The sequence below is a fragment of the Pongo pygmaeus genome, chromosome 10 (assembly GCF_028885625.2).
Source record: "Pongo pygmaeus isolate AG05252 chromosome 10, NHGRI_mPonPyg2-v2.0_pri, whole genome shotgun sequence".
Classification (NCBI taxonomy): Eukaryota; Metazoa; Chordata; class Mammalia; order Primates; family Hominidae; genus Pongo; species Pongo pygmaeus.
Genome location: NC_072383.2, coordinates 131,990,380 through 132,046,614, shown reverse-complemented (window position 1 = coordinate 132,046,614; position 56,235 = coordinate 131,990,380). Strand labels below are relative to the sequence as shown.

At 41.4% G+C, this 56,235-nt stretch overlaps 2 protein-coding genes across 19 annotated transcripts; one reads left to right on the top strand and one right to left on the bottom strand.

Annotated features, from left to right (window-relative positions):
- Nucleotides 1-818: 818 nt before the first annotated feature.
- Nucleotides 819-38,736, bottom strand: ZNF10 (zinc finger protein 10). Of its 14 annotated transcripts, XR_010122726.1 has the most exons (10): nucleotides 38,362-38,528; nucleotides 38,102-38,279; nucleotides 25,500-25,618; nucleotides 24,623-24,714; nucleotides 17,975-18,101; nucleotides 17,203-17,298; nucleotides 11,852-13,600; nucleotides 10,563-10,605; nucleotides 5,380-5,572; nucleotides 819-1,017 (listed from the first exon to the last, which is right to left on the bottom strand). XR_010122726.1 is itself a non-coding variant. In XM_063646894.1 (7 exons), exons 4-7 carry the CDS (start codon nucleotides 24,674-24,676, stop codon nucleotides 12,135-12,137), a joined length of 1,743 nt encoding a protein of 580 aa, XP_063502964.1. In that variant the 5' UTR covers nucleotides 24,677-24,714; nucleotides 25,500-25,618; nucleotides 38,102-38,279; nucleotides 38,362-38,543; the 3' UTR covers nucleotides 9,766-12,134. The 14 variants fall into 14 exon arrangements, 8 of the variants coding, with proteins under 8 accessions (XP_063502964.1, XP_063502963.1, XP_063502962.1 ...); XR_010122725.1 differs by lacking the exons at nucleotides 819-1,017; nucleotides 5,380-5,572 and adding an exon at nucleotides 9,766-10,449; XR_010122724.1 differs by lacking the exons at nucleotides 819-1,017; nucleotides 5,380-5,572 and adding an exon at nucleotides 9,766-10,449 and having other exon boundaries at nucleotides 38,102-38,528.
- Nucleotides 38,651-55,751, top strand: ZNF891 (zinc finger protein 891). Of its 5 annotated transcripts, none has more exons than XR_010122728.1 (3): nucleotides 38,655-38,897; nucleotides 46,990-49,422; nucleotides 51,057-55,751. XR_010122728.1 is itself a non-coding variant. In XM_063646897.1 (3 exons), the coding sequence occupies exon 3, from the start codon at nucleotides 47,096-47,098 to the stop codon at nucleotides 48,728-48,730; it is 1,635 nt and encodes a 544-aa protein (XP_063502967.1). In that variant the 5' UTR covers nucleotides 38,656-38,897; nucleotides 39,628-40,800; nucleotides 46,990-47,095; the 3' UTR covers nucleotides 48,731-55,751. The 5 variants fall into 5 exon arrangements, 3 of the variants coding, with proteins under 3 accessions (XP_054300893.1, XP_063502967.1, XP_054300896.1); XM_063646897.1 differs by adding an exon at nucleotides 39,628-40,800 and having other exon boundaries at nucleotides 38,656-38,897; nucleotides 46,990-55,751; XR_010122729.1 differs by lacking the exon at nucleotides 38,655-38,897 and adding an exon at nucleotides 46,681-46,848 and having other exon boundaries at nucleotides 51,057-51,083.
- Nucleotides 55,752-56,235: the final 484 nt, after the last annotated feature.

Below are 56,235 nucleotides of genomic sequence, written 5' to 3'. Positions count from 1 at the left end.
ACTAATAAGCATGGAATTATCTAATTAGTAGATTGAACCATACAAATTTGCCTATATTTTTGACCATGTTCCCTACAAAAATGGCAATTTGATGTATCAATCTGAAACATACATAAGATGAAAATATGTTTCTTTCTGCTGTAGCCTTCATTATTAGCAGTGATGATCATCTTTTCTTGCATGAGGACCAATTCCATGAAGAAAAACAGGCCAGGCGCGGTGGCTCACACCCATAACCCCAGCACTTTGGGAGGCCAAGGTGGGTGGATCACGCAGTCAGGAGATTAAGACCATCCTGGCTAACACAGTGAAACCCCATCTCTACTAAAAAGTACAAAAAATTAGTCAGGGGTGGTGGCGGCGCCTGTAGTCCCAGCTACTCGGGAGGCTGAGGCAGGAGAATCGCTTGAACCTGGGAGGCGGATGTTGCAGTAAGCTGAGATTGCGCCACTGCACTCCAGCCTGGGCAACAGAGCGAGTCTCCATCTCGAAAAATAGAAAAAAGAAAAACATTTAGTTCATGTCTTAAGAAAATCAGTTTTATGTGTGTGTTTTAGTAAAGGAAATGCAGTCATTGCAACTGCACTTCTCTGTTAACCAAGAGTTTTATAACTTTGCGCTAAAATTTCAGAAACTGCATAATCAATTTACACTACAATATTTGATAATAAGTCTGTGATTTCAAATAGATTTAGTGTGACATATGGTAGTATAGGATACTAAGGAGTGTAGGGTCCAGCCCTACTGGGTCTGTAGGTTTTTCTCCTCGTGTCTGGAGATGAGAGATCGTAGAAATAAAGACACAAGACAAAGAGATAAAAGAACTGACAGCTGGGCCCAGGGGACCACTACCACCTAGACGCGGAGACCGGTAGAGGCCCCGAATGCCTGGCTGCGCTGTTATTTATTGGACACAAGACAAGGGGGCAGGGTAAGGAGTGTGAGCCATCTCCAATGATAGGTAAGGTCACGTGAGTCACATGTCCACGGGACAGGGGGCCCTTCCCTGTTTGGCAGCTGAGGCGGAGAGAAAGAGAGGACAGCTTACGTCATTATTTCTATGCATTTCAAAGACTTTCACTAATTCTGCTACTGCTATCTAGAAGGCAGAGCCAGGTGTACAGAGCGGAACATGAAAGCGGACCAGGAGCGTGACCGCTAAAGCACAGATGGTCAGGCCTCTGGATGGCTGCAGGTGGGCCTGACTGATGTCAGGCCTTCCACAAGAGGTGGTGGAGCAGAGTCTTCTCTAACTCCCCCAGGAAAAGGGAGACTCCCTGGCGCTACCACTAGACCAAGGTCCACTAGGTAATGGGTGCCTTCCCAGGCACTGGCACTACCGCTAGACCAAGGTCCGCTAGGTAACGGGTGCCTTCCCAGGCACTGGCGTTACCGCTAGACCAGGGAGCCCTCTAGTGGCCCTGACAAGGTGTGACAGAAGGCTCACACTTGTCTTCTGGTCACTTCTCCCCGTGTCCCTTCAGTTCCTATCTCTATATAGCCTGGTTTTTCCAAGGTTATAATTGTAGAACAAAGATTATTATAATATTGGAATAAAGAGTAATGCTACAAACTAATGATTAATGATGTTCACATATAATCATATCTATGATCTATTTCTAGTATAACTATTCTTATTCTATATATTTCTTTATTACACTGGAACAGCTTGTGCCCTCGGTCTCTTGCCTTGGCACCTGAGTGGCTTGCCGCCCACAAAGGAATAGCATTTTTAGGTTGGAGAGAAAAATTGATCTGCATCCCACCATAGACCGGTAACAAAAATGATAGCATGTGAAGAGGTCATTTCTGGGGTCTGGGGAAGCAACAATAGAGACTGCCATTTGAAGGAGCAATCCTGGGAGGAATGCAGTAGGTGGTGGGCATGGGGATTGTAAATGCCATGTGAATTAAGGACGTTTATTTGCTACTCCTCACAGAATGCATAAAGCATATTCTTCCTGCAACACTGCCTCAAGAAAAAGCGAGTAGGAGCTTTAATCCTTCATCAGAATTTTATGCTTTTCTCATTTTTGTTAAATGTGAATTTTATGATGCTCAAGAATGTAGGTTTTATGACAAAAAAAATTTTCCAGGGGTTTACTTTGGTTTTAAAACTGTTGTTTGAAGTTATAAATACATTTTTTCTTAAGCTTTAAGTATAGATTACAAAACTAGGCTGGGTGTGGTGGCTCACCCCTGTAATCCCAGCACTTTGGAAGGCCGAAGTGGGAGGATCACGAGGTCAGGAGATCGAGACCATCCTGGCTAACACCATGAAACCCCCTCTCTACTAAAAATGCAAAAAATTAGCTGGGCGTTGTGGTGGGCGCCTGTAGTCCCAGCTACGCAAGAGGCTGAGGCAGGAGAATGGCGTGAACCCGGGAGGCGGAGCTTGCAGTGAGCCGAGATGGCGCCACTGCACTCCAACCTGAGCGACAGAGTAAGACTCTGTCTCAAAAAAAAAATCAACTTTATTGAAGCAAAATTTACATATAATAAGCTGGATCCATTTAGAGTGTACAGTTTTGTACGTTTCACAAATGAATATAGTCATGGAACCACCACTCCCACTGTTACTGGCTGAGGGTAGTTGTCCAGGTTCTTGGCATTTCAAACGAAGATTTGCACAAAATGCACAAACAAAGCAAGGCAGCGAAAGCAGAGACTTATTTTAAATGAAAGTATACTACACAGGGTGGGAGCCGGCTTGAGTAACCAGCTGGAGTGTTGGTTACAGAATTTTCTGGGGTTTAAATACCCTCTAGAGGTTTCTGATTAACCTGGTGACCAGTTTGATTGGTTGTGGGGGGGACCAATCAGAATGAAGAGTAGGCTCACGACCCGTCTGATTGGTTGTGGGAGGGGACTAATCAGAATGAAGAGTAGGCTCATGACCAGTCTGATTGATTGCGGGAGGGGGCCAATCAGAGGTACTTTCATTTTCAACTGCCACCCCGGAAAAGGAGGGGCTGCAATTGCCACGCAGCAACTGCCACACAGAAAAAGGAGGGATTGAAAAGGGAGCAGCCTTTGATACCTAGTCAGCATGAATTGGCCTGAGTTCCTTGCCTCCAGACCCTATTCTCCTGCCTCATTTTCCCTCTGAGACATGAACACCATAAATCTTTATGGGAGGCAGAGGGACTGAGCGGTGACAGTGTGCTGGCAGCCCTCGCAGCCCTTGCTCACTCTCGGGGCCTCCTTGGCCTTTGCGCCCACTCTGGCTGCGCTTGAGGAGCCCTTCAGCCCACCGCTGCACTGTGGGAGCCCCTTTCTGGGCTGGCCGAGGCCGGAGCCAGCTCCCTCAGCTTGCCGGGAGGTGTGGAGGGAGAGGCGTGGGCGGGAACCGGGTCTGTGCTGCCCCGCGCTTGTGGGCCAGTGCGAGGTCCGGTTGGGCGTGGGCTCGGCAGGTCCCACACTCAACGGCCGGCCGGCACTGCCGGCCCCAGGCAGTGAGGGGCTTAGCACCCAGGCCAGAAGCTGGAGAGGGTGCACTGGGCACCCCAGCAGTGCCAGCCCACTGGCGATGCGAATTCTTGCCGGGCCTCAGCTGCGTCCCTGCGGGACAGGGCTGGGGACCTGCAGTCCGCCATGCCTGAGCCTCCCCTGGGCTGGGGCGTGGGCTCCTGCGCTGCCTGAGCCTCCCCCTGCTCCACGGCACCTGGTCCCATGGACCGCCCAAGGGCTGAGGAGTGCGGTCGCAGCGCGTGGGACTGGCGGGCAGCTCCATCTGCAGCCCCTGTGCGGGATCCACTGGGTTAAGCCAGCTGGGCTCGTGAGTCTAGTGGTGACTTGGAGAACCTTTGTGTCTAGCTAAGGGATTGTAAATACACCAATCAGCACTCTGTGTCTAGCTCAAGGTTTGTAAATGCACCAATCAGCACTCTGTATCTAGCTAATCTGGTGGGGACTTGGAGAACCTTTATGTCTAGCTAAGGGATTGTAAATATACCAATCAGCACCGTGTGTCTAGCTCAAGGTTTCTAAATGCACCAATCAGTGCTCTGTGTCTAGCTCAAGGTTTGTAAATGCACCAATCAGTGCTCTGTGTCTAGCTAATCTAGTGGGGCGAGAACTTTTGCGTCTAGCTCGGGGATTGTAAATGCACCAATCAGCACCCTGTCAAAACAGACCAATCAGCTCTCTGTAAAATGGACCAATCAGCAGGATGTAGGTGAGGCCAGATAAGGGAATAAAAGCAGGCTGCCCCAGCCACCAGCTGCAACCTGCTGTGGTCCCCTTCGACACTGTGGAGGCTTTGTTCCTTCACTCTTTGCAATAACTCTTGTTGCTGCTCACTCTTTGGGGCCACGCTGCTTTTATAAGCTGTAACACTCACTGCGAAGGTCTGCAGCTTCTCTCCTGAGGCCAGCGAGACCATGAACCCACCAGGAGGAATGAACAACTCCGGACGCACTACCTTAAGAGCTGTAACACTCACCGCAAAGGTCTGCAGCTTCACTCCTGAAGCCAGCGAGACCACAAACCCACCAGAAGGAAGAAACTCTGAACATGCCGCCTTTAAGAACTGTAACACTCACTGTGAGGGTCCATGGCTTCATTCTTGAAGTCAGTGAGACCAAGAACCCACCAATTCTGGACACAGAACTGATGGTCTCTCTTCTGTAACTGCTTCATACTGACTTGGGGCACAGTCCCTACCTACTGAGGATCATGGAACGCTCATCCTGCTCTGTCTAGTGGAGACAGGATAGTTTCTTTCTCTTTTCCTTTCCCTTCCTTTTCTTTCCTTTTTTCTTTCTTTTCCCTTCCTCCCTCCCTTCCTCCCTCTCTTCCTCCCTTCCTCCCTCCCTCCCTTCCTGCCTTCCTCCCTTCCTCCCTCCCTCCTTCCCTCCCTTCCTCCCTTCCTCTTTCTCTCTCCTCCCTTCCTTCCTGTTTCTCTCTCCTCCCTTCCCGTTTCTCTCTCCTCCCTTCCCCTTCCATTTTTGACAGAGTTTCGCTCTTGTTGCCCAGACTGGAATGCAATTGAGTGACCTCGGCTCACCGCAGTCTCCACCTCCCAAGCTCAAGGGATTCTCCTGCCTCAGCCTCCCAAGTAGGGAGGGATTACAGGCATGTGCCACCATGCCTGGCTAATTTTGTATTTTTGGTAGAGAGGGGGTTTCACCATGTTGGTCAGCCCGATCGCAAACTCCTGACCTCAAGTGATCCAGAGACAGGGTAGTTTCTTTTTTTTTTTTTTTCTTGCTCTGTCACCCAGGCTGGAGTGCAGTGGTGTGATCTCAGCTCACTGCAAGCTCCGTCTCCCGGGTTCACGCCATTCTCCTGCCTCAGCCTCCCGAGTAGCTGGGACTACAGGGGCCCACCACCATGCCTGGCTAATTTTTTGTATTTTTAGTAGAGACGGGGTTTCACCATGTTAGCCAGGATGGTCTCGATGATCTGACCTCGTGATCCGCCCGCCTCAGCCTCCCAAAGTGCTGGGATTACAGGTGTGAACCACCGTGCCGGGCCTTAGACAGGGTGGTTTCTTTATGGCCAGGGGTGCTGTCTTCATTTGGAACTGGCTAGAAACCTGATTGCATGTTCATCTGAAGCATGATGGTCTCTAGGCGAGAGGAAATGAATTTGGTTAAAAGGTTTAATGAGAACTTCAGGGGTTGGATACCTATGCTATCAGGAATGTTTATTATAAGAATGAATTAAAACATTCTGCTTAATTACTACAAAAGAAGTTATTCCAACCATTTGAAAGTAGGCAAATAAACTACAAAAAATATAAAAATATGGCTACTATTATCCAGCCTGCAGTTACCGCAACAAAAACACCAAGAAAAGTTGTTAGGCGTTTATCTGTTGGTTTCCTTCTAAACAGGAACTTCAGGTCTTCCACAGGTTCACAGGTGTAGTGGCTGATGGAAACTTCAGGTTCCAGGACTGGGGCTTCAGGTATCTCAGACTTCATCCTTGAAAGATGTATCCAACTATCTAATCCCAGCACTTTGACTGCAGAAGGCGTGGCCGGTAACACTGAAAAGGTCCCTTCCATTTGTGTTGCAATTGTTGATCACGTGATCCTTCCTTCCATGTTTTAACAGGTACCTTATCTCCTGGCCTGATTTGGGGATGCTAGTTAGTTCCTGGTATGAGAAATCTTTGAGTTCCAAACTTGTGTAAAGCCTACTGAAATTGTCCTAGGTTGGCTAGGTATTTTACTGAACTAGCTGTTTCTGGATCAGTAATTAGATCATTAGTTAAGAATGGCCTTCCGTATAACATTTTGTATGGGCTTATATTTTTGCTCTAGGGGTATTACAGATCCTTAAGGCGGCTATGGGCAGTAAGCTGACCCAATTTCTGATTTTTCCTGACATAGCTTTGCTAACGGTCATGTTAGAGCTTGGTTATCCCTTTCTACTTTCCCGGAGGACTGAGGCCTCCATGCTGAATGTAAATAGTATTTGATTCTGAGAGGCTTAGCAACTCCTTGAGTTATTTGGGAGATAAGGAATGGGCCATAATCACTTTGGAGACTCTCAGATAACCCAGACTAGGGCATCATTTATTTTAAGAGAAACTTTATAACCTCATTACCCTTCTCTGTTCTGGTAGGGTAAGCTTCGACCCAACCAGTAAAGGTATCTGTTAGCAGTAACGGTATTTAGCAAAAACTTGCATCTTCTGCCAGCTGGCATGTGGGTGAAATCTAGTTGCCAGTCTTCCCCTAGGTAAGTTCCCTTCCTCTGGACTGGTTTTATTAAAGGAGGCATTTTATTTCCTGGGCTGTTAAGTGCACACAGTGAGCAGGCTTGACAGATCTGCTTAACCACCAAAGCTGTTAGGCCCAATGAAGAGCCTGTTAATCATGGCCAGGGTGGCATCTCTCCACATATGGGAAGAGTCATTCTCCATCAGGCTCTTCGAGGAAGATGTATTTTTGATCCCATATACCACCAGGATCCTTGTTTTTGTCTCCCTTGTTCCTTTATTAACTGTTCTTCTTGTCCCAACATTAACGCTTGTGTTAAGAGCAATGATTTCAGCCTTTTGTGCTGATGTGCCAGGGGGCAGTGGCTGGGCTTCAGTAATGGGGTTGTGATTTTCTTTTGCATATCCAGCTTGGCACTCCCCATTTGACACAAAGCTACTGCCATCTGTGAACCAGTCGTCCTCAGAATCTGGGAGAGGCTGACCTTTTAAATCAGGTTGACTAACATATGTGTGTGCAATGACCTGCTTGCAGGAATTATCAGTTATTGGGCCTCTGGATAGCAATGAAGCTGGATTCAAGGTGTCACAGGTTTTAAGGGTTACATCTGGATTGTCTAGGAGCATGTCCTGGTATTTGGTTAACCTTTCCCTGATCATCCAGACGTGTCCCTTTACCTCTAAGACTGACTTTGCCTGATGGGGGTTAGAACTTCCAGTGGTTGGCCCAGAGTGATTTTAGTGGCTAACACAGCAGTGGCTGCTATTGCCCACAGGCAACTTGACTATCCCAAGGCTACTCCTTCCAAGTTCTTTGAAAAGTAGGCAGTTGGTCTGGGTTCTGATCTTAATTTCTGTGCTAGTGTTCTCACAGCTATGCCCTTCTTCTCTGCTGCATACAAGGAGAAATTTTGATGAAGTCTGGTTTATATTTGTGCTTTTTGTGTTACATATTTTTGTGTTTTAACTATATCCTCATGACAATACCACATAGTCTTCATTGCTGTAGCTGTATAGTCAGCTTTGAAATTAGGTAGTGTAAGCCCTTCAACTTTGTTCTTTGAAAAAATTTGCTTTATTCTAGGTCCCTTGCATTTCCCTATAAATTTTTGGTTAGTTTGTCAATAACCACACAAATGTCTATGAATTTAAAGATTAATTTCGGGGCCGGGCGCTGTGGCTTACGCCTATAATCCCAGCACTTTGGGAGGCTGAGGCGGGCAGATCATGAGGTCAGGAGATCGACACCATCGTGACTAACACGGTGAAACCCCGTCTCTACTAAAACCACAAAAAAATTAGCCAGGCATCGTGGTGGGCGCCTGTGGTCCCAGCTACTCGGGAGGCTGAGGCAGGAGAATGGCATGAACCTGGAAGGCAGAGCTTGCAGTGAGCCAGATCGCACCACTGCACTCCAGCCTGAGTTACAGAGCAAGACTCCGTCTCAAAAAATAAATAAATAAATAAAATAAAGATTAATTTCGGGAGGACTGCCATCTTAACAATACTGAGTTTTCCCATCCTTGACCAAGGTATATTTCTCCATTTCTTTTGTGTTATTTATTCTTATTATATGTTCCTTAACTTCTTCCAGCAATGTTTTATAGTTTTCACTGTGCAGGTCTTTCATGTTTCATTAAATTTATCTAAGTATTTCACATTTTTTCTATCATTGTAAATGGAATTATATTTCTAATTTCATTTCCTAATTGGTCACTGTTAGTCCAAGCTGCATCATTTTATAAACCCCCAACCATTTCACAGACCCTGGTCAAGGCAATTCTTCAGGGGCTTCGGCCATGAGAAACATCCTACCTAACCACCTGACTACAGGAACATCTTTATCAAATGCTGCCAGGCAGCAAGCCATACCATGCAGACCCCTTCCACCCAGACCTATAATTACCCCAGCCTGAAAGCAGCAGTGGGCTCCGGCACTAAGCTGGTCCCCTCTCTGCAGGTTTTTGCTGTCAATAAACCTGTGTTTCTGTTGAGCCACTCTCTCTTTAACCCTCACCTTTCCTTCAAAACCTAACTTTTTTTGTATCATTATAAATGGAACTGTATTTCCAATTTCATTTCCTAATTGGTCACTGCTAGTATATAGAAATAAAATTGATTTTTGTAACTTCATATCCTATGACCTTGCTAAATTCCTTTATTAAGGTTCTAGTAGCTTTTTTTTTTTAACGGAAGAGTCTCACTCTGTCGCCCAGGCTAGAGTGCAGTGGTGCGATCCTGGCTCACTGCAATCTCCGCCTCCCGGGTTCAAGCGGTTCTCCTGCCTCAGCCTCCCGAGTAGCTGGGATTACAGACGTGCATCACCACACCCAGCTAATTTTTGTATTTTTAGTAGAGACGGGAGTTTCACCATGTTGGCCAGGCTGGTCTTGAACTCCCAACCTCAGGTGATCCACCCGCCTCAGCCTCCCAAAGTGCTGGGATTACAAGCATGAGCCACTGTGCCGGGCCTCTAGTAGCTTATTAACACGTATGAGCCCTCACACCCCTTTTTTGGAGATGGGGTCTCACCCTGTTGCCCAGGCTGGAGTGCAGTGCTGTGATCATAATTCACTGCAACCTCAAACTCTGGTCTCAAGTGGTCCTCCTGCCTCAGGGCCTTTTAAGTAGCTAGGACTATAGGTATGCACCACCACACCTAATTTTTAAACTTTCTGTAGAGACAGGGTCTCGCTATGTTGCCCAGGCTGGTCTTGAACTCAATCAATCCTCCTCCCTCAGCCTCCCAAGTTGTTGGGATTATAAGCATTAGCCAACACACCGGGCCTTGGTATGACCTTTTGAAGAAAAAAAAAATTCCATCACTGAGGAGATTGTTTTCCAATTCTAAAAGTAAGATATATTATTTCAGGAGGCTTTGGAAAGAACTGAAAAGTGTAAAAATGGAAAAGGAAACACCAATTTTCCCAATATATAGGCTAACTACTGTTAATATTTTGACAAATTTCCTTAGTTTTGGGCAACACTCATTTTTTACAATACATTTATTTTGATATATTTGAGCTTATTCCACATTAACAATTATTTATCATGCTTTTGTAACACATGACAGCATTTTTCCTGTTACCAAACTTTTTGTGTACATATTTTAATGCCTGCATAATCTTCCATTACACGGATATGCCACAATTATGCTAGTGTACATTTTTTCATTTTGCAAATTATGCACTGTCATAAATATTTCGGTGATCATCCTCATACATATTTCTGTCCTCATTACAAGTTAGACCCTTAAGGTGTTAACAATAGTAATATTATTAATGGCACCTACTATGTGCCAGGCACTCTTTTATGTGATTCATACATATCATCTCAATCCACATGACAACGCTTTGAGGTAGATACTAGTAGTATCCTCATTATACAGTTGAGGAAATTGAGCCACAGGTTATTAGCAATGTTAAGAGCCCCAGTTAAGTGACTATTCTACTCCCTTAATGAAAACCATTTCTGATAGGCATGTTGTATGTGGGCATGGTGTGTACACAGTGAGAAGAGCAGCAGGAAACATGAAACCCAGGACCTAGTTCTGAGTCTGACTTCACTGAAAATGTAAGACCGGGGCCAATTAACTTGATCTCGATTGTACGACAAGTATGAGCTAGAGGCTGCCATGTTCCTCGTAGTTCTCAAGTCTCCTGATTCTAACCATCATTTCTAGGTTTTTTCCTCGGAGAGAGATCAAGATCTCTGGTTGGCTTCGGCAATACTTCATGTATCGTTCAACAATCAATCATTAAGCAGCTAATATTTATGCTAGAAAATGGAGAATCATGGTCAGTCCCTATATACAATAGACTGATTTATAGAATGAAAGAGAAAATTAAAATAGATCCTCTTCCTGAATCTTTTGTGGGTTATTAACTTACCAGAGAATCTGAAGACTGGGATCCTCTCCATAGAATGGAAAACCTTTGTACAAACAGAATAAATGTGTATACAACATTACAAGCTGTTTATTGATCCTCAGAAATGAAACCTATATCCACTATTTGTCAGTGATTTTCCCAGGCTGTTGAATTCTGATTTAGGTAAAAGGGAAAAACCATGTATGACTGTAAGGGAAGTGAGAACTCAGTAAATTCTTATAAGCACACAAGCAGATTTCAATTAAATAACAGATATTAGGGTGTGGCAATATTATTAATAATCACAGCCAGTAACTACAGAGAACATAATATATGTCAGGCACTATTCTAAGCTGTTTCCGTTTACTCATGTAACACCATAATCCTACCAGGTAAGTATTATTATCGCTAATTTACAGAGGAGGATATCAGTAAGTTTGGCACAGAGAAGCTAAGCAGCATGTTCAAGATCACCCAGCTAGTGGGGTTTCAACCTGGGTAGTCTAGCTCAAGTCTATGCTCTTAAACACTAATCTTTCTTTATAAAGATAAAAGACTACCTTGAGAAGGAGGGTATCTTTGGACTGTGCTCTGTTTATCACATGAGGACACTTGCTCTAAATATTGTTTAAATACTTGTTCCCACTAAAATGGGGACCCTCCCTGATATGTTCAAATGCCCAGTGTTCCCCTAGGTCCTAACATCCAGAGAATTACTGTGTTTTTAAATTCTCAGGAGCTTTTGCCGTGCTAATAAGAGTGGAAAAAGTGGAACTCTGTGACTCAAAACAATTTAGAAGAGGAAAGCTCATTAAGAGGTGGTACTCAAAAGCTTCTTTGATGGTAGAATAGAGAAACTAGATATCCTCTTACAATATTTAAAAGTTTCTTAAAATAATTATTACAGCAACATTAAACAGACTATAAAACTCAGTCAAAATCTCATTATCTAACAAATCGATTCTGTTCAATTATCTATATGCTTTCAATTCTTGCCCACATGCAAATGTACTTAAATATGGGTTAGCACTGGTAGTGGAGATGTGTTGTTTTTAATTGTTCTACATTATAAGCATTTTCCTTGCTGTTAACCAAAATATGGTTTCTACCAGACACATAAAACATACCAAACACTACTAAATGTCCCAGAAGAGAGACACAGTCAAGTAAACAATGACATATTGACTGAAATATTATTTTCCATCTTTTGTTGCATTAACTGTATCATTTCTTAATTCTCAGCAACAACTCTCCCTACAGTAGCATACTCATTTCTTTTCAAATGAAGGGGTTCTCGCTCAACAACTCACCTATTTAATAATTCCTTCTCAGATTCTAGCATTTAAGACTTGGTCAAGAATGCTCCCAGGCCAATTACTTCTGTAGGAATTCATGAAAGAAAATCTGATGGCATTTGTGTACTGAAATAAAATCTGTGGTTTCTTTCCCTTCCAGGACCAATTCTCTAATGTGCAATAGGATAGTAACAAGACTGAAAGCATTTCCACATAGATTCAATTTGTACAGCTTATCTCCAGGAGTTCTCCAATGCAAAATAAAGTCATTGCTCTTTGTGAAAAATTCCCATATTTATTAGTAAGCATTTTCTCTAATATGATTTGTCTGGTATCCAATAAGGTTAGAGGTATTAACAAGCGCTGTCCCACATTGATTGCATGTTAAGAACTGCTCTCCAGTGTGAGCTATTTGATGAACTATAAATGGAGAGTTCTGGCTGAAGATAATGCCACATTGATTACATTTATAGGTCTCTTCTCCAATATGAATTCTCTGATGCTTAATGAGGTCATTCTTCCGGATGAAGGCTTTCCCACACTGACAGCATTCATATGGTTTCTCTCCAGTATGTATCCTCTGATGCACAATAAGGGCAGAACTCTGGCTGAAAGATTTTCCACAATCATGACACTCATATGGTTTCTCTCCAGTGTGGGTTCTTTGATGTGAATAAAGGTGAGAGCTTCGACTAAAACATTTTCCACAATCCTTACACTCAAAAGGTTTTAGTCCAGTGTGAATTCTATGATGCACAACAAGGTGAGATCTCTGGCTGTAAGACTTTCCACATTCATTGCATTCATAGGGCCTCACTCTCACATGGGTTCTCTGATGCAGAATGAGATGTGTGCTCTGTCTGAAAGATTTCCCACATTCAGGACATTCATAGGGTTTCTCTCCAGTATGTGTCCTCTGGTGTCTAATAAGCCTAGAGCTATGAACAAAAGATTTCCCACACTGATTACATGTGTACAGTTTGTCTCCTGTATGAGTTCTCTGATGAGTAACAAGGTGAGAGAACCAGCTGAAGGATTTTCCACATTCTTTACATTCATAGGGTTCCTCACCAGTATGGGTCTTTTGATGTCCAATGAGGTGAGAACTCCGGCTGAAAGACTTTCCACATTCTTTACACTCATAGGGTTTTTCTCCAGTATGAATAAGCTGATGTCTAGTAAGATTAGAGCGCCAGCTGAAGAATTTTCCACATTCCTTACATTCATAGGGTTTCTCTCTATGTATGCCCTTTGATATACCAAGAGATGAACCATGAGTAAGAGAGTTGTCATTATCAGGGCATTTGTAGGATTTATCACCTGTGTGAGTTCTTGCAAACTGAATAAGGTGAATGTTTTGACAGAAAGTTTGACCACATTCATTACTGTTACTTGCACAGCTTTCCTGATGACCATTAAGAACTAAATCATGTTTTAAACTTTTAGTATGTGAGTCACGTTTATGGAAATACTCTCTCAGTACTAGCTGAGCAGGAAGAAGACAGTTTCCCCCATATTTACCATTTTCAGAGACTCTCTCCTGAGTAAGTACTTTCTTTTGGGTGAATGCCACTTGCCTCAAATGTCTCTCTGGGTTTTCCTGATACTTGTCTAACTGGTCTCTACATTTCCAGACTTCTTCTAATGACAAATACCAGAGATCATTCCTTGCCATTCCTTCCATTTTAATGTCACAGGATTGCTTATCTTTAAAAATGCTCCTGCTGGAAACTGATGATTTGATTTCAAATGCAGTCTCTGAATCTGAAAGAAATGAAAAATGTTTGTGTAACTAAAGAGAGTATTAAGGTGAGAATGGTAGGATGTATGTGGAGACAAAGTATGCAAGATATACACAGTTGCTTTCAAATATGGCTTTATAACTTTGATAGAGAATGAGATGGAGCAGCAAACAATAAATGCACTGGGGTATACAGTACTCACAAAGCGCAAAAGGAGTAAGGAGAAGCCACAGGACACAGCATGACACATGGGATCAGAGTATCAATGGTGAGGGTAGAAATAAGGGAAATTCCATAAAAAGGACTGCACTCTCATTTTCTAATCCAGATATTAACAATGTAAGTTCCTCACCTGTCTACTTGTTGTCAGGACTTTCCCCTGACACATATTCACACATTCTTCACATTACTATCAATTTAGTATTCTTTTTTTTTTTTTCTTTTTGAGACAGTTTCGCTCTTGTTGTCCAGGCTGGAGTGCAATGGCGCGATCTTGGCTCAATGCAACCTCCGCCTCCCAGGTTCAAATGATTCTCCTGCCTCAGCCTCCCAAGTAGCTGGGATTACAGGCACCTGCCACCATGCCTGGTTAATTTTTAATATTTTTAGTAGAGACAGGGTTTCACTATGTTGGCCAGGCTGGTCTTGAACTCCTGACTTCAGGTGATCCACCCGCCTTGGCCTCCCAAAGTGCTGGGATTATAGGCGTGAGCCAGTGTGTCCGGCCCAATTTAGTATTCTTAAACCATGAATGCAGCCATACGTCAAGCAATGCTTTTTATCCAAATCACAGAAGCACTATAGAATAACACCCAGATGAGTGACACAACAGACCTCTCAGAGCGGCTGCATGACAAGCTGGAAGAGTAACTGCACAAAAGTTACCAAGATACAAGTTCTAATCTAACTTTTATATTACTACTAGTGGTGAATTTAGACAAGTTGCTAAACTTTGAAGAATTCATTTTGCTTATCTGTAATCTAAGGATGATAGTATTTGTTATTTAAGATTATTGTATTATACAAAGCATGAGCCTATTACAGTCTCTGGCACATTTATGGTCAAAGCAATAAGATTTACAATAATCATCATCATTCTTCTCATTTTTCTGATTTCTTCACTCTGAAACATAAGGACTTAACAACTGATAGGACTACTACCACAAGATGTGAACTTAGAATCTGAAGCCTGACCCATACGCTCTTAGAATTTCTGCCATCTGCTACCTGTGTATATTACTGCAAATTATTTCTCTTGAATAAGAGCTTTATCTGTTTCTCAATGTCTTTCAGGTAAAACATATAATCCCAAACCTAAAAAATACACTGATAATACCACTTCATCTTACATAAGTGGGGTGACATTCCACTCCTACCTGGTATTATGGGTTAAACTGTATCCTCCCCCAAAAAGGTATGTTGAAGTTTTAATCCTCAGTATCTCAGAATATGACCATATTTGGAAATGCAGTCTTTCCAGATGTAATTAGTTATGATGAGGTAGTACCAGAAATAGGATGGGCCCCTAATCCAGTATGAGGGTGGTCCTCCATAAAAAAGACACAGACACAGGGGAAGAGAACATGTGAACATGGAGACCAAGACTGGAATGATATATCCACAAGCCAAGGAATACCTGGGGCCAGCAGAGCCTGGAAGAGATAAGGAAAGACCCTCTCCTAGAAGCATAGCAGAGCCCCACTGACATCTTCATTTTAGACTTACAGCCTCCAACTGTGACATGATACATTTTGGTTGTCTTGAGCCACCTAACTTCTGGTTCTTTGTTACCACAGCCCCAGGAAACTAATACACCTGGTAAATGATCCCTGTGCCAGGCCTGGTCCCTAAATGACTTCCTTATACAATCCCACCCCAACCAGTCCTGTCCCTTACCACCTTGTTAGTTCCTGGTTTCTTCCCCATCCTGATGATTTTTAATAGGAAATACACCACCCTTTCCCCCCTTTCCCCAACCCAGAACATCAGAAAATCTTATGGAGAAGTTTTTCAACCTACAAATGCCAACTGGAAGATTCTATGAAGAATATGTATGATGGGGGGGTGCTGAGCACTAATGGAGGACAATTCTGAGTGAAGAGTTTGATCATAAGAATGAGGTGTTTTATTAATATCCTAAAATCTTCCACATATTATGTAATACAGCCATGCCAGTAAGTTATTGTCGAAGTCTATTGGACCCATTAATCAATAAATCATCTGATTTTTAAAAATCATCATTCATTACAATTTTTGTTTTGATAATGAATTTAACAGCCTTGTAGATTCTGTAACACTCCATGCATTTAAGCCCATGAAGTCTGAGTATTTCTTTTGACAATAAATTCTCAATAAAAATATAAACTGCTGGGCCCAGTTAATAATTGTTATTTTTGGATACTTGTCAACAGACATTCAGGAAAGCTTACTAGATGAACAAAATAGAAAAGAAAGAAAGAAGGTAAGTAATAAAGAAAAGAAAATATAACAATATTTCCTCCCATGGTCCCAAGGCAGTTGAAAGACTTGCTTTGAGATACCATTTTGATACAATCACCTACAAGGCAAATACTAAAAAGTAAAAAAGAGCTTATGATAATATTTCAAAGTAGAGATTTAAACTAAGTGGAAGTTCAGAAGAGGAAGAGGCCAGTACTTAGTGAGGAATCATAAAAGGCTTCATGGGAAAAAACTTGAGGCTAAATTACAGGACAAGTAAGACTCAGATTTCATTTACATCACACTCAAAGTCTGAGATGCAGGGAAATGCCTATAAATAAATTTTTAAAACATTAAATACAAAACTAGATAGAGGCCAGGCATGGTGGCTCACGCCTGTAATCCCAGCACTTTGGAAGGCTGAGGTGGGCGGATCACTTAAGGTCAGGAGTTCAAGACCAGCCTAGCCAACATGGTGAAACCCTATCTCTCCTAAAAATACAAAAATTAGCTGGGCGTGGTGGTGCATGCCTGCAATCCCAGCTACTTGGGAGGCTAAGGCGGGAGAATCGCTTAAACCTGGGAGGCAGAGGTTGCAGTGAGCCGAGATCGCGCCACTACACTCCAGCCTGGGAGACTGAGTGAAACTCCATCTCGAAAAAAAAAAAAAGATCTAAAGTACAGTAGGAAAAACTGGTGTTTCCGTGAGCAGCCATTCTGGAAAGGAAGGAGAGTTGAGGCAAAAGGAATTATGAGCTCTCTGCAGCAGTTTTCTACCTGGCAGAAAACAAACTCTCAGAAAAGAAGGTGATAAGAGTCCCACTCCAGAGCTTGCACAGAGAACTGAGTTGTGGGAAGGGGTCACATGAAAGAACAAAGAGAGGCAAAAATGCAAGAAGTGATTCTATGACAAACGAGAGCACAAGATGCTAGGGTTAGTGGTAACAATTAGAAGAGCGACATGTGAGAGCGCTGAAACCAAGCACGTCAACAGACAGAGAAACCTTTGCCTCTGAATGCAAATGGAATGTAAAGACTGGCAGTGGGGAAACAGGGGCCAGATAAATTCAGTCTTCCCAGGAAGAAGGACCTGTGAGGAGGGCCAGTGACCACTATCTCTAGAAGTTCTAGCACCTCACAGCCCATCTGGGCTGCTGCCTATGACAACTCTTGTCTGGTCCTCACCAGGATGGGTCTCTTGGTGAATTCCTCTCTCCACCAGCCAGGGCTCTTCTCCCTTCTCCAACCGGAGGATCACATCTGGCTTAGTAAGCTGATAACCTGTTCACAGTGAAAGACAAAGAACAGGGTAAGAGTCAGGGGAGCTCTAAGGTAGGCACAAAGAAACATCTCAGATTCAACCTGACCACCAACCCTCTGCAGGACTGGCAGGGACTCAAGTTGACAGAGGCAGGAAAACTTATTTTATTTTATTTTATTTATTTATTTATTTTGAGATGGAGTCTTGCTCTGTTGCCAGGCTGGAGTGCAGTGGCACAATCTTGGCTCACTGCAACCTCCACTTCCCAGGTTCAAGTGATTCTCCTGCCTCAGCCTCCCAAGTAGCTGGGACTACAGGCGCACGCCACCACGCCCAGCTAATTTTTGTATTTTTAGTAGAGACAGGGTTTCACCATGTTGGTCAGGATGGTCTCAATCTCTTGACCTTGTGATCCGCTCACCTCGGCCTCCCAAAGTGCTGGAATTACAGGCGTGAGCCACCACGCCCAGCCAGAAAACTTTTTAAAGAGGCATTTTTTAAAGAGGCATTTTTAAAACTTCAATACATTAAAACAAGTTTTCCACAAAAGCTGGAGTAAAAAAACCCTGTTCTATGCCTCAAAGAAATTAGGCCTCTGAACGCCAAGCCCGTACTCTGGTATGATACATGCTTCAGGGTCTCTGTACCTTTTGATCAATGCAGAACCAAAGTCTTCAAAAACAGAGCTAGTCTTACCCAAGGAAACCAGGTTCTTATAGTTCTCCAGCATCACATTTCTGTACACGATCTGCTGAGCAGTGTCCAGCAGCTTCCACTCCTCCCTGGTGAAGTCCACAAATACATCCTTGAAGGTCACCAGTGTCTACAACATCAAACACATTTGCATTACACCAGATATGCATCTTTGCTATCCCCCTTTCCTGATCGCTAACAGGAAGAGAAATTAAGCTGACAGCACTGGGGCAGGTAAAGTGGATGGACCACAATTTATTCTAGGAGTGAGTAGTATTTATTCCAGTCAAGTCTTAAAAGGAATGGCTATTAGGTACCTACTGTCTGAAAACAAGTTTTATGTGATGCTTTAGGTTAAAGAAAACTGTCATAAGCAATTTTATTTAAATTAAATTTTAAACAGCTATGGCAGGGGGAATCATCCATTCTCCAAAAAAGTTAACCCACTTTTACACTACGTAAATAAAGAACCTAATTCAAGTACACCTTAATGCTTAAGAGATTTACCACCCTAGCCATGTTTTATAACCTAAAATAATTATCCAAAACATTTTTCATGACCATTGGTAGGTACTAAAAAAAAAAACAGAAGAGTTGGGAGATTATATTTTAGCAGTAGCAAAACAATTTGACAAAGAAACAGGAGACAGATGCAAGGCCCTTATCAGCCACATCAAAAGTGTTGATTATATCTAGAGAAAAACCTATTTGAGTGACTGAGGGTCTCTCATCAAAGACCATAAAGGTCAAAGACAGTGGAATAATGTTTGTTTGTTTTTAAATGCTGAAAGAACAAACAAACCAGAATTTCTACAGCCAGTGAAAATATCTTTCAAAAATGATGCAAAATAAAGATATTCTCAAATGAACTAAAACTAACAGAATTTGTTGCCAGAAGATCTGCTCTAGAAGATGTGCTGAAGGAAGTTCTTCAGGCAGAAGGGAAATGATACCAGAGAGAAACCTGAAATCTCAGAAATGGAAGATAAATAACAAAAACAGTAGATATCTGGGTAAATATAATAGATTTGTTTTCTTCTCTTAAATTTTTCAAAAATATACAGAACAGTTGAAATAAAGACCTGTAACATTTTCTGGTGCAGTTTTTCAACGTACACACAACTTTAACAAAAAGGGACGAATATAAAGGGACCCACATGTTGTAAGGCTTTTAGATTTTGCTTGAAGTAGTATAAATTAACTCTAAGTGGACTGTAAAAGATTAGATATGTATATTCTAATCCCTACAGCAAATATTAAAAAATACAAAAATATAAAGCTGAAAAACCAAGACATTAAGTGAAATACTAAAATATATTCAAATAATCCAAATAAAGGCAGTAAATTAAGAAGGGGGAAAAGATATACAGAGAACATATAATAAAATAACACACTTAAATCCAATTGTATCAATAATAACATTAAACAAAAATGGTCTAAACATAACAATTAAAAAACAGGTAGCCAAACTTTATTAAGAAAAAAAAAAAAAGCAACCAGGTGCAGTGGCTCACACCCGTAATCCCAGCACTTTGGAAAGCTGAGGAAGGTGGATCACTTGAGTTCAGGAGTTCAAGACCAGCCTGGCAATATGGCAAAACCCTGTCTCTACAAAAAATACAAAAATTAACCAGGCGTGGTGGCATGTGCCTGTAGTCCCAGCTACTCGGGAGGCTAAGGTGAGAGGATCACTTGAACCCAGGAGCCAGATGTTACAGTGGGCTGTGATCACACCACTGTACTCTAGCCTGGGCAACAGAGTGAGAACCTGTCTCAAAAAAAAAAAAAAAGCAATAGCAAAAACCACAAGCCCTTGAGCCCTGGAGTTTCAAACCAGCCTGGACAACATAGGGAGATCCTGTGTCTACAAAAAATTTAAAAATTAGCCAGATGTGGTGGCTCATGCCTATAGTCCCAGCTACTGGGGAGACAGGTGAGAGAATCACTTGAGTCCAGGAGTTTGAGCCAGACTGCAGTGAGCTGTGATAACACCACTGTACTCCAGCCTGGGCAACAGTGAGACCCTGCCTCAAAACAAACAAACAAACAAACCACAAGCCTCAACTATCTGCTACCTAAAAGAAAACGCTGGGCCAGACGTGGTGGCTCATGCCTGTAATCCCAGAACTTTGGGAGGCTGAGGCGGGCGGATCACCTGAGGTCGGGGGTTCCAGACCAGCCTGACCAACATGGAGAAACCCTGTCTCTACTAAAAATACAAAATTAGCCAGGTGTGGTGGCACATGCCTGTAATCCCAGCTACTCGGGAGGCTGAGGCAGGAGAATCGCTTGAACACAGGAGGCGGAGGTTGCAGTGAGCCAAGATATCACCATTGCACTCCAGCCTGGGCAACGAGAGCGAAACTCCATATCAAAAAAAAAAAAAAAAAACCAACACTGAATACAACCTAGAAAGAAACCTAGAGAGGTTAAAAGTAAAAGGACAGAAACAGATATACTATGGAAACACTAATCATACAAAAGCCAGAGTGCCTGTATTAGTATCAGACAACATAGAATTAAGAACAAAGAATATCAGAAGAGATAAAGAGGGATATTACACACTGATAAATGTGTCAATCTGCAAAAAAATTTCAAATCCTAAATAGATCAAAACGTAACACATAAATTTATAAAACTTCTATAAGAAAACATAGGAGAAAATATTTGTCATTTTGAGTTCTTCAGAGGGTTCTTAGCAATAACACCAAAAGCATGATCCATAAAAGAACATTTATTGATAGATCAGGCATGGTGGCTCACGCCTGTAATCCCAGCACTCTGGGAGGCCAAGGCAGGAGTATCATCTGAGGTCAGGAGTTCGAGACTAGCCTGGTCAACATGGTGAAATGCCATCTCTAATAAATATACAAAAATTAGCTGGGCATGGTGGTGCACACAAGTAATCCCAGCTACTTCGGAGGCTGAGGCATGAGAATCGCCTGAACGCTGGAGGCAGAGGTTGCAGTGAGCCCAGATCGCACCATTACACTCCAGCCTAGACGAGAGAATGAGACTCTGTCTCCAAAAAAATAAAAAAGAACAAATTGAAAACTGACAAAGTCAGCTTCACCAAAACTAAAAATCTTTTTTCTCTTCAAAAGACATTGCTAAGAGAATGAAAAGACAAGCCAGAGACCAGGAAATAATATTTGCAAATCACATTATCTGACAAAGGATGTGTAAGTATAAGGTACAGAGAACCCTCAAAACTTAGTAAGAGGCTGGGGACAGTGGTTCACGCCTGTAATCCCAGACTTTGGTAGGCCAAGGCAGGCCTCGGGAATGCCTCAGGATTGCCTGAGTTCAGCAGTTCGAGACCAGCCTGGGCAACACAGTGAAACCCCGTCTCTACTAAAATACAAAAAAAAAAAAAAAATTAGCCAGGCATGGCGTCATGCGCCTGTAGTCCCAGCTACTTGGGAGGCTGAGGCAGGAGAATTGCTTGAATCCGGGAGAAGGCAAAGGTTGCAGTGAGCTGAGATCGCACCACTGCACTCCAGCCTGGGCTACAGAGCAAGACTCCGTCTCCCAAAAAAAAAAAAAAAAAAAAAAAAAAAACTCAGTAAGAAAACAGACTAGTTTTCTTACTGAGCAAAAGACTAAAATAAACATTTCACCAAAGAAGAACATAGGTAGTTGGTAATAAATAAGCACATGATGCTTAATGTCATTATTAGGGAAATGAAAGTTAAAATGACAGTGAGATACCTCTAAGACACTTATTAGAAAGGGTAAACTTTTAAAATGTGTGATACCAAGTGCTGGTGAGGATGCAGAATAACTGCCACTCCCACACATTACTGTGAGAAAGCAAAAATGCTACAACCACTTTGGAAAATTTGCATATTTTTCATAAAGTTAAACGTACTCTTGGCACACACCTATCATTCTCTTGGCTAAATACCTGAGTATGAAAATTTACGTCCACACAAAAACCTGTATGCAAATGTATAAACCCGAGAAAGGGCTTTATTTATAATTGGCAAAAACTGGAAGAAACTCAAATGTCCCTCAACAGGAAATGCATAAACAAAACATGGTACAGCCACACAATGTAAATCTACTCAGTAATAAAAAGGAACATCCTACTGACTCATGCAACAACAGATGAACCTCCGATACATTATGCTATATGAAAGGAGCTAGAGTCTACACACTATGAGATTCCATTTATATGACCTTCTGGAAAAGGTAAAAATCAACAGATCAGTGGTTGCAAGGGGCTGGAGGGGGAGTAAGCATGGACTATATACAAAGGGGTGGCACATAGGGAATTCTAGGATCATGGGTTTGCCCTGTATCTTGGTGTTTTGTTTTTTTTTTTTGAGATGGAGTTTCGCTTTCACCTAGGGTAGAGTGAAGTGGCACAATCTCGGCTCACTGCAACCTCTGTTCCCTGAGTTCAAGCAATTCTCCTGCCTCAGCCTCCCAGGCACCTGGGTTTATAGGCGCCCGCCACTGTGCCCAGATAATTTTTGTATTTTTAGTAGAGACGGGGTTCCACCATGTTGGCCAGGCTGGTCTCGAACTCCTGACCTCAAGTGATCCACCTGCCTCGGCCTCCCAAAGTGTTGGGATTACAGGCATGAGCCACAGCACCCAGCCTGCTCTGTATCTTGAATGAAGTGGAGGCTACACAACTATATGCATTTGTCAAAAATCACAGAACTGTAAATCCAAAGGGGAAAACGTTACTGTATGTAAATAAAAATATTTAAAATGGAATGTTCTATGAGATCTGTATGCTGGATATCTTCTCTCCTTCCCTCCAGGTTTCCTCTCCACTCTACTCTGTTCCCCAGGGAGGGTGAGCTGTTTGGATTATACCAAAGGTTTCTCTTGCCCTCTGCCTTTCTGATTTATTTCACCAACAGAGATCACCAGCTGGATATGTCAAGAAAGTTGCCCCAGTGCAGTGGTGGTGACGTGATGGAGGTACCTTGACAGATGGGAACAGCCTCTGTGAACTGCAAGTCTCGTTTCCAGAACCTGTCCCTGTTCTCATCCCTTCAGGCCTAATGGTGATGACACTCTGCTCCCACCTCATTCTCGTATTACTGAAGTTCAGTGTGCCTGCCACTTTCCACTAGTCCTTGACTCATTCACTGATGCTCAGTTTCTAAGAAGCCTGCCCAGTTTTAACTTCAGTGGCTATCTGATTTCTGGCCTGGTGCTTTTCGCATTCCCATAAGTAATACACTGCACTTTTACTGTAAACACAGAGACAAAGCATATCATGGGGACACCACTGAAAGATGCATGAGATGTTAGTCAAGAACTGGATTTGAAATCAGGCGAACCTGTGGCCAAATCTGTACATCTTAAATTTTCTGGGTTTTTTTGTTGTTTTTTTTTTTGTGGGGGCGGTGGGGGACAGTTTTGCTCTGACATGCAGGCTGGAGTGCAGTGGCATGATCTTGGCTCACTGCAACCTCCCCCTCCCGGCTTCAAGCAATTCTCCTGCCTCAGCCTCCTGAGTAGCTGGGACTATGCCACCACACCTGGCTTATTTTTGTATTTTTAGTAGAGACGGGGTTTTACCATGTTGGCCGTGCTGGTCTCAAACTCCTGACCTCGGTGATCTGAGCACCTCAGCCTCCCAAAGTGCTGGGATTACAGGTATGAGCCACCACACCTGGCCTGTACACCTTAAATTTTGGATTGGATAATGCTTGTTTATTTAACTTCACCATGAGTCAGTTCTCTTAGCTGTAAAATACCATCTGTCTCATAGTATTATACACACTAACACAACAGTACAATATCGTGTTAAAGAAGACAGAGATGAGAAGTGCCATCCGCTGCAGTCCAGCAGGTACAGATATGCCAAGAAAGTATATAGCCTAAGTATGCTTTCATTCCTCCTAATACTTTTGAAATCTCTTGTGTGCTTCTTGTTCTTTGCTGGAAGTAAGCATTATCCTGAATTGTGTTGTTTATTATTTTTAAAATGCCCTTACCTCATATGAATATAATTGTAAACGAATAACTGTTTGGCCAGGCAGGGTAGCTCACACCTGTAATGCAGTGCTTTGGGAGGTCGAGGCAGGCGGATTACCTGAGGTCAGGAGATTGAGACTGGCTAACACAGTGAAACCGCGTCTCTACTAAAAATACAAAAATTTAGCCAGGCATACTGGCACACGCCTGTAGTCCCAGCTACTTGGGAGGCTGAGGCAGGAGAATCACTTGAACCCGGGAGGTGGAGGTTGCAGTGAGCTGAGATCGCGCCACTGGACTCTAGCCTGGGTGACAGAGTGAGACTCTGTCTAAACAAACAAAAAAAAAAGAATAACGGTTTGTAAATACCTGTTTTTGAATTTTTTGGTCAGCATGAGTTGATCTTTTTCTTGTTTTAGCCTCCAGTCCATTTTAAATATAACACTAATCTCATTCCATTCTGTCATATTTTTCACTACTATTCTACTATTTTTATTTTGTATATATTTGAAAATTTCTATAATAAAAGAAGAGAGGGAAAGACCAAAGCCCACAGTGATCTGTCTTCTTCCTAACTCACCTGGGAACAAAACAAAAACCTAATTCTAGTCTGCTAGAGAAGAAGATATAATTTCTGAAGTTCTTTGGCAAAGGAACTAAAGCAAAAAGGAATTCCCAGTTAGAAACTGGGAAGAAAGCCCAGCTTACCTGGGACCAGGCAGTTAGTGACTTAGCATCCATGCCCTCCTTGTTCTTGAGCATACCTCCTTGAGTGACAGCAGAGTGCTGAGGAGACAAAGCTGGGAAAAAGAAAGAAACATAAGTTAAGTTTTCTATGACTGGGAGGCTCCCTAAATTGTCAGCCTAAACTTCTTCATATCAGCTGAGTATGACACAAACACCCACTATACAGAGGAACATCAGAACATCAGAGACATTCTATAAGCAAATCTACAGTGCCTGAAGCTCCCCAAGATTAGGAAGAGAAGAGCTACATAAATTGCATTTTTGTCCCCTTAATCTCTGGAGTTCCACACCACATTTGAAGATTTAAAACTGAATGATCCTACCTACCATTACAAATTTTTTTTTTTTGAGGAAAAAAAATACCAAAACAAGTGTTGGCTCCAGCTGGTCACAGAACAGAAGTCAGAGACAGAAGCCCAAGAAAAACGTGACGCACCATTACTGGCTTGAAGATGGAATGCAGTGTGAGGAACATGGCAATCTCCAGCAGCAAAGAGCAGCACCAGCTGAAAGCCAGCTAGGAAGCAGGGACCTCAGTCCTGCAGCCACAAGGAACTGAATTCTGCCAAGAAGAGTGAGCTTGAAAGTGAATTTTTCCCCACAGCCTCCAGATGAGAACTCAGTCCAGGTGACACCCCGATTTCAGCCTTTGGACACCCTGAGCAGAAAACCCAGCCATGCTGTGCTTGCACCGCTTCTGACCAACAGAGATGATAATAAGGAAATGCTGTTTGAAGCTGCCAAGTTTGTGGTACATGCTACAAGCAACAGAAAACTAATATAGCCAATTACATTTTAAAGATAATTTAAATATTAAGGAAAAATATTATATATTTACCTAGGTAGTTACCATTTGCCAGTGCTGTTTACTCGTTTGTGTAGATCCAGATTTCCATTTGGTTTCATTTCCTTTCTCTCTGAAGTACATTCTTTAACATTTCTTGTAACGGAGGTCTCCTGGTGATAAATTCTTTCAGCTTTCTTATAGCTAACAATGTCTTTTTTGTGACTTTGGCTTTTTTTTTAAACAGCCATACGGTACAATTCAACCATTTAAACTGTGTATTCAGTGGGTTTTGGTATATTATATAATTTTTTAAATTGTAGTAAAATAATTTTTTTTTTTTTTTTTGCCATTTTAACTGTTTTTAAGTATCCAATTCAGTGGCATTAATTACATTCACAGTGTGGTGCGACCATCACCACTATGTAATCCCAAAACTTTTCCATCGCTCCAAACAGAATCTCTGGTACCCACTCAGTGGTAACTCCATATTCTCCCCTATTCCCTGGAAGCCCCTAATCTAAGTTCTGTCTCTAAGAATTTGCCTGTTCTACTTAGGTCATGTAAGTGGAATCATACAATATTTGCCCTTTCGAGTCTGGCTTATTTCACTGAGTATACATTTTTCAGGGTTCATCTATGTTTTAACATGTATCAGAACCTCACTCTTTTAATGACCAAATATTCCATTGTGTAGACTACATTTTGTTACCTACTCATCTGTTGATGAACACTTGCATTGTTTCCATCTTTTGGTTATTATGAATAACACTGCCATGAGCACTGGCATACAAGTATCTGTTTGAGTTCCTACATTCGATTCCTTTGGGTATACACCTAGGACTGAAACAGCTGGGTCATATGGTTTTATGTTTAGCTTTTCGAGGAACCAACAAACTGTTTTCCATAGTGGCTGCATCATTTTTACATTCACACCAGGAATATATATGCATATTCTAATTTCTCTACATCCTTGCCAAATACTTGTTATTCTATTTTTTAAAATTACAGCCATCCTAGTTAGGATGAAGTGACATCTCATTGTAGTTTTTACATTTCCCTAATGACTGATGATGTTGAGCATATTTTCATGTGCTTACTAGCCATTTGTATATCTTCTTTACAGGAATGTGAAGTCCTTTACCCACGTTTACAATTGGGTTGTGTGTATTGTTGAGTTGTAGGAGTTCTTTGTATATTCTAGATATTAAACCCTTATCAGATACATGACTTGCAAATAGTTTCTCCCACTTTTTTTTTTTTTTTTTTGGAGACGGAGTCTCACTCTGTCACCCAGGTTGGAGTGCAGTGGCACGATCTCAGTTCACTGCAACCTCTACCTCCCAGGTTCAAGCAATTCTTGTGCCTCAGCCTGTAAGCTGGGACTACAGGCATGCAAAGCTAATTTTTTGTATTTTTTAGTAGAGACGGGGTTTCACCATGTTGGCCAGGCTGGTCTCGAACTCCTGACCTCAGGTGATCTGCCCGCCTTGGCCTCCCAAAGTGCTGGGATTACAGGCGTGAGCCAACGCGCCCGGCCTGTTTCTTCCATTCTATAGGTTGAGTTACCTTTGTTGTTGAAAGATGTTTTTTCCTGAATGTGTAATTCTATTTAATAGGTAGACAGTTATTTTTTTCTTTCAGTACTTTGTAAATATAGTTCCACTCTTCTTAGATGTCTTATTTCTGGTAAGAAATCCAATGTAATCCCTTATTCCTCTGTATATAGCATGTATTTTCCTTCTGGCTGCTTTTGAGATTTTCTCTTTTATTGATTTGAGTAATCTGATTATTATTTTCCTTGGTATACTTTTCATGTTTCTGGAGTTTGGGGTTCCTTGAGCTTCTTGAACTTGCGGGTTTATAGTTTCATTAAGTTTTGACATTTCCAGCCATTATTTCTTCATATATTTCTCCATCTCTCCTTTACTCTCTTCTTTAGGGACTCTAATTACTCATACGATAGGCTACCTGATGCTATCCACAGCTTACTCAAGTTCTTTTCATTTTTTTTCTGGTTTCTTTTTTCTCTCTGCATTTCATTTTGGATAGTTTTACTGCTATGCCTTCAAGTTCACCCAACTTTTCTTCTGGAAATCTAATCTTCTGTTAACCTGGTATATTTTCATTTCAGACAATATAGGCTTTCTCCCTAGAATCTCAATTTTTTTAATACTTTCTATTGCTGTACTTACCTTCTTAGCAATACGAAATACAGTTATAACTAATGTTTTACCATCCTCCTCTGCTAATAATAATATCTATGTCAAGTTTGGATGAGTTTCAAATCATTATTACCGTCCTCACTATGGGCCATGTTTTCATCTCTTTGCATGCTTGGTGAATTTGATTGGATGCCAGATACTGTGAATGTTATTGTATTGGATGCTAGGTATTTTTATATTACTATAAATTTCCTTAAGCTTTGTTTTAGGATGGTTAGGTTACTTGGAAACAGTTTGATCCTTTTGGGTCTTTCTTTTACAATTTGCTAGATAGATTTAGCAGTGCCTAGTATAGGGCTAATTATCCCCCATTACTGAAGCAAGACCTTCTTGATAGATACTGATTGGGTAGACACGACCTATCCAATGCTCCAGGAATCGGAAGAGTTTTCCAGTCTGGCTGGTGGGAACAGATACTCTTCTCAGCCCTATGTGAACAACAGATACTGCTCCCAATAATCCTTTAGAGGACTCTTTCCCTGGCTCAAGTAGTTTCCTCACATGTATGTACTAATCTGTGCTCTGCTGAATACTTGAGGGAGAACCTTTGCAGATCTCCAGAATTCTCCTGCTGTAAGATGCTCTCTTACAGAAGCCATATTGCTTTTACTTATGTGACCGTGCATAAAATTGAAAAGGAAACCCTTAAATCTTCAGAAGACAGAGCAAACAATATACAGGAACAAAGTACAAAAGAAATGCAAATGTAAACATATAGGAAATAGTCAAATTTAGTATTCAAAAAATGGAAATTTAAAAAATCTAAATTTAAAATAAATTTAAAATGCAATGTTTATAAACTTCTGCTTCCAGCCGAGATGGAATACGAGAGAACAGAATTAACCTCTTGCCCCAACAACAAAACAGACAAAATACATTAAACAGTGGTTTTCAAGACCAGGAGAGATAAAATACTATTGACCTCATAGGGTTATTGTGGGAATTAAATGAGTAAGTATTTGTAAAACATAGAATGGTGCCTGACACGTGGTAAGATTTATTTTAAAAAAAAAAAAGACGTCTAGTGACCCAGTAACACACGTGTCTTTCTTTTCTTTTTTTCAAAGTCAAGGCCTCATTCTTGTCACCTAGGCCAGAGTGTGGTGGCATGATCATAGCTTACTGTGGCCTCAAACTCTTGGGCTCAAGTGATCCTCCCTCCTCAGCCTCCCAAGTAGATAGAACTACAGGTGTGAGCCACTGCACCTGGCTTTTTTTTTTGAGACAGGGTCTTACTCTGTCATCCAGGCTGGAGAACAGTGGCACGAACACAGCTCACTGCAGTCTTGACCTCCTGGGCTCAAGTGATCCTCCCGCCTCAGCCTCCTGGGTATCTGGGACCACAGGCACATGCCTTCACACCCAGCTAATCTTTAAATTTTTGTAGAGACAGGGTCTCACTATGTTGCCCAGGCTGGTTTCAAAGTCTTAGGCTCAAGCAATCCTCCTGCTTTGGCCTCCCAAAGTGCTGGGATTACAGGTATGAGTCACCATGCCCAGCCTGGCTAATTAAAAAAATTTTTTTTACAGAGATAGGGTCTCATTATGTTACCCAGGCTAGTCTAGAACTCCTAGCCTCAAGCAGTCCTCATGCCTTGGCCTCCTAAAGTGCTGGGCCTCTCAAAGTGCTCAAAGTACAGATTTAAGCCACTGCGCCCAACCAGCAAGTGTCTTTCTAGAGTTTCTTTTTAACATCCAATCAGTCACCACAACCTGTAAATTCCGCCTCTTAAATGTCTTCCACCAACTCCTACTGCCGTGGCCCTGATTCAGGGCCTCATAATTCTTGACCTAGAGACCTCCTACTTGACTTTTTTGCCTTTGGTCTCTCTCACTCCAATGAGTGTTTGCAGCAACATCATCTCTGTAAAACACAAAAGTTTCACTCCCTGTTTAAAATTCCCTTTTGGTCTCCCAGTACGTATAGAAAAATGGACTAAGGCCTTGGCATAGATTTAGGATCCTCTGTGATTGTGGCTTTTCTACCTCCCTAAGCCCTAAATGTCTTATCAAACTACCATACATTTCCCTATAACTATGCTGAACCACTTGAGTTGCCTGAACAGCTATTCCTATGCCAGATATGTTCTTCCTTTTCTTGTCTCTTGGTAAAACCTTACCCATGTTGCAAGATCAAACATTATCCCTTCTTATGTCATTACCTAATTTCTCCAGGAAGTTTTAGTGTTTCTTACTCTTTGCTCCCACAGCCACCGAAAGAAGAAGCAACAATGACTGAATTAAAGTACAGCAAGAGAGATCCACAATTAGCTGACCAAAGGGTCATGTCCTTATGGAGAGAAGTCTCTGACATCAGGTACAGGTCTCTGTCCTTACCCTGTTTTTAATCCTTTCACCAGCAATATAAGTAAAGATCAGTTACAAATTTTAGCTGACAATAAAGGCAATGACATACTATTTGAGGAAATTAAGATATACAAGTGGATGCTATATGTACTTTGTATGGATGTTATCACAGGAGTACAAGGTTCCTTTTAAGGAGTCAGAATGCCAAAGTTAGCAGGATAAAGAGCTGAATGAACCCAGATGGTTCCTTTATTCATCCCTTTTTACACCAGACATTAACTGAATACTTACAATATGCCAAGTACTATTCTAGGGGCTAAGAATAGAGTAGTAGCCATTCAGACATGGGTCCTTCCCTCATTGAGCTTGCTTTTCAAGATAAGCAAAGGCTGAAGTAACTGGAAATACTCAGCCTGAAAAAAATTACTTACAGGAAGCAAGAAAATAGTTTTCACACATTTGCACATCCTATCCTCGGAATAATATTTATTCTGAGTTGTTGCACAGGGCAGGATTAAGACATATGTGTGGAGTCACAAAGAAGTCAATTACAAGTCAATATAATGAGATACTGTTAATCAAATGACATATCTGGAAATAGTACTGGCATCCTAGGAAGGCTACTGTGGCCTCAAACTCCTGGGCTCAAGTGATCCTCCCAAGCAGCTACAACTACAGGTATGAGCCACTGTACTTGGCTAATTTTTTTTTTTTTTTAGACAGGGTCTCAAAATTTCTGGTCACTAATAAATTTTCAATAGGATCTCACTAAAAAAAAAAAAAAACTACAGTAAGGCTTCTGGTTTAGACAGACACATAAGGTCCATTCTAATAACTACCATAATTATAAATAGCTTGGGTTAGGTCTCACTCAATTCTAATTTCCCTTAGCAACTACTTCTAGATAACTCACTCAAACCTTTATCTAACCCAGTGGTTTTAAACTCTGGCTGCACACTGGAATTGCTAAGTATGTTTGGCATTTACTGATACCTGGGTCCCATACCAAGAGATTCTGATTTAATTATCTGAGAAGGGGTTAAGGTTTTTGGTTGTTTTGTTTTTTTTTTTAAGAGCTCCACCTGGTACAAATGAATGTATAGCCAAGGTTGAGAAACACAGATGTAAACCATTATTTATTTAATTCTAGGTTTCTACCATTCTTGAGGTAATCAGATCCATCACAAAGGATCCTTTTATGTGACTGGCCAAAACTGACTTCTCTAAAGTATCAGTCATTCTCAGAGCAGGGATACTGGGTGAAGTTTTGTTTGTTTTTGAGGAAACACCTGGTAAGTTAATAACTATCTTAGTGGTATAGATTTGGAACTTCTGCCATTTTAATAAATCTTTACCGAACACTTATGTTCCTAGCTCTGTACCAGGCCCTGAAGATAAAAATGTGAACAAGGCATTTATCCCTTACCTCAAGCAGCTGAGGCTAGTTGAAGAAACTGAAAACACACATTTACAGTAGAGTTTGATTACTGCTATAATTACAGCAATGGACAAGGGCTCATGGGAACACAGAAGGTGGTTTCTAACACAGCCTAATGGTTTCAGGGAGGAATGGGCTGAGTGTCAGAGCTGGTTTGGTAGGTAAGGGAGGTTGGGGAACATCGTGAGCAAAGGCAATGCCTAAGAAGATTATGTACAAGGGGAAGAAGTTCAATACTTCTAGTGCATATAGTTTAGGCCAGAGAACAAAAAGAAACAGGGCCAGAGGTGTGCAAAGCCAGATCTAGGTCACAGCCAGCCAAGAATGCCATTCTCAGAAATGTGGACTCTTTCCTAAATGTTGTAAGCCAGGAAACAATATTAGTGTCTTCAAAGTGCTCTTCTAGGGGTAGCTGTGTACTGGACTACAGGAAGATATAATAGGAGCCAAAAAACACAGGTAGTAGGTGAAGAAGTTCAATACTTCTAGTGCATGTAGTAGGCTAATACTTTAATCCAGAAGACTGGGAACACAAATTAGGGCTATGATGGTAGAAATGGAGAGCAGGCAGATTTGGGTGGGGTCAGTATGTCCTGGAATTTGACTGAAAGTGGGTGTGAGAAAGGGCTAGCAGCTTCCCATGACTCTCAGGTTTCTGTGTGACTAAATGGAGAATAATATCAGAAGGGCTAGGTACTAGAGAAAGGATGTGATTGGTTTTGACCATAGTGAGTAGGCCACATGAACACAGTGAGTAAGCCACAGAGAAGTGGCATCTAGGAGGCTGTATTTAAATGTGAGGGTTATCCATATGTACATGATCTGCCTTCCATACCTGTATTCTATCTGAATCCATTCAAGCTGCCTGGCTATATACTCAAACAGGACAAGCTTTTCGGGAGGAGGATGGTCTTTTGTCACATATTTAAGAGTAACCATATTCTCCTGCTATAAGATATAAGTGAAGTAAACACATGAATAAAGGAGTCTAAGGGGAATCATATGTTCCTATCAACAACCCTGTGACATATTTCATATAAAGCTTACTAAGAAACAGTAATATTCAATAGTGCCACGTAATGGCATTATCAGACGGAACCATGGCATAAAACCAACCAAAGAGAACTTGAAGAGTAAAATAAACGGTAGGACCAGGATTATAGAGAAAAATCAACATTTAGGAAGCAAATAAAAGAGAAGCCCAAAAAGGAGGCAGAGAACCACCAGATAAAGAGATCTAAGATATGTAAATTTCAAGGATGGGTAGATCAAAATAGAGTTAGATAAATTAAGGATTGAAAGGTATTGGATTGGTTAGATAAGCCTTCACTAATAATTTGAGGAGATCAGTTTCAATACACTAGTGGAAACAGCAGACAAATTCCACAATAGGAACGAAAAGTTTGGAAGTGGAGAAGGAAGAGAAAGGGCAGGTAGAAGAGGTGGTGGGGTCAGAGTGGAGACTAAAAACAGAGGAAGCAATTAATAGACAAGGGAGTTGGAACCAGAGGAGAGAGAAGGGGGAAAGGATGGGGTCAGATCTCTGATGAAGGCATCAGGCTTGTAAAGGAAGAAGGATGCTTCATTCTCTCCTACCTCCTGGAAGTCAGGATAGGTGGGATGTTGACAATTAGCAGGCAGTTCAATAAAAATGTGAGTCAAAAAAGAAAGCAAGGCTATTTGCTAACAATGAGAGGAACAACAGATGGCCATGATCAATGAGGACAGTGATAAAGGTTTGGACCATGCAGTGACAAACTAGCAAAAGCTGCTGACAAAAGATAAGCTGAGGTTACGGAGAGTATGTCTGTCACACTTGTCTGCTTAGCTGTGATTTCCTTAAGCAGCACTAGCTGCCTGGACAGAAGAAAAGGCACACTGTGCAGTGTTCTGGGCTGGGATTTCTATGTGTGCAGGTAATGCAGAGCAAGGGAAATAAGAATGCCTCATGTGAGAAATGTGTGCAATCAACAACAGGATCTAGTTTTGGTATAGACATGAGTCAAGGAAGGAGCTGACAGATTTGAGGAGAACCTCCAAGACGAGTCGTGAGAACAAGGACATAATAAGAGTCAGGAGAACAAGGGCTAAGAGTCAGAAAGAGGGATACCGAAGTTTGCAGAGGCTGTGCTGTTTGGGTCATGAGCGGAAGTCTGAGACACACAGGAGTGATGACATGAGCAGAGTGAAGTGAAGAGCCTCCAGAGATGAGAAGGCAAGGTAGGCTCAGCTACCTTTCCTATAACGAAGTCCTGGAACACTGCAATAGCACAGAGGAAAGCTGTTTCAAATCCTCTGCCTGATGATGTCCAGCATTATTTATTTCCTGTTTTGGCTGCAGCAGCATAATGGATCTTGGTATTTAGGGAGCAGTGAGTGCCCTTTCCCCAGCTCACAGTGCAGAGTTTGGAGCCCAACTTACTATTTGGTCACTGCTGTGTAAGAACAAAAGATGAGAGGTAGTCTGGATGCTCTGAGATCCAATAATCTTCCCAGTAAGACAAGGCAGACCCATGAAAGGCAAAAGACAATTCTATATGCGCTTACTAAGATCAAAAGGCATTCAGGTAGCTATCAAGAGTGACTGAGCGTCCCCTACCTGAGAAGCTCTTTTTAAGATGTTAGGAACACAACTATGAGAATAATTTCCCTCCCTCAAGCAGATTGTAACCATGGAAGGATGTTAAAAGTCTAGTACCACAGACGTGAAGAGAATGGAGAAAGGAAATGTGGCTGGGGAAATCTGCAAAACTTCCTGGGGAAGGAAAAACTGGAACAATGATGAGAAAAGGTCCAATGTTAGGAGTTAGAAAGCACAACAACAGCCATTCCACAATGTGAGCTTTACATTTGCAAAGAGGAGATTTTTCTTCCCACCTCCAAACGGTAAAATCTCCTAGAAGACAAAGACTATAATTCAATTTATGAACATGAATGTTACAATAAAGTCTATATTTTCTACCAGATGTGGTCACAAAAAATATTTATAATCACTCCATTTTTCTTCTGAGGCAAAGTCAAAATATAGTGCCAGAGAAAGGCAGACCATTTTTACTTTGGTAAACTCTTAAAGACAGAGGGCTATATTAGTTTTCCATTGCTGCCAATTATCAAAACTTTGTGGTTTTCAACAACACACATTTATTATATAACAATTCTGGAGGTCAGAAGTCTGATACAGGTTTCGGAGGGCTAAAATTAAGGTGTTGGCAGAGCTGTGTTCCTTCTGGAGGCTCTAGAGAAGAATCTATTTCCTTGCCCCGTCCAGTGTCTAGGACCATCTACACTCCTTGTCTCCTGACCCTTCCTCCACCTGCAAAGCCAGCAATGATACATTTCTCTGTGCCTTTCTTTCATGGTTATATTTCCCTGATTGCTAACCTTCTTATCCCCCTTTTACTTTTTTTTTTTGAGATGCGAGTCTTGCTCTGTTGCCCAGGCTGGAGTGCAGTGGCGCAATCTCGGCTCATTGCAACCGCCGCCTCTCGGGTTCAAGTGATTCTCCTGCCTCAGCCTCCCATATAGCTGGGATTACAGGCACCCACCACCACACCCAGCTAATTTTTTTTTTTTTTTTGTATTTTTAATAGTGACGGGGTTTCAAGAATTTGGCCAGGCTGGTCTCAAACTCCTGACCTCAGGTGCTCTCCCCACCTTGGCCTCCCAAAGTGCTGGGATTACAGGCGTGAGCCACCGTGCCCGGCCACCCAGCTCTTTTACTTTTAGGGACCCCTGTTATTACACTAAGCCCATCGAAATAATCCAGGGTAATCTCTCCCCATCTTGAAATCCTTCATTGAATCACATCTGCAAATTCTATTTTGCAATATAAGGTAAAATATTCCCAGGTGCTGGGGATATCTCTGGGGAGCCATTATTTTGGCTGCCACAAGGGCAGATATGGGCTGAAAAGAAGCTTCAAGTATCAGCAAGAAGGCTATGAAAGTTACTATTTGAGGCACACGCAGTTCCAAAGCACAGCTCCAATCAAACACTTAGCGTACAAGTTTCACAACAACGTTCTGGACCCTTTTCAACTTAACTAAGGATCACTTTAATGCCATCTATGCTGTGAGGCCTTCCCACTATCTCAGAGAGAATCAGTGGTTCTATCATCAGTAAACACGAAGGACTCTGCCCATGCCCTATTCCAGCACTTCAACACTGCCTTACAGTACCAAGATTTGTCTGTCTCCCTTATGAGATAGTGAACCACTTGAGAATTAGGACAATCTCATTCTAAATCCTGGGAAGAGGCTAGCAAAGTGCTTAGCATTTCATATTCATTCACTCTGACATGTGACTATACTTAACCAGCACTCACATTAACAGGCACAACCTCGTCAGGAACAGCATTTCACTTGGGGACATGGAGTACATGTTCATTAATAAAGAGAACAGGGTCTCTTCAAGTTCTGAATAGGTTTACCAGTATTTGCTTCAGCAAGGGCGAGGTATGATCAGCAAAAAGGACCCAGCAGCCACAAAGTTAAAACTTGGTAACCAATAGACATGGCAAAGATACACTTAAAGATCCAAAAGGCAAAGATCCTGCATCTGTCAAAACTCAGCAAATGTACACTTAAGATTTGCACTTTTCATGTTATGTAAATTTTACATCTAAAGAAAAATCTAAACAAATATAGAATTCTAATTAATAATACATACGCATTCTGAAATTTTTAGGGAATATGTGCCCATGTCAATTTACTTTGAAAAAAATTAAAAAATACAATGAACTGATGGATAAAAAGAGGAATCGATGGGTATGTGTTAAAATTAGGTATAGTAAAATATTAATGGTAGAGTCTAGTTGGGAAGGTTTATAAGTATTCACTGTAAACTTCTTTTAATTTAGCTGTATGCTCAAAATTTTTCATAATAAAATATTGAACAGGAAATGTTAGGATCAGTCAGCAAGGAGATATTGTGTGGAAAGAGGAAAACATAATGCTCTTGGATGTTCATTATGAGTCAAAGAGGCACATATACAGACAAAGCTGGCCTATATCATACCTAGTCCCAACCTTGCTTCATAGCCAGAAGAATTAAAAGCCCTGGCTGACATGAGACATGCTAGAAAGAGTACTGCTGATGAAAGTAAAAGAGTCTCTTGTAGGCACAACAGAGATATTAACAACAAGAAACTTCTTTTTCCTTAAAATACTTTTTTTTTAAGACGGAGTTTCGCTCTTGTTAATTTAAGATGTGCATCTCAAATCTCTGCCCTTGTGACTGGCATATGTTAATTAGCTGGGCGTCATGGCAGGCGCCTGTAATCCCAGCTACTAGGGAGGTTGAGGCAGGAGAATTGCTTGAACCCAGGAGGCAGAGGTTGCAGTGAGCCAAGATCGCGCCATTGCACTCCAGCCTGGGTAACAAGAGCAAAACTTCAATCTCAAAAAAAAAAAAAAAAAAAATTTCTCAGATTTTCTTGACAACTGAATATAATCTATAAACAGAACTGTTTTTATTCTTACTCATCCTTTATTCTTCTACATTGCCTAGTAAGGTTTTGAAGTTTTTCTCATATAGTTCACATATATTTCTAGCTAAAATTATTTTCTTCCTATTGTGAAGACTTTTTAAAAATAAAAGTATGTGCTAACTTGTTGAGGACGGCAATCAATCTATTAGCTTACGTATTTCCTTTTCAGTCACTTCACTAAAAATTATTGATAGTAATTGAATCTCTTCTCATTTTGGGGACTTAATTGGTTAATTAATTAATAAGGATAATTTTGTAATCTCTCTTCCAGAAGGTAAGCCTCATATCTACTTAAATATTGTCCTAAGTAGAATTTCCAGACAGTGCTTATAGAAAATACTGATAAGCACAAATTCTCATTTAATTTATGATGTGTATCTCAAATCTCTGCCCTTGTGACTGGCATATGCTAAGAGCCAAAGAAATGCATGCTGAGAGAAGTAATCAAAAAACAAATGTAACTTTCAAAAAGAGGCAGGAGCGTGTGCAACTTACCATCCAAGAGGCTTTGGAAGATGGGGGACAATTTTAATAAAACAGAAGAGATTAGTTATGTCACAAGAGAAAAGTTAGTGTGGAGGTGATTTTCAAAGGGGTAGGGAGGATTTGTGCTATCCAGTTCTCAGAGACCTAACTGCAGTCATCTCTAACCTAATAACACTTGTTGGCTGGCATTCTGGGTGACATCTTGCCTTCTCTTTTAATTTTTTTTTTTTAATGAACAGTATCTTTCTGCAATTAATGTATAGCTGGAATTGAAATTGTTCACCTTCTGCATACACTTTGGGTGGGATCTACGTACGAAATCTTGATGTTAACCTTCTCTTTGACACTCATATTATGTGTTAGATGGCGTATATATAATTTTAATTAACAAATCTAGTGTCAAGGGAAAATAAAAATATAGTAATTAAACTTATGATCTGTCTCTGAAAATAAAAAAAGTAGATTAAACACACAAACACGCCCCCAGTTAATCTATTTGATTAAAAAACAAAACAAAGATGAGGAAGCTAGGAGCTAGAGATGCAGGATTTGTTTTTAAAAGACCACACACAAATCGGCGTCACTATTTCAACAAATACTAGAAAGGCCATATGCAAAATTTTAAACATCTATCCCAGCTGGGGGGAAAAATGGAAGTTAGACTAGAAGAAACCTTATTTTGTATTACTGAAAATATCTGATTCAAACTTACCACCACCGCCGCCCACTCTGCGTCAATCTCCAGGTGCAGCCGTTATTCTCCACAGAACAAGAACGTCCGCCGTGAACGCCGGGGCCGCGCGAGGGAAAGAGAGTGAGTGAGGCAAGGGGTGACGATCACCGTTAAATTTTTTCATTGACGAAATTACCGTCTACCTAGAAATACGAAGCTAATACACTGCTACATTACTAAAGGGCTCAGCACGCGCCTGATTACGATGCAAACACAAAATTTAGCACTTTCGTATATACCTGCAGTAAGCAACTAGAAGGTTCGATGGGAGAAAGCGATCCCGTCACAAAGGCAGCAGCAACGGCAAAGCAGAGAACGCGACTCCATTCACCAGCGCAGCGCGAAAAGCGGCGTCAGAGGTGAGTCAGGCCGGCTCGGCACGGCGGCGCCACCTCCCCGTGGCCTGACGTCACGCACGCGCACGCGCCCCGCCCCCCCCCGCCCCCATTGGTCCTACGCCCGCCCTTGCCGCGCACGCACGCACACGCACCCTCAACACACACCGTTACGCACGCGCCCCAGCCTGGCGTTCAGGCCACGCCCCGGCCCCAGCCCGTCAGCCGCGCGCCCCGGGACCCTAGAGCCGGCGGTTCCTCGCCGGCGCCCCAGCCGCCACTCTGGGTCGGACACTGCGGGCCTTCGGCCTGGAGCGCGTGCGTGTCGCACAGACCAGGCTCCTCCGCGGGGCGGCGCAGGAGCTCCTGGGAAACGTAGTTCGGCCTCGCGTCCCCCTCGGGCGGGACCGCGGACGCCTGGAGGCAGGCACGGAGGACGGGTGAGCGTGCGGGGCTGTGGCTTGTTCACCAGGGACGAGTCCTTCGTGGGCTCAGCCTCGCCCGCTGAGTTCTCTTGCGTGCAGGGATCGCCTCACGGGAGTCTGAGCAGCAGGGAGCCTGCTCGGGAGGCGGCGGGGGGAGAGGCTCTTGAGGGAGGAGGGGCTACTTACCGGGTGCGAGTGGCGCGCAGGGAGCGAGTGGGGACCACGGGCGCGCGGGGCGGAGGGGTCCCGGGCTGGCTGCGGGTGCCACGCAGGGAGCGCCGGGGGGCCGGAGATGCGCGTTTGCCTCCTTCTCTAAGCAACACGGGAGGGCTGAGGGTGCACGCCTGTGTGCAGCAGCCTCTCTTGAATCTCTAAATCTAGTAATGGGTTGAATCACAGCCATCGTTTTTTTCACCTATTGCATTATACTGTGGTTGAATGCGATATGGTTTTATTTCCTTAATACTCTGGCGTATTCAATTGGCTGTTTCCCTTTGACTTCACCTATGCTCACAAGATTGCATTTTAATCTTTTTGTGTACTATCCTTGCCCATTATACTAACAAGATTTTACAAGCTTCATGAATAATTTGGACAGCACAGTCTTTTCTTCTGTTCTGTAAAACAGGTCACCACCCCCGACCGCCCCCCGCCCCACCTCCAAAAGTTTGGTACTATTTGGTCTTAAAATATTTAGTACGCATTTAACTTCTGACTCAATTTTTTTTTTTTTTTTTTGAGACAGAGTTTCGCTCTTTGTTGCCCAGGCGGGAGTGCAATGGCGCGATCTTGGCTCACCGCAACCTCCGCCTCCCGGGTTCGAGTGATTCTTCTGCCTCAGTCTTCTGAGTTGCCGGGATTACAGACATGAGCCACCATGCCCAGCTAATTCTGTATTTTTAGTGGAGATGGGGTTTCTCCATGTTGGTCAGGCTGGTTTGGAACTCCCGACCTCAGGTTATCCGCCCGCCTCGGCCTCCCAAAGCTCTGGGATTACAAGCGTGAGCGACCGCACCCGGCCCTGACTCAATTTTTTAAAAGTCTCATTGATTAGGTTTTTTAGTTCGTATTCTGTTTTAGATACCTTTCCTAGATAATTGTTTTTAATCTAATTTTTCAAATTTATTGGCATAAAATTGCCCATGCTATTTTATCACTGTAGGTAATTTCTATGGTGATTTTTAAAATCACCACTTTTTAATATTTTAAAATAACTGCTGTAATTGTTATTTTTTTCTTTTTTGAACCTAATTATCTAGGCCTTTTTTTCTTGATTACTCCTATAAGGTATATGTGTACATTAGTCTTTTCAAAAATGTAGATTTGGTTTTGGTTTTTTTGTTGTTTTGTTTTGGTCTTTTTTGGGGAGGGGGGTCCTATTACAGTAAGTTTTGCTCTTAATTTTTAAATTTTTCTTTTACTTTGTCTCTGTTTTTCTACTTTTTTTTTTTTCAAGACAGAGTTTCACTCTGTCTCCAGGCTGGAGTGCAGTGGCGTGATCTCGGCTCACTGTAGTCTCTGCCACCCGGATTCAAGCGATTCTCCTGCCTCAGGCCCCACCACGCCCGGCTAATCCAGCTAATTTTTGTTTTTGTTTGTTTGTTTGTTTTTGAGACAGAGTCTCTCTCTTGTCACCCAGGCGAGAATGCAATGGCAGGATCTCGGCTCACTGCACCTTCCACATCCCGGGTTCAAGCCATTCTCCTACCTCAGCCTCTGGAATAGCTGGGATCACAGGCGCACACTGCCATGCCCGGTTAATTTTTTGTATTTTTTAGTAGAAACGGGGTTTCACGGTGTTGGCCAGGCTGGTCTCGAACTCTTGAGCTCAGGCAATCCGCCCGCCTTGGCCTCCCGAAGTGCTAGGATTACAGGCGTGAGCCACCGTGCCTGACCATCTGCTTCTTGATTTGACTGGGTAATTAATTTACTACTCTTTATTTGTGCTCCAAGAAATGTGTGTGTACATTTTTAAGAGCTGAATATGTTAAAAGACTCATAATAAAAACAGGAAACACCTTAACCCCATCTCTTCCCAGTGGCAACCACTTGGAAATATTTAAGCAGTTCTGGCTTCGAACTCCTCTCAGTATTTTTTTATTCACCGATTTGAGACATTATTTTAAAATTTTTATCATGTTAAATAAGAACTTTGCCTGCCTTCTTTCCACATCCTTAAATCACAATGTAATTATTTTACAGATATTATAATGTAGTTCTCCCACAAATTTTGGATATATATGTTCAGTGTTTTCATTTGATGACTAGTCTTTAGTATTGAGCCATATTATGTTTCTTGTGCAAGGTTTACCTTTCTTGTTTTTAATGACTGCCTTTTTTATTCATTTGCTTAGTTTTTCTTATATCTATGTAAAATGTCTTTTGGTTCCATTTTCCTCAAGGGCTAATCTGTCATACAGTCTTATCACTTTTCTCCTTTCCTGGACGTCCCCCTGCAATGTAGATTGATCAGTTACTCTGTAGGCATGCAGCACGCTGGCATACCACTGGGCTTCCCTTTTGCCCTCATCAGTTTCCTCATCTCACCTCTGTGTTAGATCTCCTGTTTCCTGTAAAGCGCTTCTATTCCTGTTTGGTGGATTGTAATCTTACTGCCTTGAAGAAAGGGTCCATATGATCTACATATATTAAAGTTGTAGAAATGATTAGAAATTACTTTTTCCTCACATTTGTGTGGTGTTTTCACCGAGTATACAAATCTCAATAGGAAATTACTTTCCATTAGAATTTTGAAAGTCAGTGAAGCGAGATAGGAAATGGAGCAGTGTTACTGTTACTGTTGAGAAGTCCTATTTCATACCTTGTTCCTTTATGTGTAATCTGTTTATCATCTCTTGGAGCTCTTTGGTATTCAAAAATTTCATGATGATGTGTGTTCTAATTAGTTAAAGAAATTACTTGCTTTGATGGATCAATTCTTAGATACTGTGTTTTTTTAAGGAATAAGAAGTTTCTGGCCGGGCACCGTGGCTCACGCCTGTAATCCCAGCATTTTGGGAGGCCAAGGTGGGTGGATCATGAGGTCAGGAGTTCAAGACCAGGCTGGCCAAGATGGTGAAGCCCCATCTCTACTACTAAAAATACAAAAATTAGCCGGGCGTGGTGGCCGGCGCCTGTAATCCCAGCACTTGGGAGGCTGAGGCAGAGAATTGCTTAAACCCGGGAGGCAGAGGTTTCAGTGAGCCGAGATTGTGCCACTGCACTCCAGCTTGGGCGACTCTGTCTCAAAAAAAAAAAAAAAAAAAAAGTTTTCCTTTACTTGTTTGTTTCTTCCTCCTGTTTTTTCTTTCTGGAACTCTGAGTAATCTGGGGTTTGACCTTAAAATTGCTCATATAGTTGTCTTTTTTTACTTATTCTTACTTTTTGTTTTAGATCAGCTTTACTTATTTATTCATTTATTTATTGAAACAGAGTCTCACTGTGTTGCCCAGGCTGGAGTGTAGTGGCACATCTCAGCTCACTGCAGCCTCCACCTCTTGGGTTCAAGCAGTTCTCCTGCTTCAGCCTCCCGAGTAGCTGGGATTACAGGTGTGCACCAACACATCTAGCTTTTTTTTTTTTGTATTTTTATTTGAGACGGGGTTTCACTATGTTGGCCAGGCTGGTCTTGGACTTCTGACCTCAAGTGATTCGCCTACCTCGGCTCCCAAAGTGCTGGATTACGGGCGTGAGCAACTATGTTCAGCCAAGATCAGCTTTCTGGAAAAGTTCCTTAAGTTTATCTTTTTTTTTTTTTTGAGACGGAGTCTCGCTTTGTTGCCCAGGCTGGAGTGCGGTGGTACGACCTCGGCTCACTGCAAGCTCCACCTTCCAGGTTCATGCCATTCTCCTGCCTCACACTCCCAAGTAGCTGGGACTACAGGTGCCCACCACCACGCCCGGCTAATTTTTTATATTTTTGGTAGAGATGGGGTTTCACAGTAGCCAGGATGGTCTCGATCTCCTGACCTCATGATCCACCCGCCTCAGCCTCCCAAAGTACTGGGATTTCAGGCATGAGCCTCCGTGCCCGGCCCTAAGTTTATCTTTTAACCCTTGTACCTTTTGGGGGAGTTTTTAAATTATAATTTTTAACTTACTGGGAAATTAAAAAAAAAAATCCATAGAGTTGTATTCTTATTTCATAGAGGAAATATCTCTCTGATTATTGTTCAAATTATGAAGTTTTCAAACACATACACAAATATAATAGTATAGTGTACCAATCATCCTATTTTGTGTTTTCCTGATGAGAAGATGTACATATTTAGAATTAGCCAGCTGGACTGAGTTTAGATTATTCAGTTTTGTTGGCAACATCCAGAGCATGGTAACCAGGAGCCAGTCAAACATATGCCTTCTTCTTTCCATCAGGCCTGATCAAGGTGTTGACCTTGGCCACATCAGTGTCATAGAGCTTCTTCACAAGCCTGTGTGGAGGGCATGTTGACCTGGTGCTTGTTGGCTTTAAGATCTGCAGTGAGCACAAGTGTGTTACCTTCTGTCCTCTTCATGGCAGACTCAGTAGGAATTTGATGATAGCATGGTGGTCAATCTTGTTTCTTCTGAAGATACGTGGGCTGCCTCCAGAGCCTCAGCGTCTTGGGCTGCTAGAAGATGGGTGACATGCGGATCTTCTTTTTTGTTGTTGCTGTGGATGCCTTTCACCACTGCCTTTTTGGCCTTCAAAGCCTTTGCTTTGGCTTTAGCCATAGGAGAGGCAGGAGTTTCCTTCTTTGCCATCAGCGCCATCTTGTGAAAAAGGCCCCATCGTTCTATTTTGAAGCAAATCTTGGACATTATGTATTATTTGCAAATATTTCAGAATGTGTCTCTGAATGATAAGTACTCCTTTTTAAGTAGGATATTCTCACACCTGCAAAATTTGTAATTCCTTTATATCAGATTTATAGGCAAAAGCCAAGGGATGGGGTGGGGAGGGTGTGCCTGTAGTCCCAGCCATTCAAGAGGCCAGAGGCTAAGGTGGAGGATCACTTAAGCCAGGATTGCAAGGTTAGCCTGGCCAATATAATGACACCCTGTCTCTAAATAATAAGTAAATAATGTATAGGCATTGTTCAGATTTTTCCGTTTTCTCATGAATTTTTAAAATTGATTTCTTTGACTCATGGTCCAGATAATGTTTATACAATTTGAAGTGTCTATGGTTTTTCCATAGAAAAATTATGTCTCCATATTGTTTTAATTCCAATTTCCCTTGCTATTCTCTTTTGAATATGCTATTGTTGCTTTGAAGTTTGTTGTTTTCTGTTTCTTACATTGTTTCCTCTGAATTCCTTCTTTGCTTTTGTTTTACTCCTACACCCCACTGCTTTCTTCTGAGTTCAGCTTACATCCTTTTAGTAGTTCCTTCAGGAACTATCTTGAGTGGTTGACACACACACCCATATAGACGCGTTTTATACTGCTCTCAGTCTTTAGCATACGATTGAATTCTAGGTGGTGGTTGTTTTCCTTTAGTACTTTGAAGATATTATTTTATTGCCTTTTTGGCTTCTGTCTTTGCAACTGAGAAGTCTGTAGTCAGTATAATTGATATTCTCTTGTAGATAATTAGCCTTTTTTCTTTGGTAACTTTAAAGTTTCACACATTATTCTTGATATTCTAGTTTACCTTCAGTGTAGCTGGTAGCTGGTGTATTTTTAAAATGTATTCTACATGGCACATGGTATATAGGCTTTCAGATCAAGTACTTATATATCCTTCTTTCATCTTGGAGTAAAAACAATCTATATCTCACATTGCTTCTTTTCTGTTCCCTTTTTTCTCCTCTTCTGGAATTCCTGTTCAACACATATGCACGTCTTTAATCCATCTGGAATTTGTGAATGTGAGGGGTGTGTTTTTTTCCAAACAGAAAGCCATTTGTCTTGATAACATTTATTAAATAGTTCATCCTTCCCCCCACCGATTTAAAGTGCCATCTTTGTTATGTACTAAATGTCTAGTTACACAGAATCTGTTTCTGAAGATACTGTTTTGTTTTCTATTATTGCCCTAATATCATTCTGTTTTACTTACTAGAGATTTATAATGTATTTGGAAATATAATAGGGTAAGGCATTTTAAAGTATTTGCCTTGATTTTTTATATATCTTTAGTTTTCTATAAAACTTTAAAAGCTACATTTCAGGAAATCCCTATTAAATACATAGATTAATCAAAATCCCATGGTGATTCACCTAGTGAATCTCGCGATTTATTCAAATTATTTTTTCCTGTTGTTCAGTAAAGTTGTTTAGTGTTTGTAATTAGTCCTATAACTAGAAAAGAGATAAAACTATGAAGAATGAAGGGTTAAACCTGCAATACGATTCTTAATATCTTTTACTACAAGGCAAACAGATTTTCTTTCTTGAAGAGGAAGCCTAACTTTCTTTTTTGTTGTTGTTGTTGTTTGTGTGTGTTTTTGGGTTTTTTTTTCAAGCAAAGGATTTCACTCCGTTGCCCAGGCTGGAGTGTGGTAGCATGAACATGGTTCACTGCAGTCTCAACCTCCTGGGCTCAAGTGATCCTTCCATCTCAACCTTCTGAGTAGCTGGGGCTTCAGGCGCATGCCACCATGGTTGGCTAATATTTAAATTTTTTGTAGAGACCCAGAGTCCCACCATGTTGCCCAGTCTGGTAGCAATCCTCCACGGTGGCCTCCCAAAGTGCTGGGATTACAGGCATTAGCCCCTGTACCCAACCCAGAAGCCTAACGATTTCTTTTCCTTCTTGAAAGAAGGGTGTGGGTGTGGAAAAAATACCCCCGTGCACAAAACCTTAATTATCATAGGGTCATTTGGTTTACTCAAATTGTTGAGTTTCTGCCATGGGCTGCGGACTCTTCTAGGTACTAGGAATATAGCAGTAAACAAATCAGACAAAATCTATTTCTAAATGAGTTTCCCTAAAGTGACAGACCTATATACGCTCCTGGTTTAGGGACATAGAATCTACCTGATAAAGATCTTTGTCTAAATAAAAATGTCAGTTCTATAATTTTGTCCATTAAAACTGAGTTCTATTGATGTACAGTATTCACAGAAAAGACTTGCATTTGATGGTTAACTACCTAGTCTTCAAAAAGTGAGAACTTTAAAAATATTAGTATAATAAATTGTTTTGTGATTTGTCATGATCCTTAAAGTCCCCAAGCATGTATCTTTTGTATTTACACTATATGTTATTTTGTTATTTATATTAAATCCATTATAAAAATTATCCAGGAAAGTACAATATCTAATGTTAATAGTTAGTGCCTCACTCCTAAACTTGGGAATGCAGTTCATGGTTCTTCCTTTGTCATTTGACCCCATTCAAGTGTTAGATAGAATAAATTATCATAGATGACAATATGGACTTTGGGGAGGGAGGTTAAACTGGAAGTAATAATCAAATGAACATCTATTTCTTTATTTTAATCCAGGGTACATGTGCGGGATGTGCAGGTTTGTTACATAAGTAAACATGTGCTGCACCTATCAACCCATCACCTAGGTATTAAGCCTGGCATGCATTAGCTCTTTTTCTTAATACTCTTCCTGCTGCCCTCCCCCGACAGGCCCCAGTGTGTGTTCCCCACCCTGTGTCCATATGTTCCCATTGAAATGAACATCTGTTTCAAAGTCACATATACACCTTTAACTTCAATAAAATTCCTTGGTAAGGTAGCAGCCAAGTTGTCAGTCCTGTAAGGTTATTCTTGTAAACAAGTTATAGAAGAAATTTATATGGAACAGGTGTGTTTCACCGGGAAATTGTTTGTTTTTCTGTCCCAAAAAGTTTTTAAAAAGTAGCAAATAGTACATTAAATTTAATTTGACAGCCATGCATTTTTTACTGGTTGGTTCTCTTTAGTTTACATTTTTAAAAATAACTCATGCCCCATTCACCCAGAGCTCAAAGTGGTCTGCAGGAGAAGCCAGTACAAAGAATCAGGATGGCATTTCTTGAAGTGGGTAAGGATCGTTATATTGCATGTCAGTACAAATCCCAGTAAAGATTTTAAGCTGGTTAGACAATTTTATACTCACCTTTCCCCAAATGGGGCCCTGTTTCCACCTTTCTTCTTTTACCTGAACCTGCTTCTTTGGCTACAGGGAAGACTTCGGGTGAAATGCATCCCTCCTGTGACTGGATTGGAGACACCAGAACAGAAACATCCTGGTCTCTCGTCTCTACTGTGCAGGCTTATGTACTCATAAAATGGCAGTTATGGACCTATCCTCCCCATGGGCTTTAACTAAACAGGACTCTGCCTGTTTCCATCTGAGAAATGCTGAAGAAGAAAGGATGATTGCTGTATTTCTGACAACCTGGTTACAGGAACCAATGACTTTCAAAGATGTAGCTGTGGAGTTCACTCAGGAGGAGTGGATGCTGCTGGATTCTGCTCAAAGAAGTCTGTACAGAGATGTGATGTTGGAAAACTATAGAAATCTCACCTCCGTGGAATATCAATTGTGCGGGCTTACTGTGACCTCCCCATTGGATCAAGAAGAGATAAGGAATATGAAAAAGAGAATTCCCCAAGCCATCTGTCCAGACCAGAAGATTCAACCTAAAACCAAAGAATCAACTGTGCAGAAAATTTTGTGGGAGGAACCATCCAATGCAGTGAAAATGATAAAACTCACAATGCATAATTGGTCCTCCACATTAAGAGAAGACTGGGAATGCCATAAGATCAGAAAACAGCATAAGATTCCAGGGGGACATTGGAGGCAAATGACATATGCCCCAAAGAAAACAGTATCTCAGGAGCTATTCCGTGACTATCATGAATTAGAGGAAAACTCTAAACTTAGATCAAAACTTATTTTTTCACAGAGCATTTTCACGAGTAAACATTGCCAAAAATGTTACTCAGAGATTGGATGTTTGAAACACAATTCAGTCATAAACAATTATGTGAAAAACTCTATAAACGAGAAGCTCTATGAAAGTCATGAATGTGATACAACTCTATGGCATCTTCAGAGAAATCAAACAGTACAAAAAGAGTACACATATTCTAAACATGGAATGCACTTCACACATAATATGTTTCCTGTACCTAACAATTTGCATATGGCACAGAATGCCTGTGAATGTAATAAAGATGAAACGCTGTGTCATCAATCATCCCTTAAGAAACAAGGACAAACTCATACTGAAAAGAAACATGAATGTAATCAATGTGGAAAAGCCTTCAAAAGGATTTCTAATCTTACTTTATACAAGAAAAGTCACATGGGTGAGAAACAATATGAATGTAAAGAATGTGGTAAAGTGTTCAATGATTCCTCAACCTTAAGGAGACATGTAAGAACTCACACTGGAGAGAAACCCTATGAATGTAATCAGTGTGGAAAAGCTTTCAGTCAAAAAACATCCCTTAAGGCTCACATGAGAACTCACACTGGAGAGAAACCTTATGAATGTAATCAGTGTGGAAAATCCTTTGGCACAAGCTCTTACCTTATAGTGCACAAGAGAATACACACTGGAGAAAAACTCTATGAATGCAGTGAGTGTAGAAAAGCCTTCAACACAAGCTCTCACCTTAAAGTTCATAAGAAAATTCATACCGGAGAGAATCTTTATGAATGCAGTGACTGTGGGAAAGTTTTCAGTGGCCTCTCATCCCTTAGAATGCATATAAGAACTCACACTGGAGAGAAACCCTATGAATGTAAGGAATGTAGGAAAGCCTTCAGTGTTTCCTCTTCCCTTAGGAGGCATGTGAGAATTCACACTGGAGAGAAACCCTATGAATGTATTCAATGTGGAAAAGCCTTCAGTCAGAGCTCTTCACTTATAATACACAAGAGAATTCATACTGAGAGAGAAACCCTGTAAGTGTTATGAATGTGGAATTGCTGTTTTCATTGTCTTAAGGTGGATTCTAAGCTCCTTGTCTCAGTCTTTGTTCTCTAAAATAACCATTTAAGGTTACAAATGGCTCTTTTTTTAATATAACATTTTGTTCTATAAATACTAATTATGACTTTTTTTGATCCATGGCTATTTAGAATTAGGTATTTTTAATATGTGAGGTAGGTATATTTGCAGTTATCTTTTTATTGTTGGTTTCTAGGTTAATTCCATTGTGTTCAGAGAATCTGGACTATATTTTACTGCTTTGTTGGTGTTTTTATGAAAGTTATTTTCTGGCCCAGTGAGACTGCTATTGCTAGCAGCCAACCAAACATTTGAGCTCATCTTTCCTTACTAATGAATTCCATCTTAGCCAAGAACAATAAGATCTCTGGTTATAGAACTGTTCTTTGGCTTCTTGTAGCTAAGGGTAGCCATATCATTCATTCTTGCTGATTCAAAAATAGACATACCACTGGGAACAGAACTATCTATCTTGTCCTCTACTTTTTGCACTTCATCTTTGTCCCTATGAATTGGCCATTCCTGAAGCTGCTGAAAGAGCTATCTTGTGATCATGAAAATGACAACTGTAGCTGAGGGATGAAGTAGAAGAAAGAGATCCCTGTTCCTCAAAGAAATCTTTAAATAGTTGTACCAGCCCTGCACTACTTGTATCTGGACATGTTCCTACGTGAGAAAAATAAGGTTTTTTGTTTGTTTGTTTTTTGAGATGGAGTCTCGCTCTGTTGCCCAGGCTGGAGTGCAGTGGCACAATCTCAGCTCATTGCAACCTCCATCTCCCAGGTTCAAGTGATTCTCCTGCCTCAGCCTCCTGAGTAGCTGAGATTACAGGCACCACCGTCATGCCTGGCTAATTTTAGTATTTTTAATAGAGACAGGGTTTCACCATGTTGGCCAGGCTGGTCTCAAACTCCTGACCTCAGGTGATCCACCCACCTAGGCCTCCCAAAGTGTTGGCATTACAGGTGTGAGCCACTGTGCCCAGCCGAGAAAAATATGTTAATTGATTTTTTCTTTTTTCTTTTTCTTTTTTTTTTTTTTTTTTCAATTTTTCAGACAGAGTCTCTGTCTCTCAGGCTAGAGTGCAGTGGTGTGGTCACTGCTCATTGCAACCTTGACCTCCTGGTCTGGTCTCAGGTGATCCACCACAGTCTCCTCAGTAGTTGGGATCACATATGCGTGCCACCATGCCTGGCTAATTTTATAAATATATATTTTGTAGAGACAGGCTCTTCCTACATTGCTCAGGCTGGTCTCAAACTCCTGGGCTCAAGCAGTCCTCCTGCCTTTGCCTCCCAAAGTGCTAGGATTACAGGCATGAGTTACCATGCCTGGCTCTTACTGATTTTTTTTTAAAGCACTACATAAATACAGTCAACGCAGTCACCATATTGTAGAAAAACAGAGGTATATAGAGTTCAATGTTTTATGTTGGATGTACACATTTGAAGAGGAACATAGAAAAAAGTATGGAAAAGGAATGTTGACCGAGCTTTTATGCTTAAGCAGCAGATGAAGATAGAACCAAGATCACTGAAAGCAAGTGTTTAGAACAGCAAAAAGAGTATCCCAACATTTCAGCATTGGAACTACAGAAAGTTTCAGATAGAGGGGAAGTTACCAGTTTTAAATGCTAAGTAAAGCATGAGATTTTGCTGCTTGATCTTGTAGATACTGACCAGATTAGTTCTAACAAAATATGGAAAGAGTGGCATACGGTGGAAGAAAGAACAGCAGTAGCTGCTGTTGTAGTTATTCATGTTAGCCTCAGAGGATGGTGAGACATCCAGATGAAGAGGTTGGTATGCAATTCTAGAACTGAGGAGGTGTCTAGATAGAGATATAAATTTTAGTGACATCAGTAAAGAGACAATAACAGGCTTTGGAAGGTGAGTAAGAATGAAAAGGGAATGTCTGCCACCTACCCTGAAGACATACATTTAAAGGAACCATAGTAGAGAGTTAAGAGGAAAACAAGAAGAGTGGAGTTTCACTGAACCAAGACAAACGAGTTTCAAAAAGGAAGGTGAAGTTGGCCGGGTGTGGTGGTTCATGCCTGTAATCCTGGCACTTTGAGAGGCTGAGGTGGGTGGATCGCAAGGTCAGGAGATCGAGACCATCCTGGCCAACATGGTGAAACCCTGGTTCTACTAAAATACAAAAATTAGCCGGGTGTGGTGGCACACGCCTGTAGTCCGAGCTACTCAGGAGCTGAGGCAGAAGAATCACTTGAACCCGGGAGGCAGAGGTTGCAGTGAGATGAGATCTCACCACTGCACTCCAGCCTGGTGACAGAGCAGGACTTTGTCTCAAAAAAAAAAAAAAAAAAAAAAGGAAGGTGAAGGCAACTTTTTAGTGTTACTTAGGGATCCAATTAGATGAAGTCTAAAAAGGTAGATATACAGCCATGTGAAGATCATTTGTGATTGTAGTTGGAAATAACATAGTGGTACATTGAAGATGGTTGCTAGATTGGGCTGACTTTAGGAATCAATAAAGGGCAAAGAAGTAAAGACTGGATGTAGACAAGTTTGAATAATAGGAGAAAGGGCAGTAACTGGAGAGAGATTTGGAGTAAAGAGATAATTGTTTAAAATATGAAAAACTAGAACATGTTTGAATTTTAGTGTGATGAATGTAGTATGGTGAGGTTTAATATGCAGCTTAATAAAGTTTAATATAAGCTTCTGAGAATAGGGTGTAGATGTTTAGAGCACAAACAAAAGTATTGGTGTTTGCCATGAGGCGGAGGGATACTTCCACCATTCTTTCAGGAGTAGAAAAATGGGTGGGTTGGTTTAAATTACCTGTTAATTTATTTACACCTAACTGTACTAAGCAGTGATCAGAATATGTGAACTATATAATGTTTTGTGTTTCCTAAGAACTGTGTGGCAGCCACTAATTACTAACCAAATATATATATATTTTATTCTTTATGAATAGATCTTCAGTTTTGCTAACAGTAGTATTGTATTTAGCTACAAAACTACTTATCCCAACCTCTTTGTAGCCTTGATGCCATTTCTACTGTTCCTGGCCAATAAAATATAGATATATGATTATAGGTTTCATGGTAAGATTATCTGCTAAGAGGAAGGTGGATGAAATACTGCAAGGAGGTTTTAGTGAAGAAGATCTCTATGTATTTGAAAGTCCTTCCAAGTTATCAATAGAGCCATCAGTGGAGAAGACAGCAAAGCAAGTAGCAAAGTGTATGTGAATGAGGAGAGGTCATTTAAATAAAAGATAGCAAGGAAGAGAGGGAGAAAGTGGTATAACTAGATGGTATGAGCTTCAAAGGAAGGAGTGGTTTTCACCAGGCTGCAATGGTTAGAAGCAGTGTTAGGAAGCAAGGAAGATACTGATCCCACTTCCAACCTGTGGATATGTGGGATACATGAGAATAAGCCCCCTTGTGATGTGACTGTTGTCAGATAGGTGTTTTTTTCTTCCCAGGGAACAGCCAAGTTTAAATTAATGAAAGGAAATGTTCAGGGAAATAGTTGAGGATATTAAGGGAGTTTATTAGGGGAATCTCAAGAGGGCACCATGAAAGAGTCTCCAGAAGGGCAGGGGTTTAGGGTTTCTGGCTTTGGCCTGAGGAATACAGAAGATTGTAATGACAGTATTGATAGAGGAAAAAAGACCGATCAGGGGCTATGACCAGTGAAAACAAAATTTAGAGGGAGTATAGGTTAAATCCCAGCAGTCTATAAGAAGATGATGGGTATTTAGATCTAATAGGATTCATTTGTAGCTTGGAAAGGAGAGCCTGCAGTCATGCTGTGAAACCAAGTGGTTTCAGGTGTTAGCAGCCCTGGTGGGTATAGCAGTAGCCATCAGTAGTTAGAAAATGGTCGCAACTGGCTGGGTGCAGTGGCTCACGTTTGTAATCCCAGCACTTTGGGAGGCCAAGGCAGGTGGATCACGAGGTCAGGAGATCGAGACCATCCTGGCTAACATGATGAAACCCCATCTCTACTAAAAATACAAAAAATTAGCCAGGTGTGGTGGCGGGCGCCTGTAGTACCAGCTACTCGGGAGGCTGAGGCAGGAGAATGCCGTGAACCCGGGAGGCAGAGGTTGTAGTGAGCCGAGATCGCGCCACTGCACTCCGGCCTGGGCGACAGAGCAAGACTCCGTCTCAAGAAAATGCTCCCAACTGCATGTGGTCCTTGGGTGAGATCATCTTAAGGAGTACTCAGCAAGGGATTGTACTTTGCTTGGTTAGGACTGGAATTTACACTCTAATTTTGGCCCAGTGATCTTGAAACAGATTGAGCATCTCAAATCTGAAAATCTGAAATTCAGAATGCTCCAAAACCTGAAACCTTGTGCGCCGATGTGACTTTCAAAAGAAATGCTCATTGGAGCATTTAAAATTTCGGATTTTCAGATTTGTGATGCTCAACTAGTAGGTATAATGCAAATATTCCAAAATCCAAAACACTTCTGGTCCCAAGCATTTTGGATAAGGAATACTCATCCTGTACACCAGCAGGTAGACTCAGGCACAGTCTCGCCCGGCATCTCACCTGGGTTTTATTGCATTAGCCTCCTAACTGGTTTCTCTGACTTGAATCGTACTTTTCTTTAGTATGTTTTCTATGCAGCTGCCATGGTATCCTATTCAAAAAAAAAACAAAACAAAACAAAACTTTGTGGTTTTTAATTATAAAACTAATACATGCATAGGAGAAAACAATGTAAATAACTTCTGCCCTACACAGAAGGGAAACCCTAGAGTCTACTGCCTTAAAAAATTAATATTGTAGGTGAATGTGCATTCTGTCAGACTATGTACATACAAACATTTTATAAAAATTCAGTTATACCTTTTATCCCACATCTTTTTTTTTTTTTTTTTTTTTTTTTTTTTGAGAAGGAGTTTTGCTCTTGTTTCCCAGGCTGGAGTGCAGTGGCACGTTCTTGTCTCACGGCAACCTCTGCCTACTAGGTTCAAGCGATTCTCCTGCCTCAGCCTCCCAAGTAGCTGGGATTACAGGCATGTGCCACTACTCCTGGCTAATTTTGTATTTTTAGTAGAGACAGGGTTTCTTCATGTTGGTCAGGCTGGTCTCAAACTCCTAACCTCAGATGATCCGCCCGCCTGAGCCTCCCAAATTGTTGGGATTGCGAGGCCATCGCCCCCGGCCTATCCAACATCTTTTTAAACATCTTTCCGTGTCAGTGCATGTAGTTCTATTTCATTTGTAATAGCTGCTTAGTATTTGATTATATGCTTGTACCGTAATGTATTTGATCTATTTGCCTCCAGAGTTTTTATAACAATACTGCAACCAATAATATTGTTTATATATTGTGCTTTCCTATCAACTGTTCTCTACACTTCCCAGGGTGATCCATCTAAAGTACTAACCTGATCATATAACATTTCACTTTTAATCTTCTTCTAGCCTTTTTCTCCAGTTAAGATAAAATCTTTTTACAAGACCTTGCACAAATTCTTGCCTTTTCAGGCCTCGTCTCTGGTTATTCCCTTTATCTTCACTGTCTCCCTAATTTAACCTGTCCTATTTGTCCTTTAGGTATTATGTCCTTCATCTGCTTTAACAATACTTGTCACACTTTCACACTGTATTGCCTGTTTGTGTATTGTGCCCTCTACACTGTAAGTTTTGGTAAGGTGGGAACTTTGTCTAAATTTTTCATTGTTTTATTACTTGGCCCAGTGTAGGTGTTCAGTTAAATATTTACAGTTCTTCAGCAAATTTTGTGCCTTTTCTTTTACTTAGCATTCTAGTGGAAGTTTAACTTAAAAGCTATTTAAGTGATTGTAAGGTAAAAGTTGCAAGGAGCAGGGTGCAATGGCCTGTGCCTGTAGTCCTGTCTACTCTGGAGGCTGAGGTGGGAGGATTGCTTGAGCCCAGGAGTTTGAGACCAGCCTGAGTAACATGAGACTCCATTATAGTAAAAATGCATGGAATTAATTTTTCTTCTAGGTATAGGAAAATGTTCCACCATAACAGGTGTGCAGAAACTAAGACTGTTAGGACAACAGCAGTTTAATGTTATTTATATTATGTCCCTCTCCTAGTCCTTCTCCTCTCTTCCCTCATCCCACTCACCACCACCCCATTCACTACACAAACTTATTTTTTGTAGAGCTAGTGTTCATATTCTGTTCCATTATATATTATAATATGAAAAGGCATGAGTTGACCAAGTATTGGTGAGTGTGTGGTATACTTGCTTTAGACTACCAATGGAAGCATAAATTAGTACAAACTTACTGGGTGGGTGTGGTGGCTCACATCTGTAATTCCAGCACTTTGAGAGGCTGAGGTGAGTAGATTGCTTGAGCCCAGGAGTTTGAAACCAGCCTAGGCAACATGGCAAAACCCCATCTCTACCAAAAAAAAATTACCCATGGTAGCATGAATCTGTGGTCCCAGCCACTAGGGATGCTGGGATAGGAGGATCACTTGAGCTGCAGTGGGGTTGAGGCTGCAGTGAGCTGTGATTGCACCACTGCACTCCAGCCTGGGTGACAGAGTAAGACCCTGTCTAAAAACAAAAACAAAAACAAAAACTTGGGATAGTTAAGCAATAAATGTCCAAAGCTGGAATATTTATAATCTTTAAATATTAAAAACCTAGCAATTTTAAACTGAGATTTTATAAAAGGATTCTTCATGTATAAGTAACAATATTCACCTCAGTTTCATGCCCTAGTGAAAAACTGGAAAATTCCTAAATTCCCAGTAACAGTCAATAAAATGGAATATAATGCCGTCATTAAAATGTAATTCTGTGTGGATTGACATGTGGAGATATATTTGATACATTATGAATTTTAAATAGTCACAAAATATGGTATGACTTTTTAATGCATGTTATAAATATGTGTGTGTGCATTGAAAATATGGAAAGACATAACACCAAAGTTTTGTCAATGGTTATTTATGTCATAATTTTTTTTCTTTTGTCTTTTTTTAAGATGTCTAGTTTAGTGAACAGAGCTGTGGTCTATTTCTTAAAAATAATTCTATCGTTAACTTTTTAATAAATACTTTTTAAAGCACGATTTTAATATCTTCAAGGTTGTAAAGTAAATAATTTGCTTAGGCTGTTGTTGGATACATAGAGATTCTTTTCATTTTTTTAAATACCAGATTTTAAAAATTGAAAAAATTTTTTTTGAGACAGAGTCTTGCTCTGTCACCCAGGCTGGAGTGCAGTGGCGCGATCTCTGCTCACCGCAAGCTCCACCTCCCGGGTTCCTGCCATTCTCCTGCCTCAGCCTCCCGAGTAGCTGGGACTACAGGCACACGCCACCATGCCCGGCTAATTTTTTGTATTTTTAGTAGAGACAGGGTTTCACCGTATTAGCCAGGATGGTCTCGATCTCCTGACCTCGTGATCTGCCCGTCTTGGCCTCCCAAAGTGCTGGGGAAAATATATTTTTTAACTTACCATTTCTATCTCCTACCTTTTAA

What these genes read in the sequence shown, in the direction of transcription:
- ZNF891 (XM_054444918.2), top strand. Translation starts at nt 47,096, where the DNA reads ATGGCAGTTATGGACCTATCCTCCCCATGGGCTTTAACTAAACAGGAC.
- ZNF10 (XM_063646896.1), bottom strand. Translation starts at nt 24,676, where the DNA reads ATGCTCAAGAACAAGGAGGGCATGGATGCTAAGTCACTAACTGCCTGG. An exon ending in CACTAACTGCCTGGTCCCAG is followed by an intron (nt 18,102 to 24,622) that starts GTAAGCTGGGCT and finishes TTGATGTTGTAG; the next exon opens with ACACTGGTGACCTTCAAGGA. An exon ending in TCACCAAGAGACCCATCCTG is followed by an intron (nt 13,601 to 17,202) that starts GTGAGGACCAGA and finishes CATTTCTTTCAG; the next exon opens with ATTCAGAGACTGCATTTGAA.